Raw genomic sequence first — 72,089 nt, 5'->3', positions numbered from 1 at the left:
GCCACTGTGTTCTTTGGGAACTTCAATGCGGCAGAATTATTATTTTTTTGTCTCCCTTCCCCAGATCTGTGTCGGACCTCTACGGACAATTCCTTCCACCTCATCTCAGGGATGATTAATGGAAACAAGATGCACCTGAGCTCAATTTCGATTCTCATAGCAAAGGGTCTGAATACTTATGTAAATAAGTTATTTCTGTTTAAATATATATACATTTGTAATCATTTCTAAAAACCTGAATACTTTCCAAAAGCACTGTATGTATAAACATATATTTTCCTTTGTTTTCCACTAACCCTACCATCCCTTCCCTGATTGGAGGAAACTAATGCACAGCAACTATTAGGCTTCTACGTCCAGCTCATACATACTATGTACATTTTAGACACAATGAATTATACAATAGTTATATTTAGTTTGTTTTTAATCCTATCCTTCAGTCACCCTAAACCTCTCCCATCTATCTCTGAAGACCATCCAGTCCTATCCTTCAGTTACCCTAAACCTCTCCCATCTATCTCTGAAGACCATCCAGTCCTATCCTTCAGTTACCCTAAACCTCTCCCATCTATCTCTGAAGACCATCCAGTCCTATCCTTCAGTTACCCTAAACCTCTCCCATCTATCTCTGAAGACCATCCAGTCCTATCCTTCAGTTACCCTAAACCTCTCCCATCTATCTCTGAAGACCATCCAGTCCTATCCTTCAGTTACCCTAAACCTCTCCCATCTATCTCTGAAGACCATCCAGTCCTATCCTTCAGTTACCTAAACCTCTCCCATCTATCTCTGAAGACCATCCAGTCCTATCCTTCAGTTACCCTAAACCTCTCCCATCTATCTCTGAAGACCATCCAGTCCTATCCTTCAGTTACCCTAAACCTCTCCCATCTATCTCTGAAGACCATCCAGTCCTATCCTTCAGTTACCCTAAACCTCTCCCATCTATCTCTGAAGACCATCCAGTCCTATCCTTCAGTTACCCTAAACCTCTCCCATCGATCTCTGAAGACCATCCAGTCCTATCCTTCAGTTACCCTAAACCTCTCCCATCTATCTCTGAAGACCATCCAGTCCTATCCTTCAGTTACCCTAAACCTCTCCCATCGATCTCTGAAGACCATCCAGTCCTATCCTTCAGTTACCCTAAACCTCTCCCATCTATCTCTGAAGACCATCCAGTCCTATCCTTCAGTTACCCTAAACCTCTCCCATCTATCTCTGAAGACCATCCAGTTTGATTTCTATTTGCCATATATTATTAACTGTGATGTTTCACAAAAGTTCTTGACCTTTATATTCTCATAGTTGCTGCGGATAGTAAATTAAAAATAAACATGTTTGCTAAATGTATTATTATATTATTGATCAATTGACTATGACTTTTCAAATCCCCCAGTAGTGCTGTCTGCAGAGTTAGCTCCAGGTAAATGTTGCCATTCCTTGACATGCGACCAAAAACAAGCTACATATGGACAGAACTAAAACAAATGATCTAATGATTCTGTCTCTTCGCAGCTAAATCTGCAGAGAGGTTCATTGTGTCCTCCATATATAGAACATTGTATTGGTTGCAAGAATTTTGTATAATAATTCAAATTGAAAAGTTTGTATAATTAATTATATATATATAATAATAATATATATAATTCAAATTGAAAAGTTCCAAGTTTTGAATCTTGCGTCATTCATAATTTTGGCTTTTCATAGCCGATCATTAAGCTTATCTCTACAGGTCAGGGTTCCATAGCCGCAGGTAGAACAGTTGAAACTGGAGCAGCAGCACGGCCAGGTGGACTGGGGACAGTAAGGGGTCATCATGTCAGGTAGTCCTGAGAAATACAGAAAATAACACATCCACCGCCCGAACAGGAAGAGGCACCAATCTTCGATTTGTGCCTCAACGTAATCCTGTCTTGAAGCTCTGCGGGCTATTTCTTCTACCTCATGGCTTGGTTTTTGGTCTGACAGTCTCATAGCAAGGGGTCTGAATACTTACTGTTATGTAAATAAGGTATTTCTGCTTTTTGTCTTTTACTAAATTAGCTACATTTTCTAAAAACCTGTTTTTGCTTTCTCATATTGGGGTATTGTGTAGATTGCTGATAGAGAACCAGAATATGTCATTTTTTTAAATCCATTTTAAAATAAGGCTGTAACTTAACAAAATGTGGAAAAAGTCAAGGGGTCTGAATACTTTCCGAATGCACTGTAGAAACATCACATTGAATATTCACCTCACTTTTGAAAAGCTCCCTGAGGAAAAAAGGATTCCCAGATAATCTTTTAGATATTCTGTCTTCAGGATGTTCTAGGTTGATGGCTGTTGGAGAGTGGAGGGGCAGTTGAGTGAGCTGGGGACTTTTATTGCCCTGCCTCTGGGAGCCTGACAGCTTGTGACATAATGAGAGAGTTTGTTACCCCACTCCAGTCAGCAGATGGCAATGTGAGTCTATCAGGTGATGCTTCTTGCGTGACGTATAATCTAGTGGACGGGACAGGAGGCTTCTTCAACAGCGACAAAACGCTTCTGATTCAACCAACGCGGTGGTTTGCTATCGAACATTAAACTGAAACGTTGAAGCGTTTAAAGATAAACTTCTCCTTAAAACTTCTTAAGGCTCGAAACCCCTAGACAACATCCACTGAAATGGCAGAGCATGAAATTCATTTAGGCTAGGAACCCCTAGACAACATCCGCTGAAATGTTCAGAGCATGAAATTCATTTAGGCTCGGAACCCATAGACAACATCCGCTGAAATGGCAGAGCATGAAATTCATTTAGGCTAGGAACCCCTAGACAACATCCACTGAAATGGCAGAGCATGAAATTCATTTAGGCTAGGAACCCCTAGACAACATCCACTGAAATGGCAGAGCATGAAATTAATTTAGGCTCGGAACCCATAGACAACATCCACTGAAATGGCAGAGCATGAAATTCATTTAGGCTAGGAACCCCTAGACAACATCCGCTGAAATGGCAGAGCATGCAATTCATTTAGGCTAGGAACCCCTAGACAACATCCACTGAAATGGCAGAGCATGGAATTCATTTAGGCTAGGAACCCCTAGACAACATCCGCTGAAATGTTCAGAGCATGAAATTAATTTAGGCTCGGAACCCTAGACAACATCCACTGAAATGGCAGAGCATGAAATTCATTTAGGCTAGGAACCCTTAGACAACATCAGCTGAAATGGCAGAGCATGGAATTCATTTAGGCTAGGAACCCTAGACAACATCCACTGAAATGGCAGAGCATGGAATTCATTTAGGCTAGGAACCCCTAGACAACATCAGCTGAAATGGCAGAGTGAAATTCAAAAACATTTTTGGGATTATTTAACTTTCATACATTCACAAGTGCAATACACCAAATTAAAGTTTAACTTCTTGTTAATCGTGTCCGATTTCAAAAGGTTAAAGGTCACTTCAGGATACAGCTGTTACTCTACACTATCCCTAGACAATCCAGCAATGAGAGAAAATGTATAGAATATTTAGGGCTCTATCTAATTTTTTTAACCTAATTCCATTTTCTCCGTTTAGTTTTTCCAGATTTCTGACTTGTCCCTGTATGTCTGGTTTTCGCTCTCTAAATCACACTGTTAATACAATAACAACAACATTGGATGTTCTAAGTCCACAACAATACTTAAACCACATCAGGAGAACACTTTTGATGTCTGAGAAAAATCTAAGAAATGTTCATTTTTATGTGTAGATACCCTTTAATTCAAGTGGCACCAGCAAGAGCCTTGCTTGGTAAGTGGTGTCTCTGTAGCACACATGTGATTACAGAGTCTGCTGAACAAATCACAACTGGATTGATGCAAATAATCATGATATCATTCTGCAAGGTAGGCATAGACTACTTTGTAGCTAACATTTAATTGGCAAGGTTTTTCACATTTGTTGTGGGCTTTTCCATCAACCAGAAGATGGTTGTCATTAGCATCATCGCTAACACCTACACATAGTGGATCATTAGCATCATCGCTAACAGCTACACATAGTGGATCATTAGAATCATCGCTAACAGCTACACATCATGGTAGACTGCACTCAGACAGGGGCATTTCCTAGCTGTTTAATCATGCTTTTCCATCAACCAGAAGATGGTTGCCATTAGCATCATCGCTAACAGCTACACATAGTGGTAGACTGCACTCAGACAGGGGCATTTCCTGGCTGTTTAATCTGGCTCTTCCATCAACCAGAAGATGGTTGCCATTAGCATCATCCTTAACAGCTACACATAGTGGATCATTAGCATCATCGCTAACAGCTGCACATAGTGGATCATTAGCATCATCGCTAACAGCTACACATAGTGGTAGACTGCACTCAGACAGGGGCATTTCCTGGCTGTTTAATCTGGCTTTTCCATCAACCAGAAGATGGTTGCCATTAGCATCATCGTTAACAGCTACACATAGTGGATCATTAGCATCATCGCTAACAGCTGCACATAGTGGATCATTAGCATCATCGCTAACAGCTACACATAGTGGTAGACTGCACTCAGACAGGGGCATTTCCTGGCTGTTTAATCTGTCTTTTCCATCAACCAGAAGATGGTTGCCATTAGCATCATCGCTAACAGCTACACATAGTGGTAGACTGCACTCAGACAGGGGCATTTCCTGGCTGTTTAATCTGGCTTTTCCATCAACCAGAAGATGGTTGCCATTAGCATCATCGCTAACAGCTACACATAGTTGTAGACTGCACTCAGACAGGGGCATTTCCTGGCTGTTTAATCTGGCTTTTCCATCAACCAGAAGATGGTTGTCATTAGAATCATCGCTAACAGCTACACATAGTGGTAGACTGCACTCAGACAGGGGCATTTCCTGGCTGTTTAATCTGGCTTTTCCATCAACCAGAAGATGGTTGCCATTAGCATCATCGCTAACAGCTACACATAGTGGATCATTAGCATCATCGCTAACAGCTACACATAGTGGATCATTAGAATCATCGCTAACAGCTACACATCATGGTAGACTGCACTCAGACAGGGGCATTTCCTGGCTGTTTAATCAGGCTTTTCCATCAACCAGAAGATGGTTGCCATTAGCATCATCGCTAACAGCTACACATAGTGGTAGACTGCACTCAGACAGGGGCATTTCCTGGCTGTTTAATCTGGCTTTTCCATCAACCTGAAGATGGTTGCCATTAGCATCATCGCTAACAGCTGCACATAGTGGATCATTAGCATCATCGCTAACAGCTACACATAGTGGTAGACTGCACTCAGACAGGGGCATTTCCTGGCTGTTTAATCAGGCTTTTCCATCAACCAGAAGATGGTTGCCATTAGCATCATCGCTGCTACACATAGTGGTAGACTGCACTCAGACAGGGGCATTTCCTGGCTGTTTAATCTGGCTTTTCCATCAACCAGAAGATGGTTGCCATTAGCATCATCGCTAACAGCTACACATAGTGGTAGACTGCACTCAGACAGGGGCATTTCCTGGCTGTTTAATCTGACTTTTCCTTCAACCTGAAGATGGTTGCCATTAGCATCATCGCTAACAGCTACACATAGTGGATCATTAGCATGATCGCTAACAGCTGCACATAGTGGTAGACTGCACTCAGACAGGGGCATTTCCTGGCTGTTTAATCTGGCTTTTCCATCAACCAGAAGATAGTTGCCATTAGCATCATCGCTAACAGCTACACATAGTGGATCATTAGCATCATCGCTAACAGCTGCACATAGTGGTAGACTGCACTCAGACAGGGGCATTTCCTGGCTGTTTAATCTGGCTTTTCCATCAACCAGAAGATGGTTTCCATTAGCATCATCGTTAACAGCTACACATAGTGGATCATTAGCATCATCGCTAACAGCTGCACATAGTGGATCATTAGCATCATCGCTAACAGCTGCACATAGTGGATCATTAGCATCATCGCTAACAGCTACACATAGTGGTAGACTGCACTCAGACAGGGCATTTCCTGGCTGTTTAATCTGGCTTTTCCATCAACCAGAAGATGGTTGCCATTAGCATCATCGCTAACAGCTACACATAGTGGTATACTGCACTCAGACAGGGGCATTTCCTGGCTGTTTAATCTGGCTTTTCCATCAACCAGAAGATGGTTGCCATTAGCATCATCGCTAACAGCTACACATAGTGGTAGACTGCACTCAGACAGGGGCATTTCCTGGCTGTTTAATCTGTCTTTTTCATCAACCAGAAGATGGTTGCCATTAGCATCATCGCTAACAGCTACACATAGTGGTAGACTGCACTCAGACAGGGGCATTTCCTGGCTGTTTAATCTGGCTTTTCCATCAACCAGAAGATGGTTGTCATTAGCATCATCGCTAACAGCTACACATAGTGGCAGACTGCACTCAGACAGGGGCATTTCCTGGCTGTTTAATCTGGCTTTTCCATCAACCAGAAGATGGTTGTCATTAGCATCATCGCTAACAGCTACACATAGTGGCAGACTGCACTCAGACAGGGGCATTTCCTGGCTGTTTAATCTGGCTTTTCCATCAACCAGAAGATGGTTGTCATTAGCATCATCGCTAACAGCTACACATAGTGGTAGACTGCACTCAGACAGGGGCATTTCCTGGCTGTTTAATCTGGCTTTTCCATCAACCAGAAGATGGTTGTCATTAGCATCATCGCTAACAGCTACACATAGTGGTAGACTGCACTCAGACAGGGGCATTTCCTGGCTGTTTAATCTGTCTTTTCCATCAACCAGAAGATGGTTGTCATTAGCATCATCGCTAACAGCTACACATAATGGTAGACTGCACTCAGACAGGGGCATTTCCTGGCTGTTTAATCTGGCTTTTCCATCAACCAGAAGATGGTTGCCATTAGCATCATCGCTAACAGCTAAACATAGTGGATCATTAGCATCATCGCTAACAGCTACACATAGTGGCAGACTGCACTCAGACAGGGGCATTTCCTGACTGTTTAATCTGGCTTTTCCATCAACCAGAAGATGGTTGCCATTAGCATCATCGCTAACAGCTACACATAGTGGCAGACTGCACTCAGACAGGGGCATTTCCTGGCTGTTTAATCTTCAAAAAGTTGAAGGGAAATACAAATCAAATAGTCAAATTTAACGACAATTTTCAGGCAGATGGTTCAGAATAACTATAACAAAAAATGAATACAAATTATACCAGGGCACTTTAGAGACTGGAAGGGTAAAGGGCATGTGCTCTACACAGGTAGAGCCGTATCTGTCCATGTTACCTTTTGAAATGTGGGCACTGCTTCATGTTATGTATGCAACTGGGTGAGAAGTTTTCCTTGATTTTGGGCACCATTATGTGAGGTGTTATTATGTGTTTTTTATTTATTTTTCCCAAACTGCGTTACCCACTGCAGTCAGCAGATGGCGATATGAGTATTTCAGGTGATGCTTCTTGCGTGACGTACAATCTAGTGGACGGAACTGGAGGCTTCTTCAACAGCGACAAAGGCTTCTTATTCAACCAACGTTGTGGTTTGCTAGCGAACATTAAACCGAAACATTGAAGCGTTTAAGACAAATCTTGTGTATATTACTCTTAGTGTTTTAAACACAATTCTGTGTACATATCTACTCGTTCATTGAAACGTATATTGCTTGTTAAATTAGCTAATGTGGTAAATTGATATTGCATTAGGCTAATCGCACGGAACATGAGCTCACTAATCTCGACGGAGAAAGAAGCTCTGGTGAAAGGAGAGGAAGAAGCTTTCAGGATGAAAAGGGAGGAAGAGGAGTCTATCACATTGAAAGAAGAGGATGATATTACAGTGAAAGAGGAATATGGGAACGAGGTTGTGGAAGAGGACGAGGTAGAAGCTTTCAGAATCAAAAAGGAGGAAGATGCCGTAATTTTGAAAGAAGAGGAAGAACATTTTGGAGTAAAAGAGGAAGAGGAGGCTATCTCAATTAAAGTGGAGGAGGAAGACGTTTTGGGAGTGAAAAAGGATGAGGCTGAAGATTCGAGTAAGACCAGTGAGCACTGACTTAAAAATGGGCACTAAATATGCATTTCTTGACCTAATGTGGGGTTTGAAAGGGTCATTCTACTGAAGTTCTACACTTTAATATGTTGTTCAGTACTCAATACATTGTTAAAGGTGCTATCCGTCATTGGTCCATATATTTTTGTGACTTTTCTATTAGATTTATTGAAATATCCATGTAGTCCACATTAATGTGCACTTCATCTAACAGGCTTTTCAGAATTCAACATTGGTGCATAATTTCTACTTAAATTGTCAAAGGGACGTAAAAGACACCCTTTTCGTGGAAAGACCCTTTTACATTTGCAACAGAAACAATATTTTAGGAAATCACAATGAAAGTTGCCATTAGGCCCTTTTCTTATACATATTCATGCCTCTTGTAAGACTGATTGCAGTAGATGGTCATAAGTTTACCATCTGTTTGATGTTCTCGTTCACACAGGAGAGAGACATGGCTATCGTGGATCCTCTGGGAATCCTCAACAACATCCTGATGCTGACGAGGCAGAGGAGAGTCTCTCCAGATCTGAACACCAGATGGTACAGCTTGGTCTGGTCTAGCATACAGCTTGGTCTGGTCTAGCATACAGCTTGGTCTGGCCTAGCATACAGCTTGGTCTGGCCTAGCATACAGCTTGGTCTGGCCTAGCATACAGCTTGGTCTGGTCTAGCATACAGCTTGGTCTGGCCTAGCATACAGCTTGCTCTATTGTGGTCTGGGCTGGGTTTCTGTAAAGCACTTTATGACAACAGTGACATCAGCATCCATAATGATATGTGTATTTAACCAGGTAGGCTAGTTGAGAACACCTTTATTTAACCAGGTAGGCCAGTTGAGAACACCTTTATTTAACCAGGTAGGCCAGTTGAGAACACCTTTATTTAACCAGGTAGGCTAGTTGAGAACACCTTTATTTAACCAGGTAGGCCAGTTGAGAACACCTTTATTTAACCAGGTAGGCTAGTTGAGAACACCTTTATTTAACCAGGTAGGCCAGTTGAGAACACCTTTATTTAACCAGGGAGGCTAGTTGAGAACACCTTTATTTAACCAGGGAGGCTAGTTGAGAACACCTTTATTTAACCAGGTAGGCTAGTTGAGAACACCTTTATTTAACCAGGTAGGCCAGTTGAGAACACCTTTATTTAACCAGGTAGGCCAGTTGAGAACACCTTTATTTAACCAGGTAGGCTAGTTGAGAACACCTTTATTTAACCAGGTAGGCTAGTTGAGAACACCTTTATTTAACCAGGTAGGCTAGTTGAGAACACCTTTATTTAACCAGGTAGGTCAGTTGAGAACACATTTATTTAACCAGGTAGGCCAGTTGAGAACACCTTTATTTAACCAGGTAGGCCAGTTGAGAACACCTGTATTTAACCAGGTAGGCCAATTGAGAACACCTGTATTTAACCAGGTAGGCCAGTTGAGAACACCTGTATTTAACCAGGTAGGCCAGTTGAGAACACCTGTATTTAACCAGGTAGGCCAGTTGAGAACACCTTTATTTAACCAGGTAGGCCAGTTGAGAACACCTGTATTTAACCAGGTAGGCCAGTTGAGAACACCTGTATTTAACCAGGTAGGCCAGTTGAGAACACCTTTATTTAACCAGGTAGGCTAGTTGAGAACAAGTTCTCATTTGCAACTGCGACCTGGCCAAGATAAAGCATAGCAATGTGACACATACAACAACACAGAGTTACACATGGAGTAAACAAAACATAGTCAATAATACAGTAGAACAAAAGAAAACAAAAAGTGTTCCCTGTATCTTTTTGAGCATATATATGTATATATGTATATTGTTATGTTATATGGTGTAAGACAGACTGATATGATTGTATATATGATGCATATACACTGCTGATCAAGTCGCTCTGGATAAGAGCGTCTGCTAAACGACTTAAATGTAAATGTAAATGATCAAAAGTTTTAGAACACCTACTCATTCCAGGGTTTTTCTTTATTTTTACTGTTTTCTACATTGTAGAATAATAGTGAAGACATCAAAACTAGGCAATAACACATATGGAATCATGTAGTAACCAGAAAAGTGTTAAACAAACCAAAATGTATTGTATATTTGAGAATGTTCAGTGTTCAGTGTAGTATCGAGGCACAGCTGGGGGCAGAGGAAGGTCTTTGTGTTGTTTAAGTGTTCCCTTTATCTTTTAGGTAGGATGTGAGTACATTGGAGGTAAACCTAGGCATTGAGTAATGATGAGAGAGATATAGTCTCTAGAGATGTTTAAACCAGGTGATGTCATCGCATATGTAGGAGGTGGAACAACATGGTTGGTTAAGGCATATTGAGCAGAACTAGAGGCTCTACAGTGAAATAAGACAGTAATCACTAGCCAGGACAGTAATGGACAAGGCATATTGAGCAGAACTAGAGGCTCTACAGTGAAATAAGACAGTAATCACTAGCCAGGACAGTAATGGACAAGGCATATTGAGCAGGGCTAGAGGCTCTACAGTGAAATAAGACAGTAATCACTAACCAGGACAGTAATGGACAAGGCATATTGATATTAGAGAGAGGCATGCGTAGCCTAGTGAACATATGGGTCCAGTGAGTGGTTGAGCTGGCTGGGGACACGGTGATTCAGACAGTTAGCAGGCTAACAAGCTAACAGTTAGTAGGCCGGAGCTAAACAAGCTAGCAGCTAGTAGACCAGGGCAAGCTAGCAGTTAGCAAGGGCTAGCAGTTAGCAGGCCGGGCAGGCAAGCTAGCAGTTAGCAAACCTGGTTAGCAAGCAAGCAGTTAGCTAGGGCTAGCAATTAGCAGACTGGGCAGGCAAGCTAGCAGTTAGCAGACCTGGTTAGCAAGCAAGCAGTTAGCAAGGGCTAGCAGTTAACAGACCGGGCATGCAAGCTAGCAGTTAGCAGACCTGGTTAGCAAGCAAGCAGTTTGCAAGGGCTAGCAGTTAGCAGACCTGGTTAGCAAGCAAGCAGTTAGCAAGGGCTGGCAGTTAGCAGACTGGGCAGACAAGCTAGCAGTTAGCAGACCTGGTTAGCAAGCAAGCAGTTAGCAAGGGCTAGCAGTTAGCAGACCGGGCAGGCAAGTTAGCAAACCAGGGCCCGGTTTAGCAGTTTAGCAATTAGCAGACCAGGTTAGCAAGCAAGCAGATAGCAGGGGCTAGAAAGTTAGCCTTGGGGGGGACGTCGCGATGGGGGTAAGTCTGTTTTTGCCTCTTTGTGCGGTGACGTCGATAGACCAGCTTGGTTTGGTCTAGCATACATATTGCTCTATCTGGGTCTGGGTTTCTGTAAGGCACTTTACAGTGACATCAGCATCCATAATGATATGTGTCTGTGTCCCCTCTTTATGGTTACCAGGACAACGCTAGCCCTTCCTCCCTCCCGGAGTCCCCGTGTCGTGCCTCTCCCGGTAGCACCTTACTGCTGGGTATGAAGAGGTTGTCTGTGCTGCTGGTGGACTGTAGGAAAACAACGGGGCTGAGTGGAACTGTGAGAGGAGGAGAAGAGAAGAAAGGATCAGATTTGACACATCAAAGTAAGTGCTGTAGTTTAGTTTGAACAAATACAATAGATCTGCCCACCGGTATCTGTTACCAGGACAACCAGCATAGTTCTGTTAGTTGACATGAAGATGGACTGGTATCTGTTACCAGGACAACCAGCAGAGTTCTGTTAGTTGACAGGAAGATAGACTGGTGTATATGGATGTTATGAATATCATAACACTGAAAAAGGATTCTGCCAATGAAAAGAGAGAAACCAATAGACCATATAAAACCTTGATGAAAGTTAGATTTAGAGAGAAACCAATAGACCATATAAAACCTTGATGAAAGTTAGATTTAGAGAGAAACCAATAGACCATATAAAACCTTGATGAAAGATCGCTTTAGAGAGAAAGTTTCAAGATGATCTGATATAAGGTGCTCGTTTTACAAAAACATTTCCATAAAACATTATGGATGTTACAATGCCTGTCCCAGTCAACCCCCCTATCTTTACAAGACTGTAGAACAGGCAAACTAAACTCAAGACACTGTTAATTAACTAATACTGGAGGAAAGCTGTGATCAGGCTGCCCACTCAAGAAAGCTTCAAAGCTGCAACCTGGTTATCAATCAACCTACCAGGGTAGTGACAAACAGTAGAGGAATTAAATCATCAACATGGTTTGATCATATCTTTACTAATGCTGCAGAAATGGGTTTTAAAGCAGTATCCAGATCCATCAGATGTAGTGATCACAATATAGGAGCCATGTCTAGGAAAACCACCGTTCCAAAGGCTGGGACTAATATTGTGTATAAGAGGTCATACAATTTTTTTGTAGTGATTCCTATGTTGTTGATGTAAAGAATATTTGTTGGTCCGTGGTGTGTAATGATGAGCAACCAGACGCTGCCCTTGACACATTTGAAGCTGCTTATCCCAGTTACTAATAAGCAGCACCCATTAAGAAAATGACTGTAAAAACGGTTAAATCCACGTGAATTGATGAGTAATTACAAAATGTTATGATGAAGAGGGAGGCAAAAGAGATGGCAAATAGGTCTGGCTGAATAACTGATTGACAAACATATTGCAAATTGAGAAATCATTTGACTAAACTGAATAAAAAGAACTACACTATGAAACAAAGATAAATGACACGAAGAATGATTGTAAAAAGCTTTGGAGCATCTTCAATGAAATTTTGTGCAAATAAAATCTACAATGACAAGTCACTGGTGTTTGACAACGTGGATGGAAAATGGTTGAGGATAATAGCAGCCGATATTGCCATTCCTATTTGCCTTGTCTTTTAATTTAAGCCTACTAGAAAGTGTGTTCCCTCAGGCCTGGAGGGAAGCTAAAGTCATTCCACTACCCAAGAATAGTAAAGCTCCCTTTACTGGCTTAAATAGCCGACCAATCAGCCTGTTACCAACACTTACAATTTTGGAGAAAAATAGTTTGTCCAGATACGATGCTATTTTACAGTAAACAAATTGATACTTTCAGCTTATAGGGAAGGACATTCAATAAGCACAGCACTTACAAATGACTGATGGCTGAGAGAAATTGATGATAAAAATATTTTGGAGCTGTTTTGTTAGACTTCAGTGCAGCTTTTGACATTATCGATCATAGTCTGCTGTTGAAAAAAAAAACGTATGGCTTTCCACCCCTGCTGTATTGTGGATAAAGAGTATTTTTAAATTTTTTAAAGCGAACCTTTATTTAACTAGGTAAGTCAGTTAAGAACAAATTCTTTTTTCAATGACTGCCTAGGACTGCCTTGTTCAGGGACAGAAGGACAGAGTTTTACCTTGTCAGCTCGGAGATTCGATCCAGCAATCTCTCGGTTACTGGCCTACCGCTCTAACCACTAGGCTACCTGCCGCCCCAGAGCTACCTGTCTAACAGAACACAGTGTTCTTTAATGGAAGCCTGTACAACAAAATCAAGGTAGAATCAGGAATTCCACAGGGCAGTTGTTTGGCACCTTCTTTTTCAATCTTTACCAACAACATGCCAATGACATTTGAGTAAAGCCAGTGAGTCTATGTATGTGGATGACTCAACACTGTACACGTCAGCTACTACAGAGACTGAAATGACTGCAACACTTAACATAGAGATGCAGTTAGTTTCAGAATGGGTGGCAAGGAATAAGTTAGTCCTAAATATTTCTTATTACTTTAAGTTACATGGACTACTATGCTAATTCTGTAGCGGTATTGTTAGAGGGGGTAAATATTAAGATTTTGTTGGTGCGCCAGGCAGATATTAACCCTAGTTATTAAAGTTATTACCTATTATAACATTATTATTATTAAACATTATTATTATTAAATATTATTACAACTGAAAGGATGAGAGTAGAATAGATAGAGTAGCGCTTCCAGACACATTCTAAACATGATGGAGTATTAAAGGAGGACTGTAGCATCTAATGATGAAACATTATGGAGTCTTAAAGGAGGACTGTAGCATCTAATGATGAAACATTATGGAGTCTTAAAGGAGGACTGTAGCATCTAATGATGAAACATTATGGATCTTAAATTGGAGGACTGTAGCATCTAAAGATGAAACATTATGGAGTCTTAAAGGAGGACTGTAGCTCTAATGATGAAACATTATGGAGTCTTAAAGGAGGACTGTAGCATCTAATGATGAAACATTATGTGAGTCAAAGAAACTGTAGCATCTAATGATGAAACATTATGGAGTCTTAAAGGAGGACTGTAGCATCTAATGATGAAACATTATGGAGTCTTAAAGGAGGACTGTAGCATCTAATGATGAAACATTATGGAGTCTTAAAGGAGGACTGTAGCATCTGTATGATGAAACATTATGGAGTCTTAAAGGAGGACTGCTGCATCTAAAGATGAAACATTATGGAGTGGAGGACTGTACTAATGATGAAACATTATGGAGTCTTACAGGAGGACTGTAGCATCTAAAGATGAAACATCCTGTAGCATCTAATGATGAAACATTATGGAGTCTTAAAGGAGGACTGTAGCATCTAATGATGAAACATTATGGAGTCTTAAAGGAGGACTGTAGCATCTAATGATGAAACCTGGAGTCTTAAAGGAGGACTGTACTGAAACAGCTGATGAAACATTATGGAGTCTTAAAGGAGGACTGCTAGCATCTAATGATGAAACATTATGGAGTCCCTTACTATGGAGTGCTGATGCTTTAAACAGCTGCTCTCCAGGAACTCCTAAGTGATTCCATGAGTGCTGTACTGAAACACCCTCTCCCCCTCTCTCCCTGTAGTGCTGTACTGAAACAGCTGCTCTCTCTCCCTGTAGTGCTGTACTGAAACAGCTGCTCTCCCTCTCTCTCCCTGTAGTGCTGTACTGAAACAGCTGCTCTCCCCTCTCTCTCCCTGTAGTGCTGTACTGAAACAGCTGCTCTCCCTCTCTCTCCCTGTAGTGCTGTACTGAAACAGCTGCTCTCCCTCTCTCTCCCTGTAGTGCTGTACTGAAACAGCTGCTCTCCCCCTCTCTCTCCCTGTAGTGCTGTACTGAAACAGCTGCTCTCCCCCTCTCTCTCCCTGTAGTGCTGTACTGAAACAGCTGCTCTCCCCCTCTCTCTCCCTGTAGTGCTGTACTGAAACAGCTGTTCTCTCCCTGTAGTGCTCTACTGAAACAGCTGCTCCCCCTCTCTCTCCCTGTAGTGCTGTACTGAAACAGCTGCTCTCCCTCTCTCTCCCTGTAGTGCTGTACTGAAACAGCTGCAAAACGTGACTCGTGACGTTGCTGGATGCGGGCCTCACTCTGCTGCTTTGCCAGTTAATTTGTTATTTTATCACAGCGATGGCCTTTGTCTTTCACCTGGAGTTGTTTATTTATGTCTGAGGAGAAAAAAATCACTTTGAACATAAAACACAAAATAAACTTACTAGAAAAAAAAAATGTCTCAGATCTTTTGTCTCTGGATCCTGTCTTTCAAAGATTATTTGTTAAAAAAATCTAAATAAGTCTCTGATTTTCATGTGCAAAGTCTCTGTGTTTCTCTGTGTGTCTGTTTCCCTGCTTGTTCAATGAACCATAAACAATGAATGAACATGCACCTGTGGAACTGTGTGTGTCTCTGTGTGTCTCCCATGTGAGTTGTCTCTGACACTCTGTGTGTGGACAAAAAATCTCTGTGTGTGTCTGTGTCTCTGTGTGTGTCTCTGTGTGTGTCTCTGTGTGTGTCTCTGTGTGTGTCTCTGTGTGTGTCTCTGTGTGTATACTGAAACCAAAATATAAACAACAATTTCAAGGATTTACAGTTCATATAAGTCAGTCATTGTAAGTAAATAAATAAATTAGGCCCGTATCTATGGACTTTACATGACTGGGCAGGGGTGCAGCCATTGGTGGGCCCTGGAGGGAATACACCCACCCATTGCGTGGCCCAGCCAATCAGAATGAGTTTTTCCCACAAAAGTGCTTCATTACAAAGAGAAATACAACTCTGGGCCTCTGTGGAGGTCTCGTTGTTATATGTCATTATGACATCATGGACGAATTCTAGAATATACCATATATCCTAGGTCCTGGGCTGGAGTCGTTATGTGTCATTATGACATCATGGATGAATTCTAGAATATACCATATATCCTAGGTCCTGGGCTGGCGTCGTTATATGTCATTATGACATCATGGACGAATTCTAGAATATACCATATATCCTAGGTCCTGGGCTGGAGTCGTTATATGTCATTATGACATCATGGATGAATTCTAGAATATACCATATATCCTAGGTCCTGGGCTGGAGTCGTTATGTGTCATTATGACATCATGGATGAATTCTAGAATATACCATATATCCTAGGTCCTGGGCTGGCGTCGTTATATGTCATTATGACATCATGGATGTTCTAGAATATACCATATATCCTAGGTCCTGGGCTGGCGTCGTTATATGTCGTTATGGCATCATGGATGAATTCTAGAATATACCATATATCCTAGGTCCTGGGCTGGCGTCGTTATATGTCATTATGACATCATGGATGAATTCTAGAATATACCATATATCCTAGGTCCTGGGCTGGCGTCGTTATATGTCATTATGACATCATGGATGAATTCTAGAATATACCATATATCCTAGGTCCTGGGCTGGCGTCGTTATATGTCATTATGACATCATGGATGAATTCTAGAATATACCATATATCCTAGGTCCTGGGCTGGCGTCGTTATATGTCGTTATGGCATCATGGATGAATTCTAGAATATACCATATATCCTAGGTCCTGGGCTGGCGTCGTTATATGTCATTATGACATCATGGATGAATTCTAGAATATACCATATATCCTAGGTCCTGGGCTGGCGTCGTTATATGTCATTATGACATCATGGATGAATTCTAGAATATACCATATATCCTAGGTCCTGGGCTGGCGTCGTTATATGTCATTATGACATCATGGATGAATTCTAGAATATACCATATATCCTAGGTCCTGGGCTGGCGTCGTTATATGTCATTATGACATCATGGATGAATTCTAGAATATACCATATATCCTAGGTCCTGGGCTGGCGTCGTTATATGTCATTATGACATCATGGATGAATTCTAGAATATACCATATATCCTAGGTCCTGGGCTGGCGTCGTTATATGTCATGGATGAATTCTAGAATATACCATTTATCCTAGGATGGTCTGTGGCTGTGAGGCAGTTGGATGTACTGCCAAATTCTCTAAAACGACATTGGAGGAGGCTTCTGGAAGAGAATTTAACATTCAATTCTCTGGTAACAGCTCCAGTGGATATTCCTGCAGTCATTGCCAATCGCTCCCTCAAAACTTGAGACATTCTGCGGCATTGTGTTGTGTGACAAACGGCACATTTTAGAGTGGCCTTTTATTATCCCCAGCACAAGGTGCACCTGTGTAATAATCAAGCAGTTCAATCAGCTTCTTGATTGGTGGATGGATTATCTTGGCAAAGAATAAATGTTCAATAAATTCTGCAATCTTTTTTTTTCAGCTCATGAAACATCCAACACTTTACATGTTGTGTTTTATATTTTTGTTTATTGTAGCTACTATCAGTTTTAGGAACATCTTTCCAAATATTTCACCTTGTTTTTTTAACCCAAAATATGACATCAGCGATAATCAAAATGTTGAAAATCTGTGAATGTCTAAATAAGAAATTGGTCCATTTTAAACAGCAATGTGTCAAACCCTTTCAACAACGGGGAGATGTTACTGATGTGCTTTGTCTTTCAACAACTGGGAGATGTTACTGATGTCTTTCAACAACGGGGAGATGTTACTGATGTGCTTTGTCTTTCATAAGGGGAGATGTTACTGATGTGCTTTGTTGTCTTTCAACAAAGATGTTACTGATGTGCTCAAACTTTCAACAACGGGAGATGTTACTGATGTGCTTTGTTGTCTTTCAACAACGGGAGATGTTACTGATGTGCTTTGTTGTGCTTTTCAACAACGGGGAGATGTTACTGATGTGCTTTGTCTTTCAACAACGGGGGAGATGTTACTGATGTGCTTTGTCTTTCAACAACGGGGAGATGTTACTGATGTGCTTTGTTGTCTTTCAACAACGGGAAAAAAACAAGTTTTGATGTTTTGTATCTTCGCGGGAAAAAAATTTAAAAAAATAATAATTACTTCTTTACTTATTTTATGTTTAAGGAAGTGTGTTCAGTCCTGGGCAAAAGTTGAGACACAAATATTAATTTTCACAAAGTCTGCTGCCTCAGTTTGTATGACGGCAATTTGCATATACTCCAGAATGTTATGAAGAGTGTTCAGATGAATTGTAATGAATTGCCAAGTCCCTCTTTGCCATGCAAATGAACTGACCCCCCCCAAAAAAAACTGGAAGCTTCAAAAGGAGGGTGGGGCTTGGAATCATTGTTCTTCCTCTGTCACCCATGCTTACCTGCAAGGAAACACGTGTCATCATAGTTTCTTTGCACAAAAAGGGCTTCACAGGATATTGCTGCCAGTAAGATTGCACCTAAATCAACCATTTATTGGATCATCAAGTACTTCAAGGAAAGCCGTTCAATTGTTGTGAAGAAGACTTCAGGGTGCCCAAGAAAGTCCAGCAAGCGCCAGGACCGTCTCCTAAAGTTGATTCAGCTGCGGGATCGGTGCACCACCAGTACAGAGCTTGCTCAGGAATGGCAGCAGGCAGGTGGGAGTGCATCTACACGCACAGTGAGGGGAAGACTTTTGAGGATGGCCTGGTGTCAAGAAGGGCAGCAAATAAGCCACTTCTCCCAGGAAAAACATCAGGGAGACTGATATTCTGCAAAAGGTACAGGGATTGGACTGCTGAGGACTGGGGTAACGTCATTTTCTCTGATGATCCCCTTTCTGATTGTTTGGGGCATCCGGTAAAAAGCTTGTCCGGAGAAGACAAGGTGAGCGCTACCATCAGTCCTGTGTCATGCCAACAGTAAAGCATCCTGAGACCATTCATGTGTGGGGTTGCTTCTCAGCCAAGGGAGTGGGCTCACTCACAATGTTGCCTAAGAACACAGCCGTGAATAAAGAATGGTACCAACACATCCTCCGAGAGCAACTTCTCCCAACCATCCAGGAACAGTTCAGTGACGAACAATGCCTTTTCCAGCATGATGGAGCACCTTGCCATAAGGCAAAAGTGATAACTAAGTGGCTCAGGGAACAAAACATCAATATTTTGGGTCAATGGCCAGGAATCTCCCCAGACCATAATCCCATTGAGAACTTGTGGTCTAGATATCCAAGATGGCGTAGCAGTCGGACGTGTGTTTAGTCTTGTCCCGTCCTGTCTAGTGTAAATATAGTTTTCTTCGTTTTTTTTCTGTATATATTTTGTACGTATTTTTAATCTCACTTTACAACTAGAGCTGAATATACTCTCCTGCAACCCGCATCACCCAATGTGGTACGGATCTGCTTTTTCTATACTTTAGAACCGGAACCCCCATCAGAAGCTAGCCAGCTAACTAGCTACTACTCAGTTAGCCACTGCTAGCGGTCTTCAAAGCTAACTAGGACACCAGCGCGACATCAACCCAGAGCATATCAGACTGCCTTTTCTCTACCACATCTCCGGATTCCTACCGCAAGCTCTGAACCTTTACACCGGATCATCGCAACTAGCTAGCTGCAATCCGTGTGGCTACTCCTGGCTAACGTCTCTGCCCCAAAGCAAGCACCAGTTAGCCTTGAGCTAGCCTCGAGCTAAGCCCATCTCCCGACTAGCCGAAGAGGTCCAACATTACCTCTTTTGCCATTTGGCCTGGACCCTTTACTGCCGACACGGAGCCCCGTCGATCCATCACGACTGGTCCGCCGACATAATCGTCCGAGGTGGTTTCAACAGGCTTTTCCGTTGCAACATCGCCAAAGATCCATCTGCTGGCCAAGGCCCGCGAGCTTTCTGAAACGCTGTGTCTCCAGCTCACCTAGCGTACTAGAGCACCTGTAGCATACTCATGGGCTACAATTACCCGGGCCCACGACCGGTCTGTCGACGTCACCGCATGAAGAGGAAAAAACAGACTCACCCCATCGCGACGTCCCCCAAAGGTTAACTCTCTAGCCCTCGCTATCTCCCTGCTTGCTAATTCGGCCTGCTAACGGCTAGCTTGTCTAGCCCGGGCCTACGAACTGTTAGCTTGTTAGCACAGGCCTGCTAACCATCTGAATCACTGCATCCCAAACACTCTGAACCCATTTACTTTCTATCTCTTTTTGATTTTTATTTTGTTTATACCTTCCGGAAACCTGCCTCACCCACTGTGATACGGAATCGCTATTAATTTTAATTTTATTTTTATGACTCACTCAAGAACCTCCAGACGCTAACCAGCTAACTAGCTACAAGCTATTTAGTCATTGTTAGTTTCTTTTTAAACCTGGATAACACTCGCCAGTCCAGCTTCCCTGCCCATCCACCGCTTCCCCCTGGACACTGATCTCTTGGCTACATAGCTGACGCACACTGGACTGTCCATTAATCACGGTACTCCATTCTGCTTGTTTGTTTTATCTGTCGGCCCAGTTGCCTAGTCAACGCCATTTTACCTGCTGTTTGTTGTGCTAGCTGATTAGCCTCGCCTACTGTTTTTAGCTAGCTTTCCCAATTCAACACCTGTGATCACTGTATGCCTCGCTGTATGTCTCTCTCAAATGTCAATATGCCTTGTATACTGTTGTTCAGGTTAGTTATCATTGTTTTAGTTCACAATGGAGCCCCTAGATCCACTCTGTATACCCCTGTTACCTCCTTTGTCCCACCTCCCACACATGCGGTGACCTCACCTATTACAACCAGCATGTCCAGAGATACAACCTCTCTCATCATCACCCAGTGCCTGGGCTTACCTCCGCTGTACCCGCACCCCACCATACCCATGTCTGCGCATTATGCCCTGAATATATTCTACCATGCCCAGAAACCTGCTCCTCTTATCCTCTGCCCCCAACGCTCTAGGCGACCAGTTTTGATAGCCTTTAGCCGCACCCTCATACTACTCCTTCTCTGTTCCGCGGGTGATGTGGAGGTAAACCCAGGCCCTGCATGTCCCCAGGTACCCTCATTTGTTGACTTCTGTGATCGAAAAAGCCTTGGTTTCATGCATGTCAATATCAGAAGCCTCCTCCCTAAGTTTGTTTTACTCACTGCTTTAGCACACTCTGCTAACCCTGATGTCCTTGCCGTGTCTGAATCCTGGCTCAGGAAGGCCACCAAAAATTCAGAGATTTCCATACCCAACTATAACATCTTCCGTCAAGATAGAACTGCCAAAGGGGGCGGAGTCGCAGTCTACTGCAGAGATAGCCTGCAAAGTAATGTCATACTTTCCAGGTCCATACCCAAACAGTTTGAACTACTAATTTTGAAAATTACTCTCTCCAGAAATAAGTCTCTCACTGTTGCCGCTTGCTACCGACCACCCTCAGCTCTCAGCTGTGCCCTGGACACCATTTGTGAATTGATCGCCCCCCATCTAGCTTCAGAGTTTGTTCTGTTAGGTGACCTAAACTGGGATATGCTTAACACCCCGTCAGTCCTACAATCTAAGCTAGATGCCCTCAATCTCACTCAAATCATCAAGGAACCCACCAGGTACAACCCTAACTCTGTAAACAAGGGCACCCTCATAGACGTCATCCTGACCAACTGGCCCTCCAAATACACCTCCGCTGTCTTCAACCAGGATCTCAGCGACCACTGCCTCATTGCCTGTATCCGCCACGGAGCCGCAGTCAAACGACCACCCCTCATCACTGTCAAACGCTCCATAAAACACTTCTGTGAGCAGGCCTTTCTAATCGACCTGGCCCGGGTATCCTGGAAGGACATTGACCTCATCCCGTCAGTTGAGGATGCCTGGTCATTCTTTAAAAGTAACTTCCTCACCATTTTAGATAAGCATGCTCCGTTTCCTAAAAATGCAGAACCAAGAACAGATACAGCCCTTGGTTCACTCCAGACCTGACTGCCCTCGACCAGCACAAAAACATCCTGTGGCGGACTGCAATAGCATCGAATAGCCCCCGTGATATGCAACTGTTCAGGGAAGTCAGGAACCAATACACGCAGTCAGTCAGGAAAGCTAAGGCCAGCTTCTTCAGGCAGAAGTTTGCATCCTGTAGCTCCAACTCCAAAAAGTTCTGGGACACTGTGAAGTCCATGGAGAACAAGAGCACCTCCTCCCAGCTGCCCACTGCACTGAGGCTAGGTAACACGGTCTCCACCGATAAATCCATGATTATCGAAAACTTCAATAAGCACTTCTCAACGGCTGGCCATGCCTTCCGCCTGGCTACTCCAACCTCGGCCAACAGCTCTGCCCCCCGCAGCTCCTCGCCCAAGCCTCTCCAGGTTCTCCTTTACCCAAATCCAGATAGCAGATGTTCTGAAAGAGCTGCAAAACCTGGACCCGTACAAATCAGCTGGGCTTGACAATCTGGACCCTCTATTTCTGAAACCATCTGCCGCCATTGTCGCAACCTCTATTACCAGCCTGTTCAACCTCTCTTTCATATCGTCTGAGATCCCCAAGGATTGGAAAGCTGCCGCAGTCATCCCCCTCTTCAAAGGGGGAGACACCCTGGACCCAAACTGTTATAGACCTATATCCATCCTGCCCTGCCTATCTAAGGTCTTCGAAAGCCAAGTCAACAAACAGGTCACTGACCATCTCGAATCCCACCGTACCTTCTCCGCTATGCAATCTGGTTTCCGAGCCGGTCACAGGTGGTGCACCTCAGCTACACTCAAGGTACTAAACGATATCATAACCGCCATCGATAAAAGACAGTACTGTGCAGCCGTCTTCATCGACCTCGCCAAGGCTTTCGACTCTGTCAATCACCATATTCTTATCGGCAGACTCAATAGCCTCGGTTTTTCGGATGACTGCCTTGCCTGGTTCACCAATTACTTTGCAGACAGAGTTCAGTGTGTCAAATCGGAGGGCATGCTGTCCGGTCCTCTGGCAGTCTCTATGGGGGTGCCACAGGGTTCAATTCTCGGGCCGACTCTTTTCTCTGTATATATCAATGATGTTGCTCTTGCTGCGGGCGATTCCCTGATCCACCTCTACGCAGACGACACCATTCTATATACTTTTGACCCGTCATTGGACACTGTGCTATCTAACCTCCAAACGAGCTTCAATGCCATACAGCACTCCTTCCGTGGCCTCCAACTGCTCTTAAACGCGAGTAAAACAAAATGCATGCTTTTCAACCGATCGCTGCCTGCACCCGCATGCCGGACTAGCATCACCACCCTGGATGGTTCCGACCTTGAATATGTGGACACCTATAAGTACCTAGGTGTCTGGCTAGACTGCAAACTCTCCTTCCAGACTCACATCAAACATCTCCAATCGAAAATCAAATCAAGAGTCGGCTTTCTATTCCGCAACAAAGCCTCCTTCACTCACGCCGCCAAGCTTACCCTAGTAAAACTGACTATCCTACCGATCCTCGACTTCGGCGATGTCATCTACAAAATGGCTTCCAACACTCTACTCAGCAAACTGGATGCAGTCTATCACAGTGCCATCAGTTTTGTCACTAAAGCACCTTATATTACCCACCACTGCGACTTGTATGCTCTAGTCGGCTGGCCCTCACTACATATTCGTCGCCAGACCCACTGGCTCCAGGTCATCTACAAGTCCATGCTAGGTAAAGCTCCGTCTTATCTCAGTTCACTGGTCACGATGGCAACACCCATCCGTAGCACGCGCTCCAGCAGGTGTATCTCACTGATCATCCCTAAAGCCAACACCTCATTTGGCTGCCTTTCGTTCCAGTACTCTGCTGCCTGTGACTGGAACGAACTGCAAAAATCGCTGAAGTTGGAGACTTTTATCTCCCTCACCAACTTCAAACATCAGCTATCCGAGCAGCTAACCGATCGCTGCAGCTGTACATAGTCTATTGGTAAATAGCCCACCCATTTTCACCTACCTCATTCCCATACTGTTTTTATACTGTTTTTTATTTATTTACTTTTCTGCTCTTTTGCACACCAATATCTCTACCTGTACATGACCATCTGATCATTTATCACTCCAGTGTTAATCTGCAAAATTGTATTATTCGCCTACCTCCTCAGGCCTTTTGCACACATTGTATATAGACTGCCCATTTTTTTCTGCTGTGTTATTGACTTGTTAATTGTTTACTCCATGTGTAACTCTGTGTTGTCTGTTCACACTGCTATGCTTTATTTTGGCCAGGTCACAGTTGCAAATGAGAACTTGTTCTCAACTAGCCTACCTGGTTAAATAAAGGTGAAATAAAAAAAATTAAAAAATAAAATAAAAAAATCCTCAAGATATTGGTGGACAAACAAAAACCCACAAATTCTGACAAACTCCAAGCATTGATTATGCAAGAATGGGCTGCCATTAGTCAGGATGTGGTCCAGAAGTTAATTGACAGCATGCCGGGGCAGATTGTAGAGGTCTTGAAAAAGAAGGGTCAACACTGCAAATATTGTATCTTTGCATCAACTTCATGTCATTGTCAATAAAAGCCTTTGACACTTATGAAATGCTTGTAATTATACTTCAGCATTACATAGTAACATCTGACAAAAATATCTAAAGACACAGAAGCAGCAAACGTATTGGAAATGTAATATTTGTGTCATTCTCAAAACTTTTGGCCACAACTGTAGGTCGCATTCTGTATCATACAGTTATGAAAGTTATATATTTAGAACCACCTGCTCGATTGGAATCCAGTGACGTCTGTGTCTTGAGTGTTCTAGAACTGTCTAGTTTTTTTGTGTTCTGACTTGTAAAACAGGATGAATAAATCAGTCTTGTAAACATCAGTAATTACCAGGAAACTCTAAAATATTTGTTTTAAAATCACACCAAGATTGTTAAAACTGGCCTCGGGTTATTGAGGGATCTGATTAGGATTTACCCTCGTATCAAGGTTGTTTCATCATGTGGAGGTTTCATTCAGGTCTCTATTTAAAAAAAACTTTTTCCTTTTGGCAGGAGACAGACCAGGCTCAGAGGAACCAGAGCCAGGGACGTCCAAACCAGCAAGACGACACCACTGTTCCCACTGTGGAAAGGGTTGTAACCTCTTATGGGAGCTGAAACAACATGAGAGAATACACACAGGGGAGAAGCCTTACCACTGGGTGGAAGCCTTTCCACTGCTCCCAGTGTGGAAAAAGTTTTAGCTGGATAAGGAACCTGAAATTTCAAGATAATACACACAGGAACCCTGAACAAACACAACATGAGAGAATACACACAGGGGAGAAGCCTTACCACTGCTTCCAGTGTGGAAAGAGTTTTAATAAGGAACCTGAAAGTTCATGAGATTACACACAGGGGAGAAGCCTTTCTGCTTCCAGTGTGGCAAGTGTTTTAACAATTTAGGGGCCATGAAACAACATGAGAGAATACACACAGGGCAGAAGCCTTACCACTGTTCCCAATGTGGAAAGGGTTGTAACCTCTTATGGGAGCTGAAACAACATGAGAGAACACACACAGGGGAGAAGCCTTACCACTGCTCGCAGTGTGGAAAGAGTTTTAACCAGAAAGGACACATGAAAGCTCATGAGAGAATACACACAGGGAGAGAAGCCTTAAAGAGTTTTAACCACTGCTCTCAGTGTGGAAAGAGTTTTAACCAGAAAGGACACATGAAAGCTTAAGGAACCTGAAAGTTCATGAGATAATACACACAGGGGAGAAGCCTTTCCAGTGCTCCCAGTGTGGCAAGTGTTTTAACCAGTTAGGGGCCATGAAACAACATGAGAGAATACACACGGGGGAGAAGCCGTACCACTGCTCCCAGTGTGGAAAGTGTTTCAACTGGTCAGGGGATCTGAAAAAACATGAGAGATTACACACAGGGGAGAAGCTTTACCACTGTTCCCAATGTGGAAAGGGTTGTAACTTATTATGGGATCTGAAACAACATGAGAGAACACACACAGGGGAGAGGCCTTACCACTGCTCACAGTGTGGAAAGAGTTTTAAACTGAAAGGACACCTGAAAGCTCACCAGAAAATTCACACAGGGGAGAAGCCTTACCACTGCTCCCAGTGTGGAAAGTGTTTCAGCCGGTCAGGTGATCTGAAGAAACATGAGAGAATACACACAGGGGAGAAGCCTAACCACTCCTCACAGGGTGCAAAGCTTTTGCCCATTTAGGAAGCATGGAAGAACACATGAGACTGCACACAGAGGAGAAGGCTTACAAAAGCTCAGACTGTGGGAAAACACATGAATCATATTACTCTGAACATATTACACTTAAATGTCATTAGAGAATCCACACAGGACAGAGAAATTACTTCTCTTAGCGTGTATATTGATATTTCACATCACATTGACTCAACATTCATCAGAGAACATACACAGTGCTCCCTTTGTCTTATATTGTTGACTGACAATGTGTTTACCTGTCTTTACCATATGAAATTAAATGGTACAGGGTATACTCAAACATATATTTGTTTGTTTTTATTAGAAAACATTACCATGTTAAATTGTTTCTTCCAATTATTGATAAACATGAACCTGTTAAGAAACTGACTGTTAGAACTGTTAAGGCTCCATGGATCGACGAGGAAATGAAAAACTGTCTGTTTGAAAGAGTTGGGGGCAAAAGGAGTGGCTCATAAGTCTGGCTGTTTCATGTACTGCAAACTGAGAAATGATGTGACCAAACTCAACAAAAAGAAGAAGAAACTTTATTATGAAGCCAAGATCAATGATATAGAGAATGAAGGGAAGAAAACAGGGAGCAATTATATTATAATTATATTCATGCATAAAATAAACACATAATGAAAGAAAAGCAGTTTGTTTGAATTTTGTAAAGTTATTGTGGGAGAATTGTTATCGATCAATAATGACAAACCTGGGATTGACAACAGATGGAAAGCTACTGAGGACGGTAGCTGACTCTATAGCCACTCCTACTGAGGACGGTAGCTGACTCTATAGCCACTCCTACTGAGGACGGTAGCTGACTCTATAGCCACTCCTACTGAGGACGGTAGCTGACTATAGCCACTCCTACTGAGGACGGTAGCTGACTCTATAGCCACTCCTACTGAGGACGGTAGCTGACTCTATAGCCACTCCTACTGAGGACGGTAGCTGACTCTATAGCCACTCCTACTGAGGACGGTAGCTGACTCTATAGCCACTCCTACTGAGGACGGTAGCTGACTCTATAGCCACTCCTACTGAGGACGGTAGCTGACTCTATAGCCACTCCTACTGAGGACGGTAGCTGACTCTATAGCCACTCCTACTGAGGACGGTAGCTGACTCTATAGCCACTCCTACTGAGGACGGTAGCTGACTCTATAGCCACTCCTACTGAGGACGGTAGCTGACTCTATAGCCACTCCAACTGAGGACGGTAGCTGACTATAGCCACTCCTACTGAGGACGGTAGCTGACTCTATAGCCACTCCTACTGAGGACGGTAGCTGACTCTATAGCCACTCCTACTGAGGACGGTAGCTGACTCTATAGCCACTCCTACTGAGGACGGTAGCTGACTCTATAGCCACTCCTACTGAGGACGGTAGCTGACTCTATAGCCACTCCTACTGAGGACGGTAGCTGACTCTATAGCCACTCCTACTGAGGACGGTAGCTGACTCTATAGCCACTCCTACTGAGGACGGTAGCTGACTCTATAGCCACTCCAACTGAGGACGGTAGCTGACTCTATAGCCACTCCTACTGAGGACGGTAGCTGACTCTATAGCCACTCCTACTGAGGATGGTAGCTGACTCTATAGCCACTCCTACTGAGGACGGTAGCTGACTCTATAGCCACTCCTACTGAGGACGGTAGCTGACTCTATAGCCACTCCTACTGAGGACGGTAGCTGACTCTATAGCCACTCCTACTGAGGATGGTAGCTGACTCTATAGCCACTCCTACTGAGGACGGTAGCTGACTCTATAGCCACTCCTACTGAGGACGGTAGCTGACTCTATAGCCACTCCTACTGAGGACGGTAGCTGACTCTATAGCCACTCCTACTGAGGACGGTAGCTGACTCTATAGCCACTCCTACTGAGGATGGTAGCTGACTCTATAGCCACTCCTACTGAGGACGGTAGCTGACTCTATAGCCACTCCTACTGAGGACGGTAGCTGACTCTATAGCCACTCCACTGAGGACGGTAGCTGACTATAGCCACTCCTACTGAGGACGGTAGCTGACTCTATAGCCACTCCTACTGAGGACGGTAGCTGACTCTATAGCCACTCCTACTGAGGACGGTAGCTGACTCTATAGCCACTCCTACTGAGGACGGTAGCTGACTCTATAGCCACTCCTACTGAGGACGGTAGCTGACTCTATAGCCACTCCTACTGAGGACGGTAGCTGACTCTATAGCCACTCCTACTGAGGACGGTAGCTGACTCTATAGCCACTCCTACTGAGGACGGTAGCTGACTCTATAGCCACTCCAACTGAGGACGGTAGCTGACTATAGCCACTCCAACTGAGGACGGTAGCTGACTCTATAGCCACTCCTACTGAGGACGGTAGCTGACTCTATAGCCACTCCAACTGAGGACGGTAGCTGACTATAGCCACTCCTACTGAGGACGGTAGCTAACTATAGCCACTCCTAACTGAGGACGGTAGCTGAACATCTCTAAAACTAAGAGCATTGAATTTGACCGTACAAATGATTCCTTAAACAAATTAACAACAGTTTCAGCTAGACCTCAGCTGAATCTGGTAATGACTTGTGTGGCTGTTGATCAAGTTGAGGAGACTAAATTACTTGGCATTACCTTGGATTGTAAACTGTCATGGTCAAAACATATCGATCAAATGGTTGTAAAGATGTGGAGATGTCTGTCCGTAATAAAGAGATGCTCTGCTTTTTGACACCACACTCCAATAAGCAAGTTCTGCAGGCTCTAGTTTAGTCTAATCTGTGGTCCAGTGCTTTCAACACAAACACCTAGTTAAGCTGCAGCTGGCCCAGAACAGAGCTAAAGCACGTTTTTGCTCTTAATTGTAATCACAGGCCTGATATAAACACTATGCTGTCAAGTCTCTCTTGGCTGAGAGTTGAGGAGAGACTGACTGCACCACTTTTGATAAATTCAATGTGTTAAAAATCATAGTGCATAGTCTGTAACTTCCTTCTCCCTATGTGCACAGAAGAGACCACAGGAAAACTTCTTTGATCAGAGGTTAGTTTGTTTAATAAGGATTGTAACCCGGGTTTACACTTAAGTAATATCCAAGGAAACACACTACTGAGTTCAAAAAACCCTTTGATGGTGTTTTCCCTTTTTATCCCCTACTGAGGATCAAAACAGTTCAGGGGGATGTCCCTTAACTTTAATACCATATAAGGTCATAATTAATCCCCTACTGAGGATCAACCCGCCCAGGGGGATGTCCCTTAACTTTAATACCATATAAGCTCATAATTAATCCCCACTGAGGATCACCCCAGTGGAGGCTCCCAGGGGATGTCCCTTAACTTTAATACCATATAAAATCATAATTAATCCCCTACTGAAAAGATCACCCCGCCCAGGGGGATATCCCTAACTTTAAACCATATAAGGTCATAATTAATAGTTGCTAATACAAAGATGTCTGCTAGGCGGAGTTCAGCTTATTGCGTTATTGGCAGTTAGTTTCCCAATGACTCTTCCCCTTATTGCTGTCATACTGAAACATAGGCTACAGCTACTGCAGTGCATAACATGTGGTGAGTAGTTGAAAAATACAATAGTTGAACAGTTTTGAACAAATTATTTTATTCCAAAATGAAGGAGAAGCGAGAGAGATAGTCATTTATTTTCCACTTTCAGTTTCACACCCCAGTTTTATTGTCCTTATGGTTGCTATCTATGAAGCAGGAATGTCTGGGAGGGTGTGTGTGTGTGTGTGTGTGTGTGTGTGTGTGTGTGTGTGTGTGTGTGTGTGTGTGTGTGTGTGTGTGTGTGTGTGTGTGTGTGTGTGTGTGTGTGTGTGTGTGTGTGTGTGTGTGTGTGTGTGTGTGTGTGTGTGTGTGTGTGTGTGTGTGTGTTAGAAACAAGGTCCCTTGGCATTGTGTCCATTTCAGTTTTCAACAACAATAAAACAGCATCTAAATAATGTTTCTCAGCCCAACACACTGCCTAACACACTGCCTAACACACTGCCTAACACACTGCCTAACAAACAGCCTAACACACTGCCTAACACACTGCCTAACACACTGCCCTCTGCTAATATTCAATGCCCAACAGTACTGTAACAAGCAACACACTGCCTAACACACTTGTCACTCAATCACACAGCCCAACACACTTATGCCTAACACACTTTTTGCCTCTTATTCACACTGCTGTAGCACACTGCCTACACACACAGCCTAACCACACTGCCTAACACACTTTGATGGAGTTTCCTCTGCTAGGAGATATTCAATGTACAACAGTAGTATTCTGTAACAAGCAATAATGTTAAATAATGTGTCAAAATGTCAATCAATTAAATCCTCTTTTGAAAATGCCTTTACCTTTGTGGTCCTTCTTTAGCTCAGTTGGTTATAAACATTACTGCTTATAACGCCAGGGTAATGATGTTCAATCCCCGTAGGACCACCCATACATAAAATGTATGCATGTTTAAATGACTTAAGTCAAATTTGGATAAAAGCATTCTAAATGTCTTTATTAAGTTTTATTTATTAAATAAACAGTTTCTGTGCCCATCTTATTCATTATCTCAATGGGCATACCTATGTAATGTCCTGCCGGATTTAAATGATCTACCCATGGAGGGTTCAAAAAAGTACAGAGCTTTGATGGAGCAGGCAAGCGTCTTTGTGATGGTGAATTGCTGCAACGGATAATGGTCAGGGCTAACCGGACCCTTTATCTGTAAGAAATAGTTTTAAAAATGTTGAATTATAACGTGTGTTAAAATGTACTAAATATTTTTAATGAAATAAATGGTTTTTTAAAAATGTATCTCACCATTTAACGAAACGGGCAAGGATGTCTTTTATAGTCTTTCCTACAATGTTATGTTATAAACATGACTGGTTATTAAAGTTTGTAATGATGTACAACTGTAGGCCTCTCAACTGTTTTTACATAAAACACTCGTGATGCATGTTTAAATATTAACATATTATATAATAATAATAATTAACATATTATATATAATATAAACATTGATATCTCTAATCAGTGCCCCCACCCCGGGGTTTTGACTGTTGATATCTCTAATCAGCGCCCGGTGCCCCCACCCCGGGGTTAAACATTGATATCTCTAATCAGCGGCCGATGCCCCCATTGGGGTTAAACATTGATATCTCTAATCAGTCTGCCCGATTGCCCCCACCCCAGGGTTAAACATTGATATCTCTAATCAGTGCCCCCACCCTGTTGGGTTAAACATTGATATCTCTATTGGTCATTGGGCATTGGTTTTGAGCCCCCCCGGATTGTAGACAAAATGTCTTGGTTTTGAGTCTGTTGATCCCCTCCTGTTGTTTGAATTCACTGCCTTTTGGTCGTTCTCTTTGACACCAAATATACAGGATTTGCATACTGTGATATCTCCCATTGGGTTTTGAAAATGCCATTGGTCGGCCCTGTAAACACATTCCTTTTCTCTGTTAGGGACACGAACGCATTGGTTTTTGAGTCTGTGGATTGCATATTGGTTTAACACTATTGTTAGCACAGCTTTTGAGTCATTGGCCAACAGCCCCGAATATTTTGGTCTGGACAGATTAAAAAGATCATTGGGTTCAATTTCCTAACGTATTTCTGATTGGCTATGGATATAAGTGATTGGGGAAGAGACTGTTGATTGGTCGGATTCTCAGGTTTTTCGTCTGTTGATTGGTTAGTCATTGGTTTTGATTCTGAACCTGGTCGCCCTGTGCGACTGTTTTGAGTCTGTTGATTCTCAGAACCTTCGCCCTGTGCGACTGTTTTGACAGGGATTCTCAGAACCTTCGCCCTGTTCGTTACGTAGCCCTTCACCATCACACGGCGTAAGTCTGTTAACCGGTACCCATTGAATATTTAGATAGTTAAAAAACTAAAAGTGTGAGTCTGAACGACTTCGGAAGAGCAGATTTTGAAACTGATTGCAATTCTACGTTTCTGTACTGACGGCCTTACCCTAACTCCAAACACCAGGTTTTGAGTCCCATTGGACAGATTGGTTTTTGAGTCTGTTGATTGGTCGGTCTCATTGGTTTTGATCTGTTCCTTCCTCATTGGCCTTACCCTAACTCCAAACACCAGGCAGCATTGGATTGGTTGAAAAGAGATTGTAAACTTGCATATCATGCACTATTTTACCAGTGGCTGCATTTATTTGACTGTTATTCATACTAAGATACTATTCATGGACCAAGATATTTTTGTTGCCTTTGGACATGTTTATTCATTGGTTTTTTTGAGTCTGTTGATTGGTCGGTCATTGGTTTTGAGTCTGTTGATTGGTCGGTCATTGGGTTCATTGGTTTGAGTCTGTTGATTGGTCGGTCATTGGGTTTATATTGGTTTTGGTTTTGAGTCTGTTGATTGGTCGGTCATTGGTTTTGTTTTGGTTGGTTTTGAGTCTGTTGATTGGTCGGTCATTGGGTTTATTGGTTTTTGAGTCTGTTGATTGGTCGGTCATTGGTTTTGAGTCTGTTGATTGGTCGGTCATTGGTTTTGAGTCTGTTGATTGGTCGGTCATTGGTTTTGAGTCTGTTGATTGGTCGGTCATTGGTTTTGAGTCTGTTGATTGGTCGGTCATTGGTTTTGAGTCTGTTGATTGGTCGGTCATTGGTTTTGAGTCTGTTGATTGGTCGGTCATTGGTTTTGAGTCTGTTGATTGGTCGGTCATTGGTTTTGAGTCTGTTGATTGGTCGGTCATTGGGTTTATTTGTTGTACGATATGTTCAAACCGAGCATTATTTATGAAGCACATTTCAGACACAGATGCAACGCAGTGCGCTTCACAGGGAAAACTAATAAATTATATGAAAATAAAAACGGAAATATTTACACCACAACAAACATAAGAGGATTAAAAAAAACTAAAGAATAACAAAAACTGAAAGATGATCTAAGGAAGTGACATTGATTAAAATAGTACGGACTGGGTGTAATATCCAATAGAAAAAATATAAGCTTGTTTTACAACATCGTTTGTAAACAACATAATTGCACCAACATTTTTTCAGTTGGTAGCATAAATATTTATGATTACAACATTTTACATGAATTGTAAATATGCTGAAATATCAAAACAGAATGTACACTCCTTCGCTTCGCAATAATTCACTTCATGGTGAGGCGTAATATTTGTTCCCGGCACCCCAGTGCGCATGTGCATTTCCTATTAGGTGTAGTAACGTAACACTGCCGTAATGCATTACTGCTTAGTAACAGCACAGTAACTAATATAAACAGATGTAGATCCCAGATACTACAGCATGGAATAATAAAACATGTATCTGTTGTCAGGCTGAATGTTTGAAATATGAGGTGATTTGAGTCATGCTTCTTCAGTTGTAGGAAAAAAGACCATTAGCACTTGGATGTAGTAAGAAATACTGGAGTGATGTAGATTTGTTTATAAAATGTATTATAGACCAATTTATTATACTATCCCGAAACCGAAGGTAGATTGGACAAAACCAAATGTACATTGGACGTCGGCATAGTCTTGTTTTCAAAGTCATGTTGCTAGATGGGATAGTCTTGTTTTCAAAGTCATTTTGCTAGATGGGATAGTCTTGTTTTCAAAGTCATGTTGCTAGATGGGATAGTCTTGTTTTCAAAGTCATTTTGCTAGATGGGATAGTCTTGTTTTCAAAGTCATGTTGCTAGATGGGATAGCCCCAATGTCAAAACAGTTTTAACGTGTCCATATCAATCACCAATATGCAGAAACAGTTTGAGATGTATTGAAAACCTAAACATAAAATGTGCACAAACATCTGCCACAATATTACTTGTATCCTTTTTAAACAAGCTCCTTATAAACTGCACAAGCACCAAAAACACTGTTGTTTTGACAAGTAGCAATAAATCACTGATATCGATTAATCATATTACTTGGGGAAATCAGGTTGTGAACAACTGTGCAGATGAAGGGGACTTGAAAAGAACTGACACAACTAAACAAAACACCTGAAAATGGGAGATATATTTTACCTCACTGGTTAGAGGACAACCTGCAGAAGACAGTCGGCTACATTTTGGAGGGATGCGTTTCAATTATATGTCTCCAAAATTAAACTAACAGCTCAAACACCACACGGAATCTGGGAATAATGTGTACATCACTGGTTAGAGGACAATTTGTAGACAACAGCTAGCTACATTTTGAAGTGATGCATTTTAATTCAAGTGGGTTGCCAACGAGGTAAGTGTAACACAACACTTTTTTGGTTAAATAATAATCTTTCAATACAGAGCCTGGATTTTTCCCCTGATGAGGCTCATATCCACATGACACTTCAATCAACAGAACATCATTAAAATACTCCTACTACAATGTGAAAACATTCTACATTGTGACATCATTAAAATACTCCTACTACAATGTTAAAACATTCTACATTGTGACATCATTAAAATACTCCTACTACAATGTTAAAACATTCTATATTGTAACATTATTTCATTGATATCATGAAACAACTCCTTCATGTATTTTCTGGTGTTTAATCAGAGATCTTTTATCAGAGTATCTCATGTCACATTGACTACAGCTATGAGGTTTCTCTCCTGTGTGTGTCCGCTGGTGCATAGTCAGACTGCTAGATGTAACAAAATTCTTCCCACATTGATTACAGCTATAAGGCTTCTCTCCTGTGTGTGTTCTCTGGTGTGATGTTACATTTCCTGAGATAACAAAACTCTTTCCACAGTGAGAGCAGTGGTAAGGTTTCTCACCAGTGTGTATTCTCTGGTGTATGGTCAGACAGCTAGATGAGGTAAAACTTTTCCCACACTGATAACAGCTGTAAGGTTTCTCTCCTGTGTGTGTTCTCTGGTGTATGGTCAGGTGGCTAGATGAGGTAAAACTTTTCCCACACTGGTAACAGCTGTAAGGTTTCTCTCCTGTGTGTGTTCTCTGGTGTATAGTCAGACTGCTAGATGTAACAAATCTCTTCCCACATTGATCACAACTATTAGGTTTCTCTCCCGTGTGGATTCTCAGATGTCTTTTAAGGTCAGCTGAAGAGGGGAATCTCTTCCCACAGTCAGAGCAGCGGTGAGGTTTCTTCCCTGTGTGTCTCCGCTGGTGTTTGAGGTGTTCTGATGTGGAGAGACTCTTCTCTGTCTCTTCAGCATCATGCTGTTGTTGAGGCTCCCCAGAGGATCCCCGATAGTCACATCCTTCTCCTGTGTGAACAACAAAGTCAGACAGATGGTTAAAGGCCCACAACAGCAGGAATCCACTGTTTATTTCAGCTAAAAGGTGATGCCCAGGATGTTGTACAACAATTGATGTCTGTAATGAATGTTTAAATGCTTTTACAAACTTAATTGACTATTGTCTTAAGACAGTCAAGTGATCAAAAATAGCCATATTTGTCGCAGCTGGCCGTGACCGGGAGGTCCATGGGGCGATGCACAATGGCCTAGCGTGTCCGGGTTAGGGAGGGTTTGGCTAGGGATATCCTTGTCTCATCGCGCACCAGCGACTCCTGTGACATCATGGATGCAGTGCTAGAATAACCAAGGTTGCCAGGTGCACTGTGTTTCCCCACTGGTTATGGATGTAGTATATCTGGTAATGAAAACCACTAGTTATGGATGTAGTATATCTGGTAATGAGGAAACCACTAGTTATGGACAGTATATCTGGTAATGATGTCCACTAGTTATGGATGTTATATCTGGTAATGATTTTACCACTAGTTATGGATGTAGTATATCTGCTAATGAAGGAAACCACTAGTTATGGACGAGTATATCTGGTAATGAATAAACCACTAGTTATGGATGTAGTATATCTGGTAATGAGGAAACCACTAGTTATGGATGTAGTATATCTGCTAATGAGGAAACCACTAGTTATGGATGTAGTATATCTGGTAATGAGGAAACCACTAGTTATGGACGTAGTATATCTGGTAATGAGGAAACCACTAGTTATGGACGTAGTATATCTGGTAATGAGGAAACCACAAGTTATGGATGTAGTATATCTGGTAATGAGGAGACCACTAGTTATGGATGTAGTATATCTGGTAATGAGGAAACCACTAGTTATGGATGTAGTATATCTGGTAATGAGGAAACCACTAGTTATGGATGTAGTATATCTGCTAATGAGGAAACCACTAGTTATGGATGTAGTATATCTGCTAATGAGGAAACCACTAGTTATGGATGTAGTATATCTGGTAATGAGGAAACCACTAATTATGTAATATATCTGCCTGTAGCAAAAATGGTGAGTGAAGATTAGAGTTTTTCAATGTATTCTGAATGTTACTAATCATTATCAGCTCAAGATCATCGGCTGCAAAATTAGCCTCCATTTCCAGGTTGCTTATGAGAGCATTTAACGTTGGGATTATAATCGTAAGGCTCGTTATAATGTCCTGCAAAATATAATGTTTGTGTCATTGTCACAAATCAACCGCTTTGTCGGAACTAGAAGCACAAGCATTTCGCTACACTCGTATTAACATCTGCTAACCATGTGTATGTGACAAATAAAATGTGATTTATACTTTTTAAAAAATACTTCAACCAGTAAAAATGCTCTTTGGCTTTGCAACCAGCCTATCAATGAGTGTTTAGCATTCAAGCTAATAAAAATAATTTTTAAAAGAACTGCAGATTTCCCTTTTAATCTTAACATCAGTTCAACAACTGAGTTTATGTTTTCAGAAAGTAGTTAATGGTGTTTATCAGCATCAAGAATAAAGTATTTTGCAAATATACAATATTTTTTATTTATTTAACTAGGCAAGTCTGTTAAGAACAAATTCTTATTTTCAATGAGGCCTAGGAACAGTGGGTTAACTGCCTGTTCAAGGGAAGAACGACAGATTTGTAGTTTGTCAGCTCAGGGATTTGAACTTGCAACCTTTCGGTTACTAGTCCAACGCTCTAACCACTAGGCTACCCTGCCGCCCCAAGATATTACCTTAGCGACTGTTTCAAGTAATAATCAAAACAAAAACAACAGTTGCCTATGACAACCGCAAAAAAATATATAAAAAATATTCAGAACTAATAACCGCGCTGTCAATCAAGTGAACACCGCTCGTCTCATTGGTGAGTGATGGTGGTTGACCTTCGTGGTATAATTGACATGTTGCATAGCCAATATGTAATGTAGAATGATGAAACAGGTTTGGTTGTCTTCTAGAGTGTCTGGGAGAACAGGCACAGAAACCAAACTTGACCCGGGTTAAACAACGTTTTGCCGATTTAGATTTCATAAATTGTTTTGTTGCAAGTTGAAAGAGTCTGGAATTAATGCAAAACACTGGATATAAAAACAAAAGTACGCTACATTTTTATCTCTGGGATGCAGCAACTGTCCAGACTTTGGGACAGTTTTTCCTGTAGAAGTTCAATAACAAAGATGTCACTCTGCCCCCCCCCCCCCAAAAGCCACAATCAAATCAACCAACCACTCTGCAGCTCAAACAATAAAGCGTCATTCCGCCACTTCATAAACGTTTATGATGTAACAATGATGTGATGATGTAATTCCACATTCCACCACTGTTTAGGTAATGAGATGATGATGGATGTGGCTGGAGAAATGTAACTACTCTAAAATTATCATCCACGATATATTAACATTCTAGTTTTAACCACATTTTGAAGCTACACAGTGTTGGTTTACATTTACATCGTTTCAACCAATCTGCAGTTCAACCAATAACAAAGCTGTAATTCCACCACTGTGTTGGTTTCCATCCACCACAAACCCTTGACGTGCCTTATCCATATAAACTGGTTACCAAGGTAATTAGAACAGTAAAAAGTTGTCGTGGTATACGGTCTGATATACCATGGCTGTCAGCCAATCAGCATTCAGGGCGGGAACCACACAGTTTATAATCTTCAAAAATCAATGGCTATAAATAAATAATTTTAAAGCATTTCCCTTTTAAAACCACACATCAGTTCAACTGCAGAGTTTATGCCTCTGTTTTTAAGACAGTACTTACTAGTGTTTTTCAGGCCCCGGTTTCCCAAAAGCATTTCACGGTTAACTTCATCTGTAGAACCATGTCTAGACGCCTTAAGATAACTTTGGGAAACGGGGCCCAGATATCCAGTTTCCTCCTCTCCCTTTTTCGATATAACAGTCATCTCCCCCTATACAGTCAAGACTGGAGTTAAGTCCTGAATTAGGTCTTAATTAAGTCTTCTTCTTCAACAACAGCTAGTCAGCCACATCGGTAGCATTGCAACTGACATTATACAGTCAAGACTGGAGTTAAGTCCTGAATTAGGTCTTGTTTAACATGTTACTCATTAACCTGTTATGGCTGCATCCCTTTGTTCTCAATCTGCGCCTGAAGATATACCCAAATCTAACTGCCTGTAGCTCAGCCCCAGAGGCAGAAGACATACCCCCATCTAACTGCCTGTAGCTCAGCCCCAGAGGCAGAAGACATACCCTCATCTAACTGCCTGTAGCTCAGCCCCAGAGGCAGAAGACATACCCTCATCTAACTGCCTGTAGCTCAGCCCCAGAGGCAGAAGACATACCCTCATCTAACTGCCTGTAGCTCAGCCCCAGAGGCAGAAGACATACCCTCATCTAACTGCCTGTAGCTCAGGCCCAGAAGCAAGGATATGCATATTCTTGGTATCATTTGAATGGAAACATTCTGAAGTTTGTGGAAATGTTAATTGAATGTAGGAGAATATAACACAGTAGATCTGGTGGAAGAAAAGAGAAAGAAAGAGCACACATTTTCTGTTTTTATTGTTGTATCATCATCTTTCATATGTACTGGAAGAGCCACACAGTCAGATATGATGCTGGAGATAATTTAGATGGATAACACAAGAGGGCAACTGTGGGTGTGCAAAGTTTCAGACTGAAAACTTCAGGAATGGGTGAGCTACATGACATTTAGCATGAAGTCACCTAGGTGTCCCACACAAGTTGCCCAAATGTACCCAAGTGGCCGAATTGGTGAAATGGCCTATAACTATATACAACAGTGCAAATAACTATATACAACTTATCAAAAATCTATTCTAACACACTATTTTTTAATTTTTAATATTAGAACAGAATATTTTGCTGCCTGTGCCATGTCCCAAAGCAGTCTCTTTCTGCTACAAGGCAGAGGCAAACTGAACAACTGGAGCAGATGATGGGGGACTTCATGCGACAAAGAACACAACAACGCCTCCATGCTCCTTCCCTTTGTCTCTGAGGTACAGTCACGCCTGCAGTAATGAACTGTGGTATATGAACACCACTGGAGGCAGGAGTCGAGGCGGCAGAATGTGATGCAGTGGACTTGCTGTAGCCAGCAAGCTCCTTGATGAGCTGCTCTCTGAAGGCTTTCTGTGAGAGGAAGGGCTTTCCACAGCTCTTCGCCATTTCCTTGTGTAGGATGAATGCATTCACCACAGCAATGTCAATGAAATGGTAAAACAATGTCTTGTACCATTTCTTTGTCTTATGGAGAACATTGTAGTACCCTATAAGAGCGTCTGACAAGTCTACACCTCCTCTGCTCTGGTTATAGTCCTTGATGGCTGCAGGAACAGGGACATTTTTGGTGGCCCATGCCCCGGTAGCGTCCTTCACACGTCTGACAACATAATCCCCACTGAAGGACTTGTGGATATTGGAGCACATCGCCACCTCTCTGGCGTCCATCCACTTCACAAACAGCAGGCCATCTTCTCGGATCCATCGCATGGTCCCCCGCTCAGCCCGCTTGGGCATGTCGTCCACCTTAGTCTTCGGGAAGCCCACCCTGGTGGTACGAATGGTGCCACAAGCCCACACCCCCAGCTTCCTCAGGTCTGCAAACAGGGCAGGGCTTGTGTAGAAGTTGTCCACAAACAGTTTGTAGCCCTTCCCCAGCAGTTGAAAATCCAACAACACCATTACAGAGGCATAGCTGAGTTCCTTACCGGTAGCAAAACTGTTCTTCCCCTCGTAGACCAAGAAATTGCACGTGTAGGCACACGCAGAATCAGCCAACACAAACAGCTTCAGACCACACTTGGTTGGTTTGTTTCTCATGTATTGTTGGAGGCCAATGCTGTCCTTTGAGGCCACCATCCTCTCTTTGATTGACACGTTCTGGGCTGGCTGAAAGTACGTCTTGCAGGCTTCGACAATGCTGTGGTAGAGAGGTTTGATTTTGCACAGTGTATCAAACCTCGCTGTGCCTCTCTTCTTCTCATTCTCTTCATCAACCTTTGGGTCACTGATGTGAAGCGCCTGGGAGAGACCCAGAAACCTTTTGCGGGACATAACAGTCGAGGGGAAAGGCAGTTGGTAGAGAGATGACGTTTTCCAGTAGTCCTTCAGTCTTTTCAGCCTCACCAGCCCCATGTAGATGACCAGAGAAAGGTAGCAGAAAAAGTCTGCCGTGGTTATGGGCTTCCATGCTGCCGTTTTGCCCGCTTGCTTCTTCTTCCCATTCTTATTCGTGTTGGACACGAGCGACTCTACAACGGATTGGGTGAAGAACAGCTGAAAAAGCTGAAGGGGGCTGTACGTAGCAGTCATGTTTAGCTGAGGTCCTGGCTTCCTTTTCGGCCTAAAGGTCGGTTTGGGTGGCTCCACATCGTCTTCTAGGACGGTGTGCCAACGCCATTCTGTCCCTCTGTTAGCGGATGGCACACTTCCCCTCTTCCTCTTCTTTGTCGGTCCTCTAGACGGCCCGGGAGGTGTGGAGCCAGAGACAGCAGGGGTACAGCTGGATGAACCAGCTTCAGAGGGGATGGACAAGTTGGCACTGGGGGCTCCCAGTCGGGGTCAGTGCCACTGTGAAAGAAAATGTTCAGTTAGAATAGTTTCACATATGAGCCCTGCATCAACAGGTATAATAAAAACACACATTATTTATATATATGTGAGTACAGGGAACATAAAGTGCTGTTCCATTTCACTTTGTTGTGGGCTTGTCTGTGTTTGCCTACATTCTACACCATACAATTAATTTATACATATATACACACACATATATACATACATACACAAACATAGGCTATGGGTCGTTCTCATACATACAAACAGACCCTCACTCACAATGACTAGCCAACACCGCCAGCATTCAAAAGCACCGCCAGCATTCAAAAGTGACCAAAACATCAGCCAGGAAGCATAGGAACTGAGAAGTGGTCTGTGGCCCCCACCTGCAGAACCACTCCTTTATTGGGGGTGTCTTGCTAAATGCCTATAATTTCCACCTGTTGTCTATTCCATTTGCACAACAGCATGTGAAATTTGTCAATCAGTGTTGCTTCCTAAGTGGATAGTTGGATTTCACAGAAGTGTGATTGACTTGGAGTTACATTGTGTTGTTTAAGTGTTCCCTTTATTTATTTTTTGCAGTGTCTACAGTGGGGCAATAAAAGTATTTAGTCAGCCACCAATTGTGCAAGTTCTCCCACTTAAAAAGACGAGGGGCCTGTAATTTGTAAACATACATATATATATATTGTGCAAGTTCTCCTGCTTAAAAAGATGAGGCAAAAACATATTTTCCACCATAATTTGCAAATAAATTCATTAAAAATCCTACAAAGTGATTTTCTGGATTTTTTTTTCTCATTTTGTCTGTCATAGTTGAAGTGTGTAGTGTCTGTCATAGTTGTAGTGTGTAGTGTCTGTCATAGTTGTAGTGTGTAGTGTCTGTCATAGTTGTAGTGTGTAGTGTCTGTCACAGTTGTAGTGTGTAGTGTCTGTCATAGTTGTAGTGTGTAGTGTCTGTCATAGTTGTAGTGTCTGTCATAGTTGTAGTGTGTAGTGTCTGTCATAGTTGTAGTGTGTAGTGTCTGTCATAGTTGTAGTGTGTAGTGTCTGTCACAGTTGTAGTGTGTAGTGTCTGTCACAGTTGTAGTGTGTAGTGTCTGTCATAGTTGTAGTGTGTAGTGTCTGTCATAGTTGTAGTGTGTAGTGTCTGTCATAGTTGTAGTGTGTAGTGTCTGTCATAGTTGTAGTGTGTAGTGTCTGTCATAGTTGTAGTGAACTTCCGGGTTGGAGCGAGCGGTCGCATCGGCACTTCGCTCCGCAGGTAGTATAACTCTTTCATTACATTTCATTATAGTACAACGGTTTGATTTGTCTAATCTTAGCAATTTCTTCTTAGCTAGCTACATAGCCGTCTTTGTATCAAAGATAATTGCATAATTATCGTATTTCGTCGTCCTAACGTATTCTTCACTGCTATTTGCCCAGCAGCTAGCCAGCTAGCAATGTTAGCTAGCCAGCTCACATTTCATTATAGTACAACGGTTTGATTTGTCTAATCTTAGCAATTTCTTCTTAGCTAGCTACATAGCCGTCTTTGTATCAAAGATAATTGCATAATTATCGTATTTCGTCGTCCTAACGTAGTCTACACTGCTATTTGCCCAGCAGCTAGCCAGCTAGCAAACGCCCACCGATTAGCAGCACTGTAGTAACTATTACACTCAACTGAACGACTTCATTAGTGTAGTGTTAGCTAGCTACATATCTGTCTTTGCTGTCTTCGTATCCAAGATAATTGTGTAGTTTAGAGTGTGTAGTCTTAGAGTGATTATCTTAATTTACCGAGGTTAGCTAGCCAGCTATTTGTCGTCCTATTTGTCGTCCTTAACGTAGGAGACTCTGCTAGCTAGCCAACAGCTAGCCAACGTCTACCGAATAAACTCAACAACCCGGTCGCATTCACAGGTAGTATCACATTTTCATTTCATTTCATTACAGTACAACGGTTTGATTTGTTTGATCGTAGCTAGCTACATAGCTAGCTACATAGCCATCTTTGTATCAAAGATAATTGTGTAGTCTAGAGCGATTTTCTAGGTTAGCTAGCCAGCTATTGTCGTTCTTTTAACGCAACGTAACGTAAACAACACTGCTAGCTAGCCAGCTAGCCCCGAATAGCAACACTGCAGAAACTATTACACTCAACGGAACGACTTGATTAGTGTAGTGTCAACAACGCAGCCACTGCCAGCTAGCCTACTTCAGCAGCACTGTATCATTTTAATACTTTTAGTCAATAAGATTCTTGCTACGTAAGCTTAACTTTCTGAACATTCGAGACGTGTAGTCCACTTGTCATTCCAATCTCCTTTGCATTAGCGTAGCCTCTTCTGTAGCCTGTCAACTATGTGTCTGTCTATCCCTGTTCTCTCCTCTCTGCACAGACCATACAAATGCTCCACACCGCGTGGCCGCGGCCACCCTAATCTGGTGGTCCCAGCGCGCACGACCCACGTGGAGTTCCAGGTCTCCGGTAGCCTCTGGAACTGCCGATCTGCGGCCAACAAGGCAGAGTTCATCTCAGCCTCGACTTCTTGGCACTGACGGAAACATGGATCACCACAGACAACACTGCTACTCCTACTGCTCTCTCTTCGTCCGCCCACGTGTTCTCGCACACCCCGAGAGCTTCTGGTCAGCGGGGTGGTGGCACCGGGATCCTCATCTCTCCCAAGTGGTCATTCTCTCTTTCTCCCCTTACCCATCTGTCTATCGCCTCCTTTGAATTCCATGCTGTCACAGTTACCAGCCCTTTCAAGCTTAACATCCTTATCATTCATCGCCCTCCAGGTTCCCTCGGAGAGTTCATCAATGAGCTTGATGCCTTGATAAGCTCCTTTCCTGAGGACGGCTCACCTCTCACAGTGCTAGGCGACTTTAACCTCCCCACGTCTACCTTTGACTCATTCCTCTCTGCCTCCTTCTTTCCACTCCTCTCCTCTTTTGACCTCACCCTCTCACCTTCCCCCCTACTCACAAGGCAGGCAATACGCTCGACCTCATCTTTACTAGATGCTGTTCTTCCACTAACCTCATTGCAACTCCCCTCCAAGTCTCCGACCACTACCTTGTATCCTTTTCCCTCTCGCTCTCATCCAACATCTCCCACACTGCCCCTACTCGGATGGTATCGCGCCGTCCCAACCTTCGCTATCTCTCCCCCGCTACTCTCTCCTCTTCCATCCTATCATCTCTTCCCTCTGCTCAAACCTTCTCCAACCTATCTCCTGATTCTGCCTCCTCAACCCTCCTCTCCTCCCTCTCTGCATCCTTTGACTCTCTATGTCCCCTATCCTCCAGGCCGGCTCGGTCCTCCCCTCCCCGCCCCGTGGCTCGACGACTCATTGCGAGCTCACAGAACAGGGCTCCGGGCAGCCGAGCGGAAATGGAGGAAAACTCGCCTCCCTGCGGACCTGGCATCCTTTCACTCCCACCTCTCTACATTTTCCTCCTCTGTCTCTGCTGCTAAAGCCATTTTCTACCACTCTAAATTCCAAGCATCTGCCTCTAACCCTAGGAAGCTCTTTGCCACCTTCTCCTCCCTCCTGAATCCTCCTCCCCCTCCTCCCTCTCTGCAGATGACTTCGTCAACCATTTTGAAAAGAAGGTCGACGACATCCGATCCTCGTTTGCTAAGTCAAACGACACCGCTGGTTCTGCTCACACTGCCCTACCCTGTGCTCTGACCTCTTTCTCCCCTCTCTCTCCAGATGAAATCTCGCGTCTTGTGACGGCCGGCCGCCCAACAACCTGCCCGCTCGACCCTATCCCCTCCTCTCTTCTCCAGACCATTTCCGGAGACCTTCTCCCTTACCTCACCTCGCTCATCAACTTATCCCTGACCGCTGGCTACGTCCCTTCCGTCTTCAAGAGAGCGAGAGTTGCACCCCTTCTGAAAAAACCTACACTCGATCCCTCCGATGTCAACAACTACAGACCAGTATCCCTTCTTTCTTTTCTCTCCAAAACACTTGAACGTGCCGTCCTTGGCCAGCTCTCCCGCTATATCTCTCTGAATGACCTTCTTGATCCAAATCAGTCAGGTTTCAAGACTAGTCATTCAACTGAGACTGCTCTTCTCTGTATCACGGAGGCGCTCCGCACTGCTAAAGCTAACTCTCTCTCCTCTGCTCTCATCCTTCTAGACCTATCGGCTGCCTTCGATACTGTGAACCATCAGATCCTCCTCTCCACCCTCTCCGAGTTGGGCATCTCCGGCGCGGCCCACGCTTGGATTGCGTCCTACCTGACAGGTCGCTCCTACCAGGTGGCGTGGCGAGAATCTGTCTCCTCACCACGCGCTCTCACCACTGGTGTCCCCAGGGCTCTGTTCTAGGCCCTCTCCTATTCTCGCTATACACCAAGTCACTTGGCTCTGTCATAACCTCACATGGTCTCTCCTATCATTGATATGCAGACGACACACAATTAATCTTCTCCTTTCACCCTTCTGATGACCAGGTGGCGAATCGCATCTCTGCATGTCTGGCAGACATATCAGTGTGGATGACGGATCACCACCTCAAGCTGAACCTCGGCAAGACGGAGCTGCTCTTCCTCCCGGGGAAGGACTGCCCGTTCCATGATCTCGCCATCACGGTTGACAACTCCATTGTGTCCTCCTCCCAGAGCGCTAATAACCTTGGCGTGATCCTGGACAACACCCTGTCATTCTCAACTAACATCAAGGCGGTGGCCCGTTCCTGTAGGTTCATGCTCTACAACATCCGCAGAGTACGACCCTGCCTCACACAGGCACTAATCCAGGCACTTGTCATCTCCCGTCTGGATTACTGCAACTCGCTGTTGGCTGGGCTCCCTGCCTGTGCCATTAAACCCTACAACTCATCCAGAACGCCGCAGCCCGTCTGGTGTTCAACCTTCCCAAGTTCTCTCACGTCACCCCGCTCCTCCGCTCTCTCCACTGGCTTCCAGTTGAAGCTCACATCCGCTACAAGACCATGGTGCTTGCCTACGGAGCTGTGAGGGGAACGGCACCTCAGTACCTCCAGGCTCTGATCAGACCCTACACCCAAACAAGGGCACTGCGTTCATCCACCTCTGGCCTGCTCGCCTCCCTACCACTGAGGAAGTACAGTTGCCGCTGAGCCCAGTCAAAACTGTTCGCTGCTCTGGCCCCCCAATGGTGGAACAAACTCCCTCACGACGCCAGGACAGCGGAGTCAATCACCACCTTCCGGAGACACCTGAAACCCCACCTCTTTAAGGAATACCTAGGATAGGATAAGTAATCCTTCTCACCCCCCCCCCTTTAAGATTTAGATGCACTATTGTAAAGTGACTGTACTACTGGATGTCATAAGGTGAATGCACCAATTTGTAAGTCGCTCTGGATAAGAGCGTCTGCTAAATGACTTAAATGTAATGTAATGTAGTGTCTGTCATAGTTGTGGTGTGTAGTGTCTGTCATAGCCTGTAATTACAGGCCTCTCATCTGTTTTGGTTGGTGATCATGTACTAATATCATGCAATAAAATGCTAATTAATTACTTAAAAATCACACAACGTGATTTTCTGGATTTTTGTTTTAGATTCCGTCTCTCACAGTTGAAGTGTACCTATGATAAAAATGACAGACCTCTACATGCTTTGTAAGTAGGAAAACCTGCAAAATCGGCAATGTATCAAAGACTTGTTCTCCCCACTGTATATAAATCAATAAAAAAATCTCAAATTAATATGAAACCATTTAAACAACTGCATTAGCATGAGAAACAAACACATTTTTTACTTACTGATCGAAAAGTGGATCTTCTTCTTCCAAAAACATGTCATCCGCGCTGGAATCCAAACTCAGATCACTCACAGAGTCCTCATCCATTCCTTCTGTGTCACTCTCAATTTCTGCAATAATATCATCAACATGTTTATACTTGGACCTTTGATTTAGCTTTTCCACTCTTAGTAGTCCATGTTGAACTATTTCAGATTTCAGAGAAGTTTGTAGAAGAGAACGAACAGCTGTGAAACTTAAACTACAATGAGTCCGGTTTCCTTTCACCAGAGAATGAACTCTGTTGTGCACAGCTCTACCATGATGGCTGTTTGTCCTACAAAGAGAATGGAACTCTGTTGTGCACAGCTCTACCATGATGGCTGTTTGTCCTACAAACGGCGTTCACATACTGCTGGAAATCCCAGCTCATTGGCTACCCAGCTAGGTTTCAAAACGATAGGTGGTCATTGGACACCACCAGGTGTTGTATAGCCAATACATAATGTAGAATGACGAAACGAGTGTCCGAGCATTGAAACGGAACTCGACCGTGTTAAACAACGCTTAGCCAATTAGATTTCATAAAATCGTTTTTGCTGCAAGTTGAAAGAGTCGGGAATTCGTGCAGAATGCCGTTTCCAACATGGACCATGTTGGGATGTACACGACCCTTCTAAAGATCAGGGTCACTTAGAAATGTCCTTTTGTCAATTAAAATAACATCAAATTGATCATAAATACAGTGTAGACATTGTTAATGTTGTAAATGACTATTGTTGCTGGAAACTGCTGATTATTTGTGGATTATCTACACAGAGGCCCATTATTATCTACAGAGCCCCATTATTATCTACAGAGGCCCATTATTATCTACTGAGGCCCATTATTATCTACAGAGGCCCATTATTATCTACAGAGCCCCATTATTATCTACAGAGGCCCATTATTATCTACAGAGGCCCATTATTATCTACATAGAGGCCCATTATTATCTACAGAGGCCCATTATTATCTACATAGAGCCCCATTATTATCTACAGAGGCCCATTATTATCTACAGAGCCCCATTATTATCTACATAGAGCCCCATTATTATCTACATAGAGCCCCATTATTATCTACAGAGGCCCATTATTATCTACAGAGGCCCATTATTATCTACAGAGGCCCATTATTATCTACAGAGGCCCATTATTATCTACAGAGGCCCATTATTTTCTACAGAGGCCCATTATTATCTACAGAGGCCCATTATTATCTACAGAGGCCCATTATTATCTACAGAGGCCCATTATTATCTACAGAGGCCCATTATTATCTACAGAGGCAGAGTTCCTCTGTCCAGTGTCTGTTCTTTTGCCCATTTTAATATTTTATATTTAATGGCCAGTCTGAGATATGGCTTTTTCTTTGCAACTCTGCCTAGAAGGCCAGCATCCCGGAGTCACCTCTTCACTGTTGATGTTGAGACTGAAAAGAGGAACTCTGCCTAGAAGGCCAGCATCCAGGAGTCACCTCTTCACTGTTGATGTTGAGACTGAAAAGAGGAACTCTGCCTAGAAGGCCAGCATCCCGGAGTCGCCTCTTCACTGTTGACGTTGAGACTGAAAAGAGGAACTCTGCCTAGAAGGCCAGCATCCCGGAGTCGCCTCTTCACTGTTGACGTTGAGGCTGGTGTTTTGTGGGTACTATTTAATGAAGCTGACAGTTGTGAGGCGTCTTTCTCAAACTAGACACTTATGTACTTGTACTCTTGCTCAGTTGTGCACCGGGGCCTCCCACTGGTTGCTGATAATGGGTTTCTGCCTATTTAGATATTCCATTAAAAAAAACTGGAGTTTCCAGCTACAATAGTCATTTACAACATTAACAATGTCTACACTGTATTGCTGATTAATTTGATGTTATTTTAATGGACAACAAATGTGCTTTTCTTTCACAAACAAGGACATTTCTAAGTGACCCCAAACTTTACAACAGTACTGTATATATAGAAATACACGTTTAAAATGTGTACCAATCGATTGGTCAAAAGAACAGGTGACTGAGTCAAACAAGATTTTTATTAGTCGGGGACAGCCCCACTGGTAAAAGATACCAGTCCATCTTCATATCAACTAACAGAACTCTGCTGGTTGTCCTGGTAACAGATACCAGTCCATCTTCATATCAACTAACAGAACTCTGCTGGTTGTCCTGGTAACAGATACCAGTCCATCTTCATATCAACTAACAGAACTCTGCTGGTTGTCCTGGTAACAGATACCAGTCCATCTTCATATCAACTAACAGAACTCTGCTGGTTGTCCTGGTAACAGATACCAGTCCATCTTCATATCAACTAACAGAACTCTGCTGGTTGTCCTGGTAACAGATACCAGATCTATTGTATTTGTTCAAACTAAACAACAGCACTTACTTTTATGTGTCAAATCTGATCCGTTCTCCTCTCCTCCTCCTCTCACAGTTCCACTCAGCCCCGTTGCTTTCCTGCAGTCTACCAGCAGCAGAGACAACCTTTTCATCCCGGGAGAGGCACAACACTGGGACTCCGGGAGGCCGGACCACGGCTAGCGTTGTCCTGGTAACCATAAAGAGGGGACACAGACACATATCATTATGGATGCTGATGTCACTGTTGTCATAAAGTGCTTTACAGAAACCCAGCCCAGACCACAATAGAGCAAGCTGTATGCTAGGCCAGACCAAGCTGTATGCTAGACCAGACCAAGCTGTATGCTAGACCAGACCAAGCTGTATGCTAGACCAGACCAAGCTGTATGCTAGACCAGACCAAGCTGTATGCTAGACCAGACCAAGCTGTATGCTAGTCCAGACCAAGCTGTATGCTAGACCAGACCAAGCTGTATGCTAGACCAGACCAAGCTGTATGCTAGACCAGACCAAGCTGTATGCTAGACCAGACCAAAGCTGTATGCTAGACCAGACCAAGCTGTACCATCTGGTGTTCTGATGTGGAGAGACTCTTCTCTGCCTCTTCAGCTTCATGAGGTTGTTGAGGCTCCCCAGAGGATCCACGATTGTCACGTCTCTCTCCTGTGTGAATGAGAACATCAAATGCTTAGCAGGACAGGAAAATGGTCCAATTCACACACTAATCAAGAGAACATCCCTGGTAAATCATTACTGCCTCCGATCTGTCGGACTCAAACTGAAAAATGGATACTCTTAGTGTTTTGTATCCGTAAATAAAAATTAAAAATAAAAACAAGAAAATGGCACCATCTGGTCTGCTTAATATAAGGAATTTGAAATGATTTATATTTTAAGTACATTTTAGACTTTTACTCAAGTAGTATTTTACTGGGTGATTCACTTTTACTTGAGTAATTTTCTATTGAGGTATCTTTACTTTTACTCAAGTATGACAATTGCGTACTTTTCCCCCACCACTGTGATGCAAATGTTAAAGGGCCGTTCCACAAAATGGATGCCTTTTGCGTCCCTTCGACATTTTAACTATACATTTATACACTGTATATTATATTTTAAACGCCTGTTATAATAGATTAAGTGCACGTTAATATAGACCACATGGAAAATTCAATAAATCAAATTTTGAAGTTCCAAAATATCTGTACCAATGGCAGATTGCCCCTTAAACAATTCCTACAGTACTGAACAACATACTAAAGTGCAGAACTTCAGTATAATGCCTTTTTTAAAATACATTATTTCAACAACTGCATAGTGCCCCTGTTTATAAAACAGTACTCACTGGTGGTAATCGGATGTTCGGTCTCGTCTTCTTTTATTGAGAAATCCTCCTCTTTTACTTCAAAATGTTCTTCCTCCTTTTTGATTCTGAAAGCTCCTACCCCTTTTTCCACTTTGACAACCTCGTTCCCATATTCCTCTTTCACTGTAATATCATCCTCTTGTTTCACTGTAATATCATCCTCTTGTTTCACTGTAATATCATCCTCTTCTTTCATTCTTCAAGCTTCTTTGCCTCCTTTCACCAGTTTCTTTCTCCGTCGAGATTAGCCTAGTGCAGCATCAATGTAACACATTTGCTAATTTAACAAGCCAATTACGTTTAAATGAACCAGTAGATAGGTAAACAGAATTATGTTCAAAACACTAAGAGTAATATACACAAGATTAGGTCTAAAGAGCTTCAATTTTTAGGTTTGCTAGCAAAGCACCGCGTGGGTAAACCAGGAACATTTTGTCGCTGTTGAAGAAGTCTCCAGTTCCGTCCACTAGATAATACGTCACGCAAGAAGCATCACCTGAAAAATTCATATCGCCATCTGCTGACTGGAGTGGGTAACGCAAATTGGAAAAATATGAATTACAATGTTCAGTCTGGCAAGCAATGTCATACGAAGTCATTTAAAAAATAACCAGATGTTATGTTTTTACTTCTTACAGCCAATACTTTCCTCCAGGATTGGCCTGCCTATTAGGCAGGATGCTCCATTGGTTCTCCAAGATGGCGTAGCAGTCGAACGTTGTGTCGTGTCCCTTGTATATATCGTTTTTAAAATATTTTTTAAACATATTTTTCTTCGCATATCTTTTAAAACATTTTGTTAAACCTACCTGTACATGACCATCTGATCATTTATCACTCCAGTGTTAATCTGCAAAATTGTAATTATTCGCCTACCTACATTTACATTTACATTTAAGTCATTTAGCAGACGCTCTTATCCAGAGCGACTTACAAATTGGTGCATTCACCTTATGACATCCAGTGGGACAGTCACTTAACAATAGTGCATCATGCCTTTTGCACTCAATGTATATTGACTCCTTTTTTCCTACTGTGTTATTGACTTGTTAATAGTTTACTCCATGTGTAACTCTGTGTTGTCTGCTCACACTGCTATGCTTTATCTTGGCCAGGTCGCAGTTGCAAATGAGAACTTGTTCTCAACTAGCCTACCTGGTTAAACAAAGGTGAAATACATTTTTTTTTTAAAGGTGACAGATAGAATAGGGTGCCATACTCCGAGCTAAATTGACCAAGGCTCATCACGAACAACACATAACACTTCATATAATGCTGCCCAAATACAATGAAAACTTCTCTCACCCAGTGGCATATGGGCTATTTAGGTGAGCGTTGGTGTCTCCCATCTCCACAGAGGAACACTAGATCTCTGTCAGAGTCTCGGTAACCTCCCAGACCAAGGCCCTTCTCCCCTGATTGCTCAGTTTGGCCAGGCGGCCCGCTCTAGGAAGAGCCTTGGTGGTTCGAAACCTCTCCTTTTAGGAACGATGGAGGCCACTGTGTTCTTTGGGAACTTCAATGCGGCAGAATTATTATTTTTTTGTCTCCCTTCCCCATATCTGTGTCGGACCTCTACGGACAATTCCTTCCACCTCATCTCAGGGATGATTAATGGAAACAAGATGCACCTGAGCTCAATTTCGATTCTCATAGCAAAGGGTCTGAATACTTATGTAAATAAGTTATTTCTGTTTAAATATATATACATTTGTAATCATTTCTAAAAACCTGAATACTTTCCAAAAGCACTGTATGTATAAACATATATTTTCCTTTGTTTTCCACTAACCCTACCACCCCTTCCCTGATTGGAGGAAACTAATGCACAGCAACTATTAGGCTTCTACGTCCAGCTCATACATACTATGTACATTTCAGACACAATGAATTATACAATAGTTATATTTAGTTTGTTTTTAATCCTATCCTTCAGTCACCCTAAACCTCTCCCATCTATCTCTGAAGACCATCCAGTCCTATCCTTCAGTTACCCTAAACCTCTCCCATCTATCTCTGAAGACCATCCAGTCCTATCCTTCAGTCACCCTAAACCTCTCCCATCTATCTCTGAAGACCATCCAGTCCTATCCTTCAGTTACCCTAAACCTCTCCCATCTATCTCTGAAGACCATCCAGTCCTATCCTTCAGTCACCCTAAACCTCTCCCATCTATCTCTGAAGACCATCCAGTCCTATCCTTCAGTTACCCTAAACCTCTCCCATCTATCTCTGAAGACCATCCAGTCCTATCCTTCAGTCACCCTAAACCTCTCCCATCTATCTCTGAAGACCATCCAGTCCTATCCTTCAGTTACCCTAAACCTCTCCCATCTATCTCTGAAGACCATCCAGTCCTATCCTTCAGTTACCCTAAACCTCTCCCATCTATCTCTGAAGACCATCCAGTCCTATCCTTCAGTTACCCTAAACCTCTCCCATCTATCTCTGAAGACCATCCAGTCCTATCCTTCAGTTACCCTAAACCTCTCCCATCTATCTCTGAAGACCATCCAGTCCTATCCTTCAGCTACCCTAAACCTCTCCCATCTATCTCTGAAGACCATCCAGTCCTATCCTTCAGTCACCCTAAACCTCTCCCATCTATCTCTGAAGACCATCCAGTCCTATCCTTCAGTTACCCTAAACCTCTCCCATCTATCTCTGAAGACCATCCAGTCCTATCCTTCAGTTACCCTAAACCTCTCCCATCTATCTCTGAAGACCATCCAGTCCTATCCTTCAGTTACCCTAAACCTCTCCCATCTATCTCTGAAGACCATCCAGTCCTATCCTTCAGTTACCCTAAACCTCTCCCATCTATCTCTGAAGACCATCCAGTTTGATTTCTATTTGCCATATATTATTAACTGTGATGTTTCACAAAAGTTCTTGACCTTTATATTCTCATAGTTGCTGCGGATAGTAAATTAAAAATAAACATGTTTGCTAAATGTATTATTATATTATTGATCAATTGACTATGACTTTTCAAATCCCCCAGTAGTGCTGTCTGCAGAGTTAGCTCCAGGTAAATGTTGCCATTCCTTGACATGCGACCAAAAACAAGCTACATATGGACAGAACTAAAACAAATGATCTAATGATTCTGTCTCTTCGCAGCTAAATCTGCAGAGAGGTTCATTGTGTCCCCCATATATAGAACATTGTATTGGTTGCAAGAATTTTGTATAATAATTCAAATTGAAAAGTTCCAAGTTTTGAATCTTGCGTCATTCATAATTTTGGCTTTTCATAGCCGATCATTAAGCTTATCTCTACAGGTCAGGGTTCCATAGCCGCAGGTAGAACAGTTGAAACTGGAGCAGCAGCACGGCCAGGTGGACTGGGGACAGTAAGGGGTCATCATGTCAGGTAGTCCTGGGGCTCAGGTCCTCCGAGAGAGAGAAAGAAAGAGAGAATTAGAGAGAGCATATGTGGGCTGTGCCAGAAGAACACTGTGTTTATTCCGGAGAAAAGTAGGTCAAAACACCAGGCGCATACAATGACCGGCCCAAAAAACACAAACAGTCTGGAGAAATACAGAAAATAACACATCCACCGCCCGAACAGGAAGAGGCACCAATCTTCGATTTGTGCCTCAACGTAATCCTGTCTTGAAGCTCTGCGGGCTATTTCTTCTACCTCATGGCTTGGTTTTTGGTCTGACAGTCTCATAGCAAGGGGTCTGAATACTTACTGTTATGTAAATAAGGTATTTCTGCTTTTTGTCTTTTACTAAATTAGCTACATTTTCTAAAAACCTGTTTTTGCTTTCTCATATTGGGGTATTGTGTAGATTGCTGATAGAGAACCAGTTCAGAATATGTCATTTTTTAAAATCCATTTTAAAATAAGGCTGTAACTTAACAAAATGTGGAAAAAGTCAAGGGGTCTGAATACTTTCCGAATGCACTGTAGAAACATCACATTGAATATTTACCTCACTTTTGAAAAGCTCCCTGAGGAAAAAAGGATTCCCAGATTATCTTTTAGATATTCTGTCTTCAGGATGTTCTAGGTTGATGGCTGTTGGAGAGTGGAGGGGCAGTTGAGTGAGCTGGGGACTTTTATTGCCCTGCCTCTGGGAGCCTGACAGCTTGTGACATAATGAGAGAGTTTGTTACCCCACTCCAGTCAGCAGATGGCAATGTGAGTCTATCAGGTGATGCTTCTTGCGTGACGTATAATCTAGTGGACGGGACAGGAGGCTTCTTCAACAGCGACAAAACGCTTCTGATTCAACCAACGCGGTGGTTTGCTATCGAACATTAAACTGAAACGTTGAAGCGTTTAAAGATAAACTTCTCCTTAAAACTTCTTAAGGCTCGAAACCCCTAGACAACATCCACTGAAATGGCAGAGCATGAAATTCATTTAGGCTAGGAACCCCTAGACAACATCCGCTGAAATGTTCAGAGCATGAAATTCATTTAGGCTCGGAACCCATAGACAACATCCGCTGAAATGGCAGAGCATGAAATTCATTTAGGCTAGGAACCCCTAGACAACATCCGCTGAAATGGCAGAGCATGAAATTCATTTAGGCTAGGAACCCCTAGACAACATCCGCTGAAATGGCAGAGCATGAAATTAATTTAGGCTCGGAACCCATAGACAACATCCACTGAAATGGCAGAGCATGAAATTCATTTAGGCTAGGAACCCCTAGACAACATCCGCTGAAATGGCAGAGCATGCAATTCATTTAGGCTAGGAACCCCTAGACAACATCCACTGAAATGGCAGAGCATGGAATTCATTTAGGCTAGGAACCCCTAGACAACATCCGCTGAAATGTTCAGAGCATGAAATTAATTTAGGCTCGGAACCCCTAGACAACATCCACTGAAATGGCAGAGCATGAAATTCATTTAGGCTAGGAACCCTTAGACAACATCAGCTGAAATGGCAGAGCATGGAATTCATTTAGGCTAGGAACCCCTAGACAACATCCACTGAAATGGCAGAGCATGGAATTCATTTAGGCTAGGAACCCCTAGACAACATCAGCTGAAATGGCAGAGTGCGAAATTCAAAAACATTTTTGGGATTATTTAACTTTCATACATTCACAAGTGCAATACACCAAATTAAAGTTTAACTTCTTGTTAATCGTGTCCGATTTCAAAAAGGTTAAAGGTCACTTCAGGATACAGCTGTTACTCTACACTATCCCTAGACAATCCAGCAATGAGAGAAAATGTATAGAATATTTAGGGCTCTATCTAATTTTTTTTTTAACCTAATTCCATTTTCTCCGTTTAGTTTTTCCAGATTTCTGACTTGTCCCTGTATGTCTGGTTTTCGCTCTCTAAATCACACTGTTAATACAATAACAACAACATTGGATGTTCTAAGTCCACAACAATACTTAAACCACATCAGGAGAACACTTTTGATGTCTGAGAAAAATCTAAGAAATGTTCATTTTTATGTGTAGATACCCTTTAATTCAAGTGGCACCAGCAAGAGCCTTGCTTGGTAAGTGGTGTCTCTGTAGCACACATGTGATTACAGAGTCTGCTGAACAAATCACAACTGGATTGATGCAAATAATCATGATATCATTCTGCAAGGTAGGCATAGACTACTTTGTAGCTAACATTTAATTGGCAAGGTTTTTTCACATTTGTTGTGGGCTTTTCCATCAACCAGAAGATGGTTGTCATTAGCATCATCGCTAACACCTACACATAGTGGATCATTAGCATCATCGCTAACAGCTACACATAGTGGATCATTAGAATCATCGCTAACAGCTACACATCATGGTAGACTGCACTCAGACAGGGGCATTTCCTAGCTGTTTAATCATGCTTTTCCATCAACCAGAAGATGGTTGCCATTAGCATCATCGCTAACAGCTACACATAGTGGTAGACTGCACTCAGACAGGGGCATTTCCTGGCTGTTTAATCTGGCTCTTCCATCAACCAGAAGATGGTTGCCATTAGCATCATCCTTAACAGCTACACATAGTGGATCATTAGCATCATCGCTAACAGCTGCACATAGTGGATCATTAGCATCATCGCTAACAGCTACACATAGTGGTAGACTGCACTCAGACAGGGGCATTTCCTGGCTGTTTAATCTGCTTTTCCATCAACCAGAAGATGGTTGCCATTAGCATCATCGTTAACAGCTACACATAGTGGATCATTAGCATCATCGCTAACAGCTGCACATAGTGGATCATTAGCATCATCGCTAACAGCTACACATAGTGGTAGACTGCACTCAGACAGGGGCATTTCCTGGCTGTTTAATCTGTCTTTTCCATCAACCAGAAGATGGTTGCCATTAGCATCATCGCTAACAGCTACACATAGTGGTAGACTGCACTCAGACAGGGGCATTTCCTGGCTGTTTAATCTGGCTTTTCCATCAACCAGAAGATGGTTGCCATTAGCATCATCGCTAACAGCTACACATAGTTGTAGACTGCACTCAGACAGGGGCATTTCCTGGCTGTTTAATCTGGCTTTTCCATCAACCAGAAGATGGTTGTCATTAGAATCATCGCTAACAGCTACACATAGTGGTAGACTGCACTCAGACAGGGGCATTTCCTGGCTGTTTAATCTGGCTTTTCCATCAACCAGAAGATGGTTGCCATTAGCATCATCGCTAACAGCTACACATAGTGGATCATTAGCATCATCGCTAACAGCTACACATAGTGGATCATTAGAATCATCGCTAACAGCTACACATCATGGTAGACTGCACTCAGACAGGGGCATTTCCTAGCTGTTTAATCAGGCTTTTCCATCAACCAGAAGATGGTTGCCATTAGCATCATCGCTAACAGCTACACATAGTGGTAGACTGCACTCAGACAGGGGCATTTCCTGGCTGTTTAATCTGGCTTTTCCATCAACCTGAAGATGGTTGCCATTAGCATCATCGCTAACAGCTGCACATAGTGGATCATTAGCATCATCGCTAACAGCTACACATAGTGGTAGACTGCACTCAGACAGGGGCATTTCCTGGCTGTTTAATCAGGCTTTTCCATCAACCAGAAGATGGTTGCCATTAGCATCATCGCTAACAGCTACACATAGTGGTAGACTGCACTCAGACAGGGGCATTTCCTGGCTGTTTAATCTGGCTTTTCCATCAACCAGAAGATGGTTGCCATTAGCATCATCGCTAACAGCTACACATAGTGGTAGACTGCACTCAGACAGGGGCATTTCCTGGCTGTTTAATCTGACTTTTCCTTCAACCTGAAGATGGTTGCCATTAGCATCATCGCTAACAGCTACACATAGTGGATCATTAGCATGATCGCTAACAGCTGCACATAGTGGTAGACTGCACTCAGACAGGGGCATTTCCTGGCTGTTTAATCTGGCTTTTCCATCAACCAGAAGATAGTTGCCATTAGCATCATCGCTAACAGCTACACATAGTGGATCATTAGCATCATCGCTAACAGCTGCACATAGTGGTAGACTGCACTCAGACAGGGGCATTTCCTGGCTGTTTAATCTGGCTTTTCCATCAACCAGAAGATGGTTTCCATTAGCATCATCGTTAACAGCTACACATAGTGGATCATTAGCATCATCGCTAACAGCTGCACATAGTGGATCATTAGCATCATCGCTAACAGCTGCTGCACATAGTGGATCATTAGCATCATCGCTAACAGCTACACATAGTGGTAGACTGCACTCAGACAGGGGCATTTCCTGGCTGTTTAATCTGGCTTTTCCATCAACCAGAAGATGGTTGCCATTAGCATCATCGCTAACAGCTACACATAGTGGTATACTGCACTCAGACAGGGGCATTTCCTGGCTGTTTAATCTGGCTTTTCCATCAACCAGAAGATGGTTGCCATTAGCATCATCGCTAACAGCTACACATAGTGGTAGACTGCACTCAGACAGGGGCATTTCCTGGCTGTTTAATCTGTCTTTTTCATCAACCAGAAGATGGTTGCCATTAGCATCATCGCTAACAGCTACACATAGTGGTAGACTGCACTCAGACAGGGGCATTTCCTGGCTGTTTAATCTGGCTTTTCCATCAACCAGAAGATGGTTGTCATTAGCATCATCGCTAACAGCTACACATAGTGGCAGACTGCACTCAGACAGGGGCATTTCCTGGCTGTTTAATCTGGCTTTTCCATCAACCAGAAGATGGTTGTCATTAGCATCATCGCTAACAGCTACACATAGTGGCAGACTGCACTCAGACAGGGGCATTTCCTGGCTGTTTAATCTGGCTTTTCCATCAACCAGAAGATGGTTGTCATTAGCATCATCGCTAACAGCTACACATAGTGGTAGACTGCACTCAGACAGGGGCATTTCCTGGCTGTTTAATCTGGCTTTTCCATCAACCAGAAGATGGTTGTCATTAGCATCATCGCTAACAGCTACACATAGTGGTAGACTGCACTCAGACAGGGGCATTTCCTGGCTGTTTAATCTGTCTTTTCCATCAACCAGAAGATGGTTGTCATTAGCATCATCGCTAACAGCTACACATAATGGTAGACTGCACTCAGACAGGGGCATTTCCTGGCTGTTTAATCTGGCTTTTCCATCAACCAGAAGATGGTTGCCATTAGCATCATCGCTAACAGCTAAACATAGTGGATCATTAGCATCATCGCTAACAGCTACACATAGTGGCAGACTGCACTCAGACAGGGGCATTTCCTGACTGTTTAATCTGGCTTTTCCATCAACCAGAAGATGGTTGCCATTAGCATCATCGCTAACAGCTACACATAGTGGCAGACTGCACTCAGACAGGGGCATTTCCTGGCTGTTTAATCTTCAAAAAGTTGAAGGGAAATACAAATCAAATAGTCAAATTTAACGACAATTTTCAGGCAGATGGTTCAGAATAACTATAACAAAAAATGAATACAAATTATACCAGGGCACTTTAGAGACTGGAAGGGTAAAGGGGCATGTGCTCTACACAGGTAGAGCCGTATCTGTCCATGTTACCTTTTGAAATGTGGGCACTGCTTCATGTTATGTATGCAACTGGGTGAGAAGTTTTCCTTGATTTTGGGCACCATTATGTGAGATGTTATTATGTGTTTTTTATTTATTTTTCCCAAACTGCGTTACCCACTGCAGTCAGCAGATGGCGATATGAGTATTTCAGGTGATGCTTCTTGCGTGACGTACAATCTAGTGGACGGAACTGGAGGCTTCTTCAACAGCGACAAAGGCTTCTTATTCAACCAACGTTGTGGTTTGCTAGCGAACATTAAACCGAAACATTGAAGCGTTTAAGACAAATCTTGTGTATATTACTCTTAGTGTTTTAAACACAATTCTGTGTACATATCTACTCGTTCATTGAAACGTATATTGCTTGTTAAATTAGCTAATGTGGTAAATTGATATTGCATTAGGCTAATCGCACGGAACATGAGCTCACTAATCTCGACGGAGAAAGAAGCTCTGGTGAAAGGAGAGGAAGAAGCTTTCAGGATGAAAAGGGAGGAAGAGGAGTCTATCACATTGAAAGAAGAGGATGATATTACAGTGAAAGAGGAATATGGGAACGAGGTTGTGGAAGAGGACGAGGTAGAAGCTTTCAGAATCAAAAAGGAGGAAGATGCCGTAATTTTGAAAGAAGAGGAAGAACATTTTGGAGTAAAAGAGGAAGAGGAGGCTATCTCAATTAAAGTGGAGAAGGAAGACGTTTTGGGAGTGAAAAAGGATGAGGCTGAAGATTCGAGTAAGACCAGTGAGCACTGACTTAAAAATGGGCACTAAATATGCATTTCTTGACCTAATGTGGGGTTTGAAAGGGTCATTCTACTGAAGTTCTACACTTTAATATGTTGTTCAGTACTCAATACATTGTTAAAGGTGCTATCCGTCATTGGTCCATATATTTTTGTGACTTTTCTATTAGATTTATTGAAATATCCATGTAGTCCACATTAATGTGCACTTCATCTAACAGGCTTTTCAGAATTCAACATTGGTGCATAATTTCTACTTAAATTGTCAAAGGGACGTAAAAGACACCCTTTTCGTGGAAAGACCCTTTTTACATTTGCAACAGAAACAATATTTTAGGAAATCACAATGAAAGTTGCCATTAGGCCCTTTTCTTATACATATTCATGCCTCTTGTAAGACTGATTGCAGTAGATGGTCATAAGTTTACCATCTGTTTGATGTTCTCGTTCACACAGGAGAGAGACATGGCTATCGTGGATCCTCTGGGAATCCTCAACAACATCCTGATGCTGACGAGGCAGAGGAGAGTCTCTCCAGATCTGAACACCAGATGGTACAGCTTGGTCTGGTCTAGCATACAGCTTGGTCTGGTCTAGCATACAGCTTGGTCTGGCCTAGCATACAGCTTGGTCTGGCCTAGCATACAGCTTGGTCTGGCCTAGCATACAGCTTGGTCTGGTCTAGCATACAGCTTGGTCTGGCCTAGCATACAGCTTGCTCTATTGTGGTCTGGGCTGTGTTTCTGTAAAGCACTTTATGTCAACAGTGACATCAGCATCCATAATGATATGTGTATTTAACCAGGTAGGCCAGTTGAGAACACCTTTATTTAACCAGGTAGGCTAGTTGAGAACACCTTTATTTAACCAGGTAGGCTAGTTGAGAACACCTTTATTTAACCAGGTAGGCCAGTTGAGAACACCTTTATTTAACCAGGTAGGCTAGTTGAGAACACCTTTATTTAACCAGGTAGGCCAGTTGAGAACACCTTTATTTAACCAGGGAGGCTAGTTGAGAACACCTTTATTTAACCAGGTAGGCTAGTTGAGAACACCTTTATTTAACCAGGTAGGCCAGTTGAGAACACCTTTATTTAACCAGGTAGGCTAGTTGAGAACACCTTTATTTAACCAGGTAGGCCAGTTGAGAACACCTTTATTTAACCAGGGAGGCTAGTTGAGAACACCTTTATTTAACCAGGGAGGCTAGTTGAGAACACCTTTATTTAACCAGGTAGGCTAGTTGAGAACACCTTTATTTAACCAGGTAGGCCAGTTGAGAACACCTTTATTTAACCAGGTAGGCCAGTTGAGAACACCTTTATTTAACCAGGTAGGCTAGTTGAGAACACCTTTATTTAACCAGGTAGGCTAGTTGAGAACACCTTTATTTAACCAGGTAGGCTAGTTGAGAACACCTTTATTTAACCAGGTAGGTCAGTTGAGAACACATTTATTTAACCAGGTAGGCCAGTTGAGAACACCTTTATTTAACCAGGTAGGCCAGTTGAGAACACCTGTATTTAACCAGGTAGGCCAGTTGAGAACACCTGTATTTAACCAGGTAGGCCAGTTGAGAACACCTTTATTTAACCAGGTAGGCTAGTTGAGAACAAGTTCTCATTTGCAACTGCGACCTGGCCAAGATAAAGCATAGCAATGTGACACATACAACAACACAGAGTTACACATGGAGTAAACAAAACATAGTCAATAATACAGTAGAACAAAAGAAAACAAAAAGTGTTCCCTGTATCTTTTTGAGCATATATATGTATATATGTATATTGTTATGTTATATGGTGTAAGACAGACTGATATGATTGTATATATGATGCATATACACTGCTGATCAAGTCGCTCTGGATAAGAGCGTCTGCTAAACGACTTAAATGTAAATGTAAATGATCAAAAGTTTTAGAACACCTACTCATTCCAGGGTTTTTCTTTATTTTTACTGTTTTCTACATTGTAGAATAATAGTGAAGACATCAAAACTAGGCAATAACACATATGGAATCATGTAGTAACCAGAAAAGTGTTAAACAAACCAAAATGTATTGTATATTTGAGAATGTTCAGTGTTCAGTGTAGTATCGAGGCACAGCTGGGGGCAGAGGAAGGTCTTTGTGTTGTTTAAGTGTTCCCTTTATCTTTTAGGTAGGATGTGAGTACATTGGAGGTAAACCTAGGCATTGAGTAATGATGAGAGAGATATAGTCTCTAGAGATGTTTAAACCAGGTGATGTCATCGCATATGTAGGAGGTGGAACAACATGGTTGGTTAAGGCATATTGAGCAGAACTAGAGGCTCTGCAGTGAAATAAGACAGTAATCACTAGCCAGGACAGTAATGGACAAGGCATATTGAGCAGAACTAGAGGCTCTACAGTGAAATAAGACAGTAATCACTAGCCAGGACAGTAATGGACAAGGCATATTGAGCAGGGCTAGAGGCTCTACAGTGAAATAAGACAGTAATCACTAACCAGGACAGTAATGGACAAGGCATATTGATATTAGAGAGAGGCATGCGTAGCCTAGTGAACATATGGGTCCAGTGAGTGGTTGAGCTGGCTGGGGACACGGTGATTCAGACAGTTAGCAGGCTAACAAGCTAACAGTTAGTAGGCCGGAGCTAAACAAGCTAGCAGCTAGTAGACCAGGGCAAGCTAGCAGTTAGCAAGGGCTAGCAGTTAGCAGGCCGGGCAGGCAAGCTAGCAGTTAGCAAACCTGGTTAGCAAGCAAGCAGTTAGCTAGGGCTAGCAATTAGCAGACTGGGCAGGCAAGCTAGCAGTTAGCAGACCTGGTTAGCAAGCAAGCAGTTAGCAAGGGCTAGCAGTTAACAGACCGGGCATGCAAGCTAGCAGTTAGCAGACCTGGTTAGCAAGCAAGCAGTTAGCAAGGGCTGGCAGTTAGCAGACTGGGCAGACAAGCTAGCAGTTAGCAGACCTGGTTAGCAAGCAAGCAGTTAGCAAGGGCTAGCAGTTAGCAGACCGGGCAGGCAAGTTAGCAAACCAGGGCCCGGCAGTTTAGCAATTAGCAGACCAGGTTAGCAAGCAAGCAGATAGCAGGGGCTAGAAAGTTAGCCTTGGGGGGGACGTCGCGATGGGGGTAAGTCTGTTTTTGCCTCTTTGTGCGGTGACGTCGATAGACCAGCTTGGTTTGGTCTAGCATACATATTGCTCTATCTGGGTCTGGGTTTCTGTAAGGCACTTTACAGTGACATCAGCATCCATAATGATATGTGTCTGTGTCCCCTCTTTATGGTAACCAGGACAACGCTAGCCCTTCCTCCCTCCCGGAGTCCCCGTGTCGTGCCTCTCCCGGTAGCACCTTACTGCTGGGTATGAAGAGGTTGTCTGTGCTGCTGGTGGACTGTAGGAAAACAACGGGGCTGAGTGGAACTGTGAGAGGAGGAGAAGAGAAGAAAGGATCAGATTTGACACATCAAAGTAAGTGCTGTAGTTTAGTTTGAACAAATACAATAGATCTGCCCACTGGTATCTGTTACCAGGACAACCAACAAGACACTGTTAATTAACTAATACTGGAGGAAAGCTGTGATCAGGCTGCCCACTCAAGAGAAAGCTTCAAACTGTAACCAGTGCCGGCAACCTGGTTATCAATCAACCTACCAGGGTAGTTACAAACAGTAGAGGAATTAAATCATCAACATGGTTTGATCATATCTTTACTAATGCTGCAGAAATGGGTTTTAAAGCAGCATCCAGATTCATCAGATGTAGTGATCACAACATAGGAGCCATGTCTAGGAAAACCACCGTTCCAAAGGCTGGGACTAATATTGTGTATAAGAGGTCATACCATTTTTATGTAGTGATTCCTATGTTATTGATGTAAATAATATTTGTTGGTCTGTGGTGTGTAATGAGGAGCAACCAGACGCTGCCCTTGACACATTTGAAACTGCTTATCCCAGTTACTAATAAGCAGCACCCATTAAGAAAATGACTGTAAAAACGGTTAAATCCACGTGGATTGATGAGTAATTACAAAATGGTATGATGAAGAGGGAGGCAAAAGAGATGGCAAATAGGTCTGGCTGAATAACTGATTCACAAACCTATTGCAAATTGAGAAATCATTTGACTAAACTGAGTAAAAAGAAGAACTACACTATGAAACTATAATAAATTACATGAAGAATGATTGTAAAAAGCTTTGGAGCATCTTCAATGAAATTTTGCGCGAATAAAATCAACAATGACAAGTCACTGGTGTCTGACAACGTGGATGGAAAATTGAGGATAATAGCGGCCGATATTGCCATTCTATTTGCCTTGTCTTTAATTTAAGCCTACTAGAAAGTGTGTGCCCTCAGGCCTAGAGGGAAGCTAAAGTCATTCCACTACCCAAGAATAGTAAAGCTCCCTTTACTGGCTTAAATAGCCGACCAATCAGCCTGTTACCAACACTTACAATTTTGGAGAAAAATAGTTTGTCAAGATACGATGCTATTTTACAGTAAACAAATTGATACTTTCAGCTTATAGGGAAGGACATTCAATAAGCACAGCACTTACAAATGACTGATGGCTGAGAGAAATTGATGATAAAAATATTGTTGGGGCTGTTTTGTTAGACTTCAGTGCAGCTTTTGACATTATCGATCATAGTCTGCTGTTGAAAAAAAACGTATGGCTTTCCACCCCCTGCTGTATTGTGGATAAAGAGTATTTTTTATATTTTTTAAAGCGAACCTTTATTTAACTAGGTAAGTCAGTTAAGAACAAATTCTTATTTTCAATGACGGCCTAGGACTGCCCTGTTCAGGGACAGAAGGACAGAGTTTTACCTTGTCAGCTCGGAGATTCGATCCAGCAATCTCTCGGTTACTGGCCTACCGCTCTAACCACTAGGCTACCTGCCGCCCCAGAGCTACCGGTCTTACAGAACACAGTGTTCTTTAATGGAAGCCTGTACAACAAAATCAAGGTAGAATCAGGGATTCCACAGGGCAGCGGTTTGGCACCTTCTTTTTTCAATCTTTACCAACAACATGCCAGTGACATTTGAGTAAAGCCAGTGAGTCTATGTATGTGGATGACTCAACACTGTACACGTCAGCTACTACAGCGACTGAAATGACTGCAACACTTAACATAGAGCTGCAGTTAGTTTCAGAATGGGTGGCAAGGAATAAGTTAGTCCTAAATATTTCTTATTACTTTAAGTTACATGGACTACTATGCTAATTCTGTAGCGGTATTGTTAGAGGGGGGTAAATATGAAGATTTTGTTGGTGCGCCAGGCAGATATTAACCCTAGTTATTAAAGTTATTACCTATTATAACATTATTATTATTATTAACATTATTATTATTAAATATTATTAAAACTGAAAGGATGAGAGTATAATAGATAGAGTAGCGCTTCAAGACACATTATAAACATTATGGAGTCTTAAAGGAGGACTGTAGCATCTAATGATGAAACATTATGGAGTCTTAAAGGAGGACTGTAGCATCTAAAGATGAAACATTATGGAGTCTTAGAGGACTGTAGCATCTAATGATGAAACATTATGGAGTCTTAAAGGAGGACTGTAGCATCTAATGATGAAACATTATGGAGTCTTAAAGGAGGACTGTAGCATCTAATGATGAAACATTATGGAGTCTTAAAGGAGGACTGTAGCATCTAATGATGAAACATTATGGAGTCTTAATTACTATGGAGTCTGATGCTTTAAAGGGGAAGTTTACCCAACATCCAGGAACTCCTAAGTGATTCCATACATTGAAACTAGTCCAGTGGATTTTCCCTCTCCCCCCCTCTCTCCCTGTAGTGCTGTACTGAAACAGCTGCTCTCCCTCTCTCTCCCTGTAGTGCTGTACTGAAACAGCTGCTCTCCCTCTCTCTCCCTGTAGTGCTGTACTGAAACAGCTGCTCTCTCCCTCTCTCTCCCTGTAGTGCTGTACTGAAACAGCTGCTCTCCCTCTCTCTCCCTGTAGTGCTGTACTGAAACAGCTGCTCTCCCCCTCTCTCTCCCTGTAGTGCTGTACTGAAACAGCTGCTCCCCCTCTCTCTCCCTGTAGTGCTGTACTGAAACAGCTGCTCCCCCTCTCTCTCCCTGTAGTGCTGTACTGAAACAGCTGCTCCCCCTCTCTCTCCCTGTAGTGCTGTACTGAAACAGCTGCTCTCCTCCTCTCTCTCCCTGTAGTGCTGTACTGAAACAGCTGCTCTCCCTCTCTCTCCCTGTAATGCTGTACTGAAACAGCTGCTCCCCCTCTCTCTCCCTGTAATGCTGTACTGAAACAGCTGCTCTCCCTCTCTCTCTGTAGTGCTGTACTGAAACAGCTGCTCTCCCCCTCTCTCCCTGTAGTGCTGTACTGAAACAGCTGCTCCCTCTCTCTCTCCCTGTAGTGCTGTACTGAAACAGCTGCTCTCCCCCTCTCTCTCCCTGTAGTGCTGTACTGAAACAGCTGCTCTCCCCCTCTCTCTCCCTGTAGTGCTGTACTGAAACAGCTGCTCTCCCCCTCTCTCTCCCTGTAGTGCTGTACTGAAACAGCTGCTCCCTCTCTCTCTCCCTGTAGTGCTGTACTGAAACAGCTGTTCTCTCCCTGTAGTGCTCTACTGAAACAGCTGCTCCCCCTCTCTCTCCCTGTAGTGCTGTACTGAAACAGCTGCTCCCCCTCTCTCTCCCTGTAGTGCTGTACTGAAACAGCTGCTCCCCCTCTCTCTCCCTGTAGTGCTGTACTGAAACAGCTGCTCTCCCTCTCTCTCCCTGTAGTGCTGTACTGAAACAGCTGCTCTCCCTCTCTCTCCCTGTAGTGCTGTACTGAAACAGCTGCTCTCCCTCTCTCTCCCTGTAGTGCTGTACTGAAACAGCTGCTCTCCCTCTCTCTCCCTGTAGTGCTGTACTGAAACAGCTGCTCTCCCTCTCTCTCCCTGTAGTGCTGTACTGAAACAGCTGCTCTCCCTCTCTCTCCCTGTAGTGCTGTACTGAAACAGCTGCTCTCTCCCTGTAGTGCTGTACTGAAACAGCTGCTCCCCCTCTCTCTCCCTGTAGTGCTGTACTGAAACAGCTGCTCCCCCTCTCTCTCCCTGTAGTGCTGTACTGAAACAGCTGCTCTCCCTCTCTCTCCCTGTAGTGCTGTACTGAAACAGCTGCTCTCCCTCTCTCTCCCTGTAGTGCTGTACTGAAACAGCTGTTCTCTCCCTGTAGTGCTGTACTGAAACAGCTGCTCCCTCTCTCTCTCCCTGTAGTGCTGTACTGAAACAGCTGTTCTCTCCCTGTAGTGCTGTACTGAAACAGCTGCTCCCCCTCTCTCTCCCTGTAGTGCTGTACTGAAACAGCTGCTCCCCCTCTCTCTCCCTGTAGTGCTGTACTGAAACAGCTGCTCCCCCTCTCTCTCCCTGTAGTGCTGTACTGAAACAGCTGCAAAACGTGACTCGTGACGTTGCTGGATGCGGGCCTCGCTCTGCTGCTTTGCCAGTTAATTTGTTATTTTATCACAGCGATGGCCTTTGTCTTTCACCTGGAGTTGTTTGTTTGTGTCTCCGAATCCGGGAGAATTGTCATCAACTGACACTAAGTAGCATAACGCAACGGACAAAAAATCTTACTAGAAAATATTCATATTCATATGTGTGTGTCTCTGTGTGTGTCTCTGTGTGTGTCTCTGTGTGTGTCTCTGTGTGTGTCTCTGTGTGTGTCTCTGTGTGTGTCTCTGTGTGTCTCTGTGTGTGTCTCTGTGTTTGTGTGTGTCTCTGTGTTTGTGTGTGTCTCTGTGTCTCTGTGTCTCTGTGTGTGTCTCTGTGTGTGTCTCTGTGTGTGTCTCTGTGTGTGTCTCTGTGTGTGTCTCTGTGTTTGTGTGTGTCTCTGTGTCTCTGTGTGTGTCTCTGTGTGTGTCTCTGTGTGTGTCTCTGTGTGTGTCTCTGTGTGTGTCTCTGTGTTTGTGTGTGTATACTGAAACCGAAATATAAACAACAATTTCAAGGATTTACAGTTCATGTAAGTCAGTCATTGTAAGTAAATAAATAAATTAGGCCCGTATCTATGGACTTTACATGACTGGGCAGGGGTGCAGCCATTGGTGGGCCCTGGAGGGAATACGCCCACCCATTGCGTGGCCCAGCCAATCAGAATGAGTTTTTCCCCACAAAAGTGCTTCATTACAAAGAGAAATACAACTCTTGTGGCCTCAGACAATGTAGAGGTCCTGGGCGTTGTTATATGTCATTATGACATCATGGATGAATTCTAGAATATACCATATATCCTAGGTCCTGGGCTGGCGTCGTTATATGACATTATGACATCATGGATGAATTCTAGAATATACCATATATCCTAGGTCCTGGGCTGGCGTCGTTATATGTCATTATGACATCATGGATGAATTCTAGAATATACCATATATTCTAGGTCCTGGGCTGGCGTCGTTATATGTCATTATGACATCATGGATGAATTCTAGAATATACCATATGTCCTGGGCTGGCGTCGTTATATGTCATTATGACATCATGGATGAATTCTAGAATATACCATATATCCTAGGTCCTGGGCTGGCGTCGTTATATGTCATTATGACATCATGGATGAATTCTAGAATATACCATATATCCTAGGTCCTGGGCTGGCGTCGTTATATGTCATTATGACATCATGGATGAATTCTAGAATATACCATATATCCTAGGTCCTGGGCTGGCGTCGTTATATGTCATTATGACATCATGGATGAATTCTAGAATATACCATATATCCTAGGTCCTGGGCTGGCGTCGTTATATGTCATTATGACATCATGGATGAATTCTAGAATATACCATATATCCTAGGTCCTGGGCTGGCGTCGTTATATGTCATTATGACATCATGGATGAATTCTAGAATATACCATATATCCTAGGTCCTGGGCTGGAGTCGTTATATGTCATTATGACATCATGGATGAATTCTAGAATATACCATATATCCTAGGTCCTGGGCTGGAGTCGTTATATGTCATTATGACATCATGGATGAATTCTAGAATATACCATATATCCTAGGTCCTGGGCTGGCGTCGTTATATGTCATTATGACATCATGGATGAATTCTAGAATATACCATATATCCTAGGTCCTGGGCTGGCGTCGTTATATGTCATTATGACATCATGGATGAATTCTAGAATATACCATATATCCTAGGTCCTGGGCTGGCGTCGTTATATGTCATTATGACATCATGGATGAATTCTAGAATATACCATATATCCTAGGTCCTGGGCTGGAGTCGTTATATGTCATTATGACATCATGGATGAATTCTAGAATATACCATATATCCTAGGTCCTGGGCTGGCGTTGTTATATGTCATTATGACATCATGGATGAATTCTAGAATATACCATATATCCTAGGATGGTCTGTGGTTGTGAGGCAGTTGGATGTACTGCCAAATTCTCTAAAACGACATTGGAGGAGGCTTCTGGAAGACAATTTAACATTCAATTCTCTGGTAACAGCTCCAGTGGATATTCCTGCAGTCATTGCCAATTGCTCCCTCAAAACTTGAGACATTCTGCGGCATTGTGTGAGAGAGTGGCCTTTTATTATCCCCAGCACAAGATGCACCTGTGTAATAATCAAGCTGTTCAATCAGCTTCTTGATTGGTGGATGGATTATCTTGGCAAAGAATAAATGTTCAATCAATTCTGCAATCTTTTTTTTTTTCAGCTCATGAAACATCCAACACTTTACATGTTGTGTTTTATATTTCTGTTTATTGTAGCTACTATCAGTTTTAGGGACATCTTTCCAAATATTTCACCTTTTTTTTTTACCCAAAATATGACATCAGCGATAAGCAAAATGTTGAAAATCTGTGAATGTCTAAATAAGAAATTGGTCCATTTAAACAGCAATGTGTCGAACCCTTTCAACAACGGGGAGATGTTACTGATGTGCTTTGTCTTTCAACAACGGGGAGATGTTACTGATGTGCTTTGTCTTTCAACAACGGGGAGATGTTACTGATGTGCTTTGTTGTCTTTCAACAATGGGGAGATGTTACTGATGTGCTTTGTCTTTCAACAACGGGGAGATGTTACTGATGTGCTTTGTCTTTCAACAACGGGGAGATGTTACTGATGTGCTTTGTCTTTCAACAACGGGGAGATGTTACTGATGTGCTTTGTCTTTCAACAACGGGGAGATGTTACTGATGTGCTTTGTCTTTCAACAACGGGAGATGTTACTGATGTGCTTTGTCTTTCAACAACGGGAGATGTTACTGATGTGCTTTGTCTTTCAACAACGGGAGATGTTACTGATGTGCTTTGTCTTTCAACAACGGGAGATGTTACTGATGTGCTTTGTCTTTCAACAACGGGGAGATGTTACTGATGTGCTTTGTTGTCTTTCAACAACGGGGAGATGTTACTGGTGTGCTTTGTTGTCTTTCAACAACGGGGAGATGTTACTGGTGTGCTTTGTCTTTCAACAACGGGGAGATGTTACTGATGTGCTTTGTCTTTCAACAACGGGGAGATGTTACTGATGTGCTTTGTCTTTCAACAACGGGGAGATGTTACTGATGTGCTTTGTCTTTCAACAACGGGGAGATGTTACTGATGTGCTTTGTTGTCTTTCAACAACGGGGAGATGTTACTGATGTGCTTTGTATCTTCGCGGGAAAAAAATAGTAAAAAAAAAAAAAAATACTTCTTTACTTATTTTATGTTTAAGGAAGTGTGTTCAGTCCTGGGCAAAAGTTGAGACACAAATATTAATTTTCACAAAGTCTGCTGCCTCAGTTTGTATGACGGCAATTTTCATATACTCCAGAATGTTATGAAGAGTGTTCAGATGAATTGTAATGAATTGCCAAGTCCCTCTTTGCCATGCAAATGAACTGACCCCCCCCCCCCCAAAAAAAACTGGAAGCTTCAAAAGGAGGGTGTGGCTTGGAATCATTGTTCTTCCTCTGTCACCCATGGTTACCTGCAAGGAAACACGTGTCATCAGTTTCTTTGTACAAAAAGGGCTTCACAGGATATTGCTGCCAGTAAGATTGCACCTAAATCAACCATTTATTGGATCATCAAGTACTTCAAGGAAAGCCGTTCAATTGTTGTGAAGAAGACTTCAGGGTGCCCAAGAAAGTCCAGCAAGCGCCAGGACCGTCTCCTAAAGTTGATTCAGCTGCGGGATCGGTGCACCACCAGTACAGAGCTGCTCAGGAATGGCAGCAGGCAGGTGGGAGTGCATCTACACGCACAGTGAGGGGAAGACTTTTTGAGGATGGCCTGGTGTCAAGAAGGGCAGCAAATAAGCCACTTCTCCCCAGGAAAAACATCAGGGAGACTGATATTCTGCAAAAGGTACAGGGATTGGACTGCTGAGGACTGGGGTAACGTCATTTTCTCTGATGATCCCCTTTCTGATTGTTTGGGGCATCCGGTAAAAAGCTTGTCCGGAGAAGACAAGGTGAGCGCTACCATCAGTCCTGGGTCATGCCAACAGTAAAGCATCCTGAGACCATTCATGTGTGGGGTTGCATCTCAGCCAAGGGAGTGAGCTCACTCACAATGTTGCCTAAGAACACAGCCGTGAATAAAGAATGGTACCAACACATCCTCCGAGAGCAACTTCTCCCAACCATCCAGGAACAGTTCAGTGACGAACAATGCCTTTTCCAGCATGATGGAGCTCCTTGCCATAAGGCAAAAGTGATAACTAAGTGGCTCAGGGAACAAAACATCAATATTTTGGGTCAATGGCCAGGAATCTCCCCAGACCATAATCCCATTGAGGACTTGTGGTCTAGATATCCAAGATGGCATAGCAGTCGGACGTGTGTTTTGTCTTGTCCCGTCCTGTCT

At 42.9% G+C, this 72,089-nt stretch overlaps 1 protein-coding gene across 1 annotated transcript; it reads right to left on the bottom strand.

Annotated features, from left to right (window-relative positions):
- Positions 1-39,288: 39,288 nt before the first annotated feature.
- On the bottom strand, positions 39,289-40,758 carry LOC124021745 (piggyBac transposable element-derived protein 4-like). The gene has a single exon (XM_046336876.1). The coding sequence runs from the start codon at positions 40,756-40,758 to the stop codon at positions 39,289-39,291; it is 1,470 nt and encodes a 489-aa protein (XP_046192832.1).
- Between the last annotated feature and the right edge of the window lie 31,331 nt (positions 40,759-72,089).

The sequence above is a fragment of the Oncorhynchus gorbuscha genome, unplaced genomic scaffold (genome assembly GCF_021184085.1).
Source record: "Oncorhynchus gorbuscha isolate QuinsamMale2020 ecotype Even-year unplaced genomic scaffold, OgorEven_v1.0 Un_scaffold_1196, whole genome shotgun sequence".
NCBI lineage: Eukaryota > Metazoa > Chordata > Actinopteri > Salmoniformes > Salmonidae > Oncorhynchus > Oncorhynchus gorbuscha.
The sequence above is the reverse complement of the archived record's forward strand: the minus strand, read 5'-3'. Positions and strand labels throughout refer to the sequence as shown.

What these genes read in the sequence shown, in the direction of transcription:
- LOC124021745 (XM_046336876.1), bottom strand. Translation starts at nt 40,758, where the DNA reads ATGACTGCTACGTACAGCCCCCTTCAGCTTTTTCAGCTGTTCTTCACC.